Source organism: Camellia sinensis, chromosome 13, assembly GCF_055761805.1.
Source record: "Camellia sinensis isolate YWXY chromosome 13, ASM5576180v1, whole genome shotgun sequence".
Classification (NCBI taxonomy): Eukaryota; Viridiplantae; Streptophyta; class Magnoliopsida; order Ericales; family Theaceae; genus Camellia; species Camellia sinensis.
The window spans coordinates 64,300,153-64,361,100 of NC_138973.1; the positions used below are offsets into that span (position 1 = coordinate 64,300,153).

At 38.2% G+C, this 60,948-nt stretch overlaps 2 protein-coding genes across 2 annotated transcripts; one reads left to right on the plus strand and one right to left on the minus strand.

Annotated features, from left to right (window-relative positions):
• Positions 1 to 9,222: 9,222 nt before the first annotated feature.
• Positions 9,223 to 27,485, plus strand: LOC114262050 (uncharacterized protein At4g22758). The gene is made up of 3 exons (XM_028202391.2): positions 9,223 to 9,756; positions 11,513 to 11,720; positions 26,976 to 27,485. The coding sequence occupies exons 1-3, from the start codon at positions 9,454 to 9,456 to the stop codon at positions 27,272 to 27,274; spliced, it is 810 nt and encodes a 269-aa protein (XP_028058192.2). The 5' UTR covers positions 9,223 to 9,453; the 3' UTR covers positions 27,275 to 27,485.
• Positions 27,486 to 59,549: 32,064 nt separating this feature from the next.
• LOC114262048 (uncharacterized) lies at positions 59,550 to 60,128 on the minus strand. Its single transcript, XM_028202389.2, has one exon. It carries the CDS (start codon positions 60,126 to 60,128, stop codon positions 59,550 to 59,552), a length of 579 nt encoding a protein of 192 aa, XP_028058190.2.
• Positions 60,129 to 60,948: the final 820 nt, after the last annotated feature.

Sequence of the window (60,948 nt, forward strand, 5' to 3'; positions counted from 1 at the left end):
AATATCGCTCTGATACCACTCTGTCACGACCCAAACCCGCCCCTATGGGTTTAGCACCGTAACCGACCAATAATCCGAGATTACCGAAGGCCTGCTTAACAGTAATAACAATAATACAGAGTACAGGGGCTGGTGGAAACCAAAACAGTAATTAAAGATGTCCAATGAGGTGTGACAGTCTGTATACAAAAAAGATTTTTCATACATATCCACATAAACAGTACATATACATTCATATACAATCGTACAGGTTAGGGACCAAGTCCCTACCATAACAGTACAGTAACAGTCTATACAATCTATACAATACAGAGATAGAAAGTGGGAATCTAAAACACCCCGAAGCAGCCTTAGCTTGGTAGTACTTGGAACCTCACAGTGAGACACGTTGGTTGGCTTGACAAAAAGGAAGCTTAGCTCGACGCTCCTAGCAACGGTCTGGTGCCTGTACACCTACATATATATTTGAGCAGTGAACTAAAACCCAGTGAATAACATATGCGTAAAGAGGTTAAGAATGAATGTCCTTTCAGTATTGAAAACAGTCATTTATTAGTATATCAGTCATTCAGTTTGTGGCTCATAATTCATGCCATAACAGTCATTCAGAAACTATAATAGTCATATGTGGTACATCCAATAGCAAAATACTACAGTAGGTCTTAACAGACCGAGCAGTCAATGATGGGCATCATATCAGTAAACAGTAGTGGTTCCAAACATGGAAACCGACAGAGATTTTTGTAACAGTAGCAGTAACAGTTCAGTAACAGTAAATTGCTATGGATGCCACGTATACAGTTCACAAATAGGACAAACATGCATTCAGTAAATAGTGTCATTTTATAAAGCAGTACAGTCATTTGTTCAGAAAATAATCTCAATTGAACATATCTTTACAACATTGTTACTCATAGAGTTCTGGGCTACAGATAAGCTAGAGCGTCCTCGGATGCCAACTCTACACAGTTACAGAACGAACACACACCAAGCTACACAGTTGGGAAATAATAACTTAATCTCTAATTTGCCTCGGTGTGGTTCTGTATCAATATCCTCATTAAGATGCCTTAAACTAGGCTTAGAAATGCCTAGGATGGAATGAGGATGCAAAGATGCACTTTAAAACACTTTTCAAAATTTTCAGAAAATAGGGGTCTCGCTCGAGCGTGGCTTTCTATGCTCGAGCGGACATGCAGACAAAGGATCTCCGCTCAAGCGTGACTTCCGTCGCTCGAGCAGACTGTAAGCTACAGTAAAAGTACTAGATGCACAAAAATCACGCTCGACGGGCGCTCGATCCATGCTCGAGTGTGAGACACAAGTCCTCGCTCGAGCATGAACTCTCTCGCTCAAGCGGACTATAAACACATGCAAAGTACTGGATACACGCATTTCACGCTCGAGCGCCACTTTCCTTGCTCGAGCGTGGAGTTCCTCGCTCGAGCGTGAGTCCAAAATCTGAAATTTCCAGATTTGAACTTCAAGCTCAAAACTCAACTTTAATGCATCAAAACTTAACCTCTTGGGCCTATTTTCTGGAAAAATACTTTAAACCCATAATATAACATGTTTTAAAGATCAATTTGTAAAATCAAAGCCCAATGGTGAATCAATTAAAACACAATTTCATCAAAACTTCAAGAACATGATGAGCATGCAACATGCATGAATTTAATCAACTTCAAAGCTTCCTAAGCAAGATCAAATGAGTTAATTCACTCCCAAACATGATGAATTCATGGACTATAACCCAAATATGGACATGCATGCAAGAATTTTCATGAAAATAACTCTAAACTTCAAGATATACACATGCATGCATGATACAAGCTTCAATTCAAGAATTTAAGACCAATTTATGACCTTAGGCTCATATCTACCATGAATCATGCAAGAACCAACATGATTTCACAATTAAAAGGATGAAATCCTTACCTAGGTTCCCAATTTCAAATGTAGAAGCTCAAATATGCAATTTGCCTTCAAATCTCTTTTAGATTCAAGCAAGTCTTGTAGAAATCAACTTATTCTCCTACTCTCCCTCTCTTGATCGATTTGGTCTCAAGAATGAATGAGAAAAAGGTGCTAAGACAATACAAAGGGTGAGAGAATGAGTGGTCTAGCATAACCCACTAAGTGGCAAAATGAAAATAAAGGCAAACTAATGTGATACAACTCTAATTAATCCAATTTAATCATACCAAATCACATTTCAATCAAATATATCATAAAATTACATTAATTCTAACTAGCATAAAACATTAATCAATTTCGGATTCGGCCGCCGATAAGGCCTTCAATTTGTAATTTAAACATAAAGCACGAAAAGATAATTTAACAGTCAAACAGATAGACATGCATTTAAACTAACACACTCAATCAATTAACTTAGAATTTCAATCAATTCAATTACTTATCATGATCAGTTTCAGTTTAGCAGTAGTCAGTGGTGTTATCAGTAAACAGTAGTTAGGGTTGTCACAGTAGGAGTCATAAAAAAAACATAATAAAAGCTCATATAATCATAACTGCATAACAAAAAGAATAAAAAAAAAATCTTTAAATCATTATTCTAAGAAAATTAAGAAGAAAACTATTTTTTTCAGTAAATTGAGAAAACCAAATCCCCACTTTCATAACAAACATAAATAAAAGTTCATATAATACAATCATAATTGCAAAAAATCAAAAATCATAACAAAAAGAAGACAACAAAAAATGCCGAACGCATAAAAAAAAAAATGGCTTGGCCGATTAAACAGCTGGACATCTCCACAGACAACCGGTCACCCAACATCTCCCAGTCAGACTGCTCATTCGTTCGTAAAGGCGTACAAATCCGAAAGGGACTACAAATCCAGAGTTCCAAAATCAAAACAAACATGAGCTAGATGGACTGTTACACAAGAAAACAAACAGGGATGAAATATGAAAGAATTGAACTGCTACTCCAGAAAATAAACGGAGACGAAGTATAAAAGGTTTGAAATGTTACCTGGAAGCCCTAAAACCAACTTCTCACCGATCAATCTCTTTCACATTTTGCAATGACAACGATGATCGAACCAAAATCTCAAGCTTATTCATCGTTTGTTCACACCGATCGGTCTTCTTCAAAGATTTCGTCTCTTTCTCTCTCTTCTTTCTCCCACAAATTTGATCAAAATCATAATAGATAGTAAATTAGGAATTTAATGTACAACGATTATTATTGTCTTTTCGTGCTCCAAAGCAAGGGTAATAAGGTCATTAAGCATATTTAAGTAATATCGTTCGTGCCAATTTGATGGAATGGGGGAATCTTGACAATGTCAAGTAAAGCAAGGAAGGTTTGTATAATTATTCAAACCACAGGGAAAGTCTCTGTATTTGTCAGAAACCTCAGGGGAGGTGAGTGTAATTTACCTCTAAAAATATAATAATTACACATTTGACAACAAAGATATTTCATCTGTAAAAAGTGATTTCATTCTTAAATTTTTGTCTCTAAAATCTTAATTTGTTGTAATAATGAACTGAGTGCTTCAAAATTGTAACTAATAGAGAGTTAATGAAAAATTTTATATTGTAATAGTGACATTATATAATTGAGTTAGTAAAAACTAATGGAGAAATATCTTACTCTTTTTTATTTTATGTTATTATTACTCGAAAACACAACATAAAATTTCATCTTTATATTAGATATTAGTAAATGGTTGAAATTGTTAGGTTTTTATAATTGGCAATCCCGTTTGAAAAAACTTCTTTCAGTTGTAATTTTATTTGCTCTTATGTTTTAATGAGGATGTGAGTGTTTAGATGCGAACCCAAACCGAATTGTGTTTTTGTTTGCCACTTTGTTGACTATGTACAAGGATTGAGCTTCCCGATCAGCGTGCAGGGGTACAAAGGGTAGTGCCCTCGAAGCAAAAATAAAAAATGCAATCGAAGTTGTTTGACTGCTCGAGCAGTCATTTGTGCGCTCGAGCGGAGAAAATGATCATCCGGTATTTTTACAGAGCGTTTGAACTTCTGGGAAACAAGTTTTACCGCTCGAGCAGTGAATGTTGCGCTCGAGCGGTCAACTTATATGTTTTGCATCGCCTTTACTCACACTGCTTGAGTGGTGAAGTGTGCGTTCAAGCGGTCTTCGCGATCCAATTTACTATTGTCACGACCCAAACCTACCCTTATAGGTTTGACATCGTTACCGGCCAGTAATCCGAGATTACCAAAGGCCTTTCTGTAAAAATCAAAATAATCAAGGCTAGCAGAAACTCAACATAAAATTATATACAACAAGTAGTGCAATAAGCTATGAATCTATATGGAATAACGCATGCACAAAACGTTAATTTACCCATCCTGTATTACATACATCACAATTTGTACAATAACATTATTCATATACATATACACATATCAAAAACTCAGCACCATGGTCACAACTAAACAACGGTCTTTTGGACCTAGCCTCAACTCGGAGGCACCAAAATCTCAAAAGGCTTTAGGCGGTGACTCGACTAACAGAGTTCATCTAGGCTTGATTTTCATGTTGCCCACCTATATATATATATATACGAACAATGAGCTATAGCTCAGTGAATAACATTGAAGTAAAGAGGTTAGTGAACGAATTCCATACATTTCTTAAACATAACACAAATCATATTAGAATCATTCTCATATCAGAACATAATAATGGTACATCCAACAGAACATAACATATCGTCTTCCAATTTGTTCCGGATGCCGATTAAACACATCACCACGTTATTACACGGCTAACGAGATTTCGTAAACACATATATGTCATAGACCCGTATTAACATGTTGCCTTCCATGACTTGGGACCATTCTTTAGACACCACAGTAGATTCAAAATAGAACATTTGTTCACTTAAGCAAAATAACGTTTCAAAAACATAACATATCAAATAGCATTTCAAATATATTTCATAACAACATATCTTTACAGTAATGTTACTCACAGTGGGTTTCCAGAACCAACTGCTCGGTCTTCGAGTCTTGACCTACAAACATAAACATTCATAGCACAACATCTTAAAGCACATTCAATTCATTTTGTCGATTTATTCGTTACTCGTTCATTTGGTCGTTTCTATTCATTCTTTAAGTCCTTTCGTGTTCCAGAGATGCACATGACTTTGAAATACACTTGAAAACCATGCAAATACAGGCTCGAACCTCAAAAAAATGAAAAAAAAATAAAACTGAAAATTTGCTATGAAAACCGCACGTGCGGGATCACTGGCCGCACGTGCGGAAGCTCCACCGCACGTGCAGTCTGGGCAAAACTAAGCTTGAAAATCTGTGTATAAAGGTAAACTTATTCTTTTCAAGATCCAACTTCACTTTTATGCAAATCAAGGCTTAAAACTCTTAAAAACATGTTGAATTACCTATGTTTAACTTCAAACTCAAACCATAACATTAAAACAAACTCAAATCTTGAACTTAGAGTGCAAAGCCCTCAAAAGATGCATATATGAGTTCAAGTCTCAAAATCCATCGGTTTTCCCCCAAAGTTGAAGAATCATGCAAGTTGTTGTAAAGATGAACAAGAAATTCATGAAATCATGCCATGTATGTTGATATGAGAGCTAATTGCTACAAGTCTTCTCTTATCTTGTCCATTCCTATATTCTCTTCCACCATCTTCTTCTTGATTAGCCTTAGATACCATAAATTCATGAGTATAACATCCTAAATGCAAGAAATTAAAGTGGAATTCTTACCTTAGATGGTTGAATTGGTGAAAATTTGGCTCAAATCCCCTTCTTTCTCTCTTCCTCTTGAGTTCTCTAGAACTCTCTTGTTGTTTCTCTCTCTTTCTCTCCAGATTTTTGTTTGTTGAGCCTTAGACTCAACCAAGGCTCATATATATATATATATATACAATGCTTAATTAAATCTAATTAATTCATTCCGAATCAAATTTTTACAAATCTTCATACTATGCTCTAAAAACCATGTTGATCACAAATATGGCCTCAGTTCTAGTTTATGGCGCCTCTAAGACCCTCAATTTTTCGTTTAAAGTTGTAACTTTAACAAGTTTTCTACAATCAACGGATATAAATTCAAATCATTCTAATTCACATACAATTTCTCATCAAACACACAATCAATTAGCACATAACAATGCAATTAGATAACTAATTAATCAAATGCATATCCGGGTCATTACAATTATAAAGTGCGTTGTTTGCTCGTTTTAGGGTTTGTGCCGTCCATATTTTCAGAAAGGAGGAAAAAATAAAATGTTTTATATTGGAGGGTGCTTTATGAGTGTTTCCTTGATGATTTAGGAGCAATTAATAGATCCGTGAACTTTAAATCAACATCATCAAGAGATTTATTTGTTGTTTTTTATTCACAAAAGAGAATTGTTCTTCGGTGGATTCCGAGAAATTTGGGCATAAAGTTTTGGTGGATTCCGAAATGGCTTATCGCCGTGAATTCGACATTAGCATTGTAGATTCGACATTGGGAAGACAATTCTTAGGTGAAGACGGTGGTGGAAGAGTCACATCAGGGTCGGTTCAATTCAGATGTAGATTTGTTAAGTAATTGAGGGTACACATGTGTAATTCATTTTTATTTTCTTAATAGATTGTTTTGTGACTGTCTTGTGATTTTTTTATCACAATTGGAGGCGCTCAAATTGTAATTTTTTCACGTTAAATCATTGTGTCGATTTGTCTTTGATTATTTGATTGAGATTATTATTTATTGTTTAAAATTAAAATATAATTTACAAATTAATATTTCAAAAATTTTAGACTTTTCAAAAATCATTAAAATAAAATCCGAAGCGGGCTGTAACAACCACACAACAGTGGCTGCTTAGGCTCAATATTTCGAAGCATAGGGATGGGCATGTATGGTTTCATTGGCTCCATATAAAACTATATTTCCTTTATTTTTTAGTTTGAAAGATATGACTTGGCCCAATTCGCTAATAATTGAGTCTGCTCGTAATAGGCCTAAATGGGTACTGGTTCATTGAACCAACGAAAAAACCCAATATCTAAACAAACCAAAATAGCCAGGTCCATAACTTATGGGCCTTAATTGCCCCCCATTTCCTATTGAAAACTTTCATTTTATATGTTATTTTAAAAGTTATTTTCAATATTTTCCCTTTAAAATTTTGAAATTGCCCCCCAAAAAAAAAAAAAAATTTCTTACACTCCGTTTATTTGGGCAAAAAATAATTTTTGAAAAATATTTTATGTATTTTTTGGTATTTAGTACAATGAAAAATGAAAGTCAACGTAAACATTTTTCATGGTCAATAGAAAACAAGTCTATTTAGACAAAAAATGTTTTTAATTTTTAAGAGACAAAAAATGTTTAATGTCACCACACTACCATCACCACAACCACCATCACTATCGCCATCACCTCCACTGTTGCCCCACCATGTCACTGCCTCCACGTCCACCTTTGTTCCACCACACCACTTCTAAATATGAAAAATATTTTCTAAAAAAAAGTTGTTCATTAGAAAATATTTTGTACCCAAACAAATGGAGCGTTAATTTTATTTATGGTTTTAAATTTGGGAAATATGGTATACACCACATGCACCACATAACTAAATAGAAAAATTACAAAACTTCAATTTTCTAAATCATAATTTAAAAAAAAAATGTCATAACTAAACATAACATGAGATATAACTAAAGAACGCGCAAGTCATAACTAAAAAAAAAAATAAAATGTCATAACTAAAAAAGAAAATTGCATAACTAAGGATATATATGATACACTTTTTTAAAAGGTTGTATATTAGAATATTTTTTATTTATTTCAAAACAATTTTTATTAATTTTAAATTTTTAAAAACTTTTTCACTACTTCTGAAATACTTTTTACGGAATTTTTAATATCAAACAATGCTCCCAAACACACCCATTAGCATTTATAAAAGAAAAGCATAATAAAGATACAGGAACACACCTACTTCCACCCATTTATATATACATCAAGAAAAATGTGTGTAAAGCCTACACTTTTATTTCTATAAATGAGTTCAAATTTATACATTACACATTTTAATGAAGTGTCCCACATCTAACACCAATAACAGTGAGGGGTGTTCAAATTATTCACTAAAAAAAGAATCAAACTAAACCCACATTTTTGGGCTGAGGGTTGGTTTGGCAAGGGTTCATTGGGCTTTTTTGACTCAATGAGTCATAAAAGACAGAATAGGCTCATGAGCCACAACAGACAAAACATCTCATCCAACCCCATAATCATTACACTCTTCTCTCACAAAAAAATCAAAAAAGCTAAAAAGCCAAAAACCCTTCCCAAACCAAGCTTTTGAGCCTAGGCTCATATAGTCAAAAAAGCCAAAAAGTCAAAAAACCAACCCACTTCCCAAACGGAGGCTTAGTTTGATTCTGAATCTTGAAACCATTAAATTAATAAGATTGATTTGATTCTTGATTTAGGCCTTACTTAAATTGAATCAACGGAGAACCAAATTATATATATATATAAATATTGAAAAATTATATTTATATTGGCATATCTTCCCCTAATTAATCTATTGCAATGGACTTGATTTGAACAAAGAAAATACTAGAAATTTAAGTTGGATTTTGTAGTGGATTTAATTTGTATTGGTTTCATTAGTGAATTTAATTTGTATTGGTTGTATTTAAGCTTGTTTGAGTTGGATTTAATTTGTATTGACTTGCACTAAATAATAATTTTTTTTTTTATTTGTGTTATATTTAAATTTTAAATATTTATAGATAATGGAATCGTGAATTCAACTCGAATCAACCCCAAGAATGTTGGGTTGGATTAGGTTAGTTTTAGTGCATTATTATTTTTTATTTTAAAAATCAAACTCCATAGAATTTCTCAAAATTGCAACATAAAAAAAAGAAAGGATAAATTAAAAATATATTTTTTGAAATTTAATTAAAATACGAATCGTTCTCGGTGGTTCTAAAAATTACATTCTATCCGTTGAGGTTTCTAATTTCATGACAAATTGCTCACTTTGTTAATAAATCATCATTCAATTAACAGTTTTTGATGATATTATAAATGTTTCAGTTAATAATTTATATAATTTTATTATTGTATAAGAGAGTAATTATAAATTTTATTTTTATAATTAATTTTGTTAAATAAATTTTTTTAACATGAAGGATTTATAATTTTCCTAATTACAACACACAATTTGTATTTTAAGTTTACCCAAAAAAGAAAATAAGAGCGAGAGACGAGTGCGTAGATACAAAGTGAGAGACAAGAGTGCACAGATACAACATTCGCACGCAACCAACCAACACAACTACCTACCTTCATCCCAACAAAGAAACTTCCTCACCTCCTTCCTCCCTGCCTCCGTATAATAAAACAACACTTCACCTATACACACACACATCCCACCACCATCTCTATATATATACATATATGCCGGAGGAGAGAAGACTACGGCGGAGAATTCCGGTGTCGAAGCGAAAATTCAGACCGGCACAACCCTCACCGTGGCCTCGCCGGCGAACTCCGTCGGCGACTGGACAGTTGTCGAAGAAGACTTCGAGACCCATCGAGATTTTACAGAGATGCAACTCCGAGCCAACTCTGCGGACTGACGACGACAATCGGAATCTGACGACTCCTCCGGACTCCGTCCTTTTTCGTCCCATGACTTGTGCGGACGTCTTCTCGTCTGCTGACTATTTGCCCCTTCTTCAATCTCCTCAAAAATTCGAGGTACTTTCAATTTCTCATTCTTTGATTGGGCCTGATTTGGTAATCAAAATGTTAAGGATTGTTTGGTTGCATTAATGGATTAAAATATAGAAATATTTGATTTAAAAATAAGTTGTCATGCAAATGGGGCAAAATCTTTTTCCAATGTTTTGCTACGTGATTAGTTAATTAATTTTTGTAAAGTTGGAAAAACCTTAAATTATAGATTATAACTTAATATATTATAAATTATGACTTTAATCAGAAGTCTATTTGATGTAACTGTTAGATTATAGATTTAAGTTGTTAAGTAATGTTTATTAAATAAGTTATGAAATAACTTTTTTAATTAATTTTTATTTTTTATTATTTATTACTTGTTTACATTTCTCATAAAAAAAAAAATAATAATAATCTATAACCTATTTAAATCTTTTTCTGTTTTAAAAAAAATAAAAAAATCTAAAAATATAATTGTAAATTAACAAACACCCCCAAAATCTATCGATTCTTATTTTCTACATTTGAATATAGAATTCCGGTCCCTACATCTTTGTGGGGTCGCCTTTGTAATTTAATTAAACTTATTTTACTCAAATTTCAAGTTGATCATTTTGGAATTTACAGAATTCTAAATCTGTTATTTTTCCTATAAAAGCTAAAAATCAATTTTTTTTTTTTAAAGATTATCTCAAGTTCACCATCTCAATTTTAGAAAGCGTTTGCACCTGGTGGATTCATTTTTAGGCTAACTTTGATAATTCAAATCATTTATATTTTATGATTTGTTTAGTAGAATATTTATACAAAAAAATTATGATAATTAAATATCGATGGCTATATGTTTGAATCTTATTTGTATTACAAAAAATAGATAATTATTCTTGAAATTAGAATGGTCATCTATTTATTAAAAATAAATGTGATTCGAAATATAACTATTAATGTTCGATCATCTTATTTTTTTGCATGTTTATTCTATTTAAGAATTTTTAAAAAGTAAACGATTCAAATCACTAAGATCAACTCCGAAATGAGGCTATCAAATCCAAATGCCCTCTTAAGTTATATGGGTTGAGATCACTTAGGTCAACCTCAAAATGGGGCTACCAAGTTCAAATGTCCTCTCAAATTAGATGGCCAACTAGAGAGAATTCAATTTTTTTTTTCCTTTTCTTTTAACAAAACATTTTAGAAGTCTCTAAAAATCAAACCTCTCGCTGGATTTTCCAAATATTACATTTTATTGATATGCGTGATTTGTCGGTAACCATGAATTTTTAGAGTTATTATTGGACTTTTTCAAATATTACATTCTATTTATATTTGTGATTTGTCGATGACTGTAAATTTCTAAAATTTACTTGATGAAAATGTAATTCTACTTTAGGAAAGCTCATTGTCAAAAAATAAAATACAATAATGATAATAAAATTATTATGGAAACATGATCATCATCTTATGCTCTCTTTTAATTTTATTTACCAAATTGAAAAAATATAAAAACATTGAACTAAGTAACATTACAATTTGTACCAATATGTGACTATCACAAAAAATAAAAATAAAAATAAAATATGCTAAATATCATCCATATGCTGTTTTTCATATCATATACTCTATACATTAAAACTATGTTTGAACCATGAATTGTAAGAAGAAAAAGAAATAAGAGAAAGGGAAGATAAATTAAATTTATTTATTTCATTTTCATTTGTTGGTTTCTCAAACACTGCCCCAAGTGTTGAAGCTAAGTGGCTATAATTTTGGAGTGCAGGGGTACAGTAAGGACTCGAAGGTGGTGGTGAATGTGATAGTTGAAGGAAGCCCCGGACCCATCCGGACTATGGTCAAATTGGGATCGAGCGTGGAGGAAACGATAAGGCTTGTCGTTAACAAGTACAGTGAAGAAGGTCGGAGTCCTCTGCTTCAAAAAAATTCTGCTTCAACCTTCCAATTATACCACTCCCACTTCAGTCTTGAAAGTAAGTACTTGGTTTATTTTTCTCTTTTGTTTATTTGTTGTTTGGTTCCAAGAAAATGAGGAAAAAATATTGAAAAAAATAAATACAGAAAATATTTTTACTGAAAATTGCTTATGCTTAGCAATAGGGCTGAGTAAGGAATCCGTGAAATCCGTAATCCGATCCAGTCCAGTCCAATCCGATAGGTTTGGATTGGTTTTTTGAATCCGCGGTTCGGTTCCGGATTGAAGAATTAAAAATCCGTAGTCCACGGATTGGTTCCGGATTGAACCCCACGGTTCCGGATTGGAACCGATCCGGACCGTATACAAATAGTCTATATTTTTATTATACATCCTCCCACATAGTATCTTCTCTTATTCTATATAAAATCTAAACTCAAACCTAAAACCGTATAATATCTTATTTTATTACTTTTGTTTGTATTTTCTTATGGTTGTTTAAATTCAAGAACAGTATGTCACTATTATAGAAAAACATGTTGCTATTATGGAAATGATATAGTGCTATGTTTATATTTTTATGAAATTAAAGTGTTATATATATATATATATATATATATATTTGTTATTTAATTATGTGAATCCGTGGTCCTAAACCGATCCAATCCGTATTTAAATGGATTGGTTCGGATTGGTTCCATGATTTAAACGGATTGGATTGGTTCCAATTTTTCAAAAACCGTAGATAACAGATTGGTCCTGGTTTTACCCCAATCCAGACCACGCTCACCCCTACTTAGCAATAAAGAAGAATGCTATGAAGATTATTTGCTTAGTAGAACCTTTTAGGAAGTTTCAAAAATAGTATCAAACTTCTACTTTTTGTATATATATATTTTTAGAAGAATTGCAAATCAGTTGAGATTTCACAAGATATTTACAAATTCGTAGAAAAATTTATAGTTTTTATTGTTAAAATTGATAAGATTTATCACTAATTTGATTTTTTTTTTTTTTTGAAAATCTATATTGAATTATAATTTCCTCTATATTTTTGAATATAAATTTATAATAGCAATGGTGGTGTTTGTATAATATAATCGTAACACTTACATAATATGTTTGACTTTAAAATGTTAAACGCCAAACTAATTATATATTTTTTTTAATTTTTGTATTTACTAAAGTTTGGTATATTGAAAAATAAAAGTTAAGGGAATTTTTTCCCCTAATCGATGGAAAATAAACTTATTTATTTTTCACTTTTAAAATGAAAAAAACATTTTACAAACTTCAATTTAACCATTGCTAACATATTACCACAACCACTAATACCTCCACCACCTCTGTCACTGTCACTATCACTGTCACTCCCACCACCATCAAACACATCAATTTTAAGAGTACAACTAAATATAAAAATTATTTTTAGTTGAAACAAATGAAACGGAACATTAAAATTAGATGATTTTTTACAACTCATACTATTTAGGGGGAAAATTGCTGGGTATTGTAAACCCTACCGGCCAAGAATTAAGCTTTCTTTGTAAATTTCTTTTGATGGTGACATTATGCAGCATCACCACCACCACCCTAGGATTCAAAACCCACTTTTATAAACTTCTCTTTTTTTGGATGGTGACCTTGTGCAACATCACCACCCGTGGAAAAAATTGATTATTATTATGTCAAACTTGGACATAACTTACATAGACTTCCACTACTTGCAAAACCGCCCAAAATGTAATAATTTGTCATTTTATTATAGTTTTTATTTTTTATTTTTTATTTTTATTTTTATCTTTTAGAGGCAGGGCATCTGTAGTGGGACTTTTAAACACTTGGTCCTAATTTTGCCAACAAAGATTGTTTGGCTCATGAGACTCCAAATTTCCAAAGTCAATTGTTCAGAAGTAGCTTTTCTCATCTTTAATAGACGACTCTGTCATATGAGTATGCCATTAATATGCTTGAAAATATGTTTATTATCTCATGAAAATAATGGGGCAATATATAAAGGAGGCTCACATCATAGCTTTCGTGTTCCACCCATCATAAATAATGGTGAAAATGAATGTCTGTTTTTGTATCACATGAAATTGTTGGTGTTATGAGCATGAGTCATGTGACATGTACCCATTGATTTCAGGTTCATGTGTTTTTTTCGATGCCTTCTACGTTATGAAAAATTATTAAATAATTGCAAAGAGTTATTTATGATTATGTTATAAATATTATGATTTTTGTTACGTTTTTGTAATGAGTAAAAAGTTATACATTTCTGTTAAAGAAAAATTATACGATTTGTGGTTCGTGCTATCAATTTTTGTTATTTATTTAATGAAAAAGGTTTATCAAATAGGGTTGTAAATGAGCTGAATTGGGTTGAATTGAGTGATGAGTTATTTTCACTTTTGAGGACATAAAAATTTAGTCTCTAAAACTCTTATATATTATATTGAATTAACAAATTAAAAAATATATATATATATATAATTTTTGGGAAAAATTGGGCCGAGCTGCGAGTTGGGCTTTAATTCCCAAAAACGCGAAGGACTAAGTAAAAAAGGCCGTAATGGTTACTCCGGCCCAGGAGAGCAAGGTTACTCCGGCCTAGGAGAGACAGAGTTACTCCGGCCCAAGGAGGTGGAATTACTTCGGCTTACGAAGTAACAGAGTTACTTCGGTTAGAGGATTGTAAAGTACTTCGGTTTGGGGAGCAACTTGAAGTTAGACCGGTCTTGAAGTTAGACCGGCCTTAGAGGTATACCGGTTTGAGAGTTATGCCGGTCGAGTCGTTGGTTCGGTCCGAACATACCACGGTTCATGTATGAGAGAACCGAGATATGATAGCATGAAGAAGAACCGAACAATTGTTAGTACGGCCTACTTTGTGGCTCGGCATAGCCATTTTTACTTCGGTCAAATAGAAGTTCGGCCATAAAGAGAACCATCCCACTTGGTTTAAGCAGTGAGGGAGGGTGTGAAAGGATAAGCATTATCCTTAAGAGTATGAATCCTAGGAGGACTCTGCATGGAGAAATACAAGTCCTACTAGGATTGTGCCATATGAAACTTATAAAAGCCACAAGCATCACCTTGGAGGAGGTAATTGAACACAATCTTTCTGAGAACTTAGAGCTTTGTCTACTTGTCAAGTTTTCTGACTTAGGCATCGGAGAGGTTTCCGGCACACACCTGCCGGCTAGCTCACGTTTGTGTTTTCAGGTAATAAAGCGACGTCGTACGGAGGAGCGTGGACTTGGTCAACAGGATTATACGAGGAGAATTATTTCCTCCCTGTACAATTGGCGCCGTCTGTGGGAAGAACAGACAAGAACAAAAACCTCTTGACTAAGCTTCTCCTTTCTCGCAAATCAATGGCACACATTGAAGACTTGCCACAGTCTGCCATCGACGGACTAACTCCAGAAGGGGGCGCAAGGCGTGAAGGATTACCTGCTGTCCCTCCCATGGCGGACTTGGAGCCCCAACAACATAATTCCAGGAGGAGTGGCAGGGGAAGGCGGAATGGCAGCCCTCGTCACTCTCCAAGTCCCGACAGACAAAGGAGGAGGATTGATCCTCAAGCCCTGGAAGATCGCGTAAAGGAACAGGATGAACTAATTCGAAGGATGGCGGCGGACATGGAGGCTTTGAAACGCCAGATGAAGACTAAAGATGTGGCGACAGGAGAGGGGCGCAAGCACAAGACGCCCCCTCGCCACTCAGAGAATCGTAGTAGGAATACTACACCCTCCCAAGGAGAGAGCAGAAGCCTCAGGACAGGCGACACTCACTCCTTATCTTCAAGGACTCGTCACTCCAGGTCTGAGAGGACGAGATCCGAAAGATCATACACTGAAGGAAGCACGTATTGGCCTTCACATTCACACCAAACCAGATCCAGACAAACAGAGCTGCCCAAGTCATCCGACTTACGAACCGTGCTAGAAGAAAAAGCACGATGCAAGGAGGATGCCAGGGCAAGAGATCCACACCGAGTTTCGGCCTTACAACGGTTGGCTCCTCGAACGCATGGAAGCGTCGAGGTTGGAATGCCAATACCGCGACCGGCCTACGAACCAACGGACAAGGCATTGGCAAGACTACAGACTTCGCCGTTTGTCCCAGCGATCGAAAACGCACCCCTACCGTCAGGCTTCCTTCAGCCGAAATTCAATACATATGAAGGGAAGACAGACCCGTATTCACACTTGAGCCACTTTCGCCAAGTCATGGCTGTGTACAGGCGAAACGAGGCCTTAATGTGCATACTCTTCCCATCAAATCTGGGCGACCTAGGCTTGACTTGGTTCGAAAAGCTCCCAGAGGGCAGCATAGCCTCCTGGGCCCAATTGGCAGAAGCGTTCGTAACAAGGTTTCGGACAAATACTAGAACACCGGTGGAGATAGACCAGTTACTCTCCATCGACATGGGTGAAAAAGAGACCCTCAGATCTTACAACAGTCGCTACTGGGAGACATTCAACCAGATTGGAGACTGCCCCACCAATCTCGCCATCGCGCAATATAAAAGAGGCCTACCAGTAGGGAACCGACTAAGAGATTCAATTACCATGATGCCACCCCTCACCATGGAGGCCCTGATGGAGAGAGTGCATCAGCACATCAGGGTAGAAGAGGATGGCGCACGTGCAAAAGCAAAAACTAGTACAACCACAATGCCAGAAAAGAAGACCTCAGCAAAGGTCAATACAGTAGATCGACAGAATAAAAGCGGGCGTGGCAGACGAGATAACGGAGAAGACCCAAACAAAAGATGGTTGAGAATCCGCACTGCCATAACAACGGTGTTCAAAAAACCAATATATCGGATTCTGAGCGAAATAAAAGACAAGCCTTTTGTCAAGTGGCCAGCCAAGCTAGGGGAAGGTCAAAAAAATTACGATGACAGATCACGGTGCACCTTCCACAAAGAAAAGGGGCACCGAACTGAGAATTGCACGCCACTGAGACAGCACTTGGAAGAATTGGTGGCAGCAGGCCACTTGGATGAATACATTGAAGGAGGAGCACAACCGACCCCCAAGATCATAATGACCATCCCAACAGAATGCCAATCGATGCACCACCTCAAGGCATTATCAATGTAATTCATGGAGTCTTTGAACCTGAGCGCGTATGCGAGCTCAGAGGTTCAATCAAGAAGGCTGAGCACTTTAGGGAAGTATTAAGTGCCCAACCTGCCATCAAGAAGGGGAGGACAGAGGCAACAAACGTCATGTCCTTTTCGGATAAGGACTTGGAACGAATTTACTGTCCCCATAATGATGCCCTGGTTGTCACTCTCCGAGTCAAGGATTTTGACGTCAAGCGGATTCGGATTGACCAGGGTAGTTCATGTGAGATCATGTATTACGACACATTCAAGCAACTAAAGCTGCAAGACAAAGACTTGGCACCTGCAGTTTCTCCCCTGATTGGATTCAACTCCATGCCAGAGTGGCCTGTCGGCAAAATAATCCTTCCAGTCAGAGCAGGAAGTGTAACAAAACAAGTGGAGTTCTGGATATTGAAGGTCCCCTCCACCTACAATATCATCCTGGGCAGAACATGGCTACATGCCATGCGTTCGGTAGCGTCATCATACCATCAGGTAATGCGATTCCCCAATGACGCCGGTATCATTGAAGAAGTCTATGGCGATCAGATCATGTCAAAACAGTGCTTCGCCACAGCGAATGGAAGCCGAGCTGCCAAAGGATACGTTCATTCGGTGGAAGAGCCAGAAAGTAATGAACTATTCGCGGATGTCGGCAAAGAGGCTGATCAGAAAGCAGTGGAAGACTTGGTGGAGGTAAAAATAGATGAGAAGAACCCGGATAAGTTCTTCTTGCTTGGCTCATCATTGTCCAGCGCTGAGAGATTAGAGGTCTTGGAATTCTTGACCTCCAATATCGAAGTGTTTGCCTGGACACCTTACGACATGCCAGGCATTGATCCAAACTTCATCAGTCACCAACTCAATGTCCACCCATCCGCCAGACCAGTCATTCAACGCACACGCAGATCGGCACTTCACCACGCCGAAATAGTGGCAGAAGAGGTAGGCAACCTGCTGGAAGCAGGAGCAATAAGAGAAGTGCACTACCCAAGATGGATCTCCAACACAGTCGTAGTGCCGAAAAAGAATGGTAAATGGCGTGTCTGCGTCGACTACAAAACAGTCAACAAGGCGTGCCCAAAAGATAGCTTCCCTCTACCAAGGATAGATCAACTGGTGGATCTAACGGCAGGGCATAACCGTCTTAGCTTCCTGGATGCATACAGAGGCTACCACCAGATCGCCATGCATGAACCAGACCAAGAGGTCACCTCCTTCACAACACCAAGGGGGTTATATTGCTACAAGGCCATGCCCTTTGGCCTAAAGAACGCTGGGGCGACATTCCAAAGGATGGTCACCAAGATGTTCGAACCCTTGTTAGGCAGAACAATGGAGACTTACATCGACGACATGGTGGTCAAAAGCAAGGATGAGAAAGACCATCTTAAAGACCTAGGCGAGATGTTCCAGATCCTGAAGAAACACAAGCTGCGCCTCAATGCGTCCAAATGCGCATTCGGAGTTGGATCTGGCAAATTCTTGGGCTTCCTGGTGACCAACCGAGGTATAGAAGCAGACCCCTCTCAAATCAAAGCAATCCAGGAGCTGGAGAGACCAAACTCAGTCAAAGAAGTGCAGCATCTCACTGGTATGGCGGCTGCACTCAACCGGTTCATAAGCAGATCGTCGGACAGACTACGACCGTTCTTCCAAGCTTTAAAGGCCAAGTTTGAGTGGGATGAAGAATGCGACCGAGCTCTGGAAAGCTTGAAGGAATACATGTCTTCCCCACCACTACTTGTTACTCCAGTACCTGGTGAAGAACTCTTTTTGTACCTGGCAGTCTCTCAACACGCAGTCAGCGCAGTGTTGGTTCGTGCAGAAGGAATACAACACTTGCCCATCTTTTATGTCAGCAAGACATTGTTGGGAGCCGAAACAAGGTACTTGCCGTTGGAGAAATTAGCATTAGCATTAATGATGGCATCCAGAAAATTAGCGCACTACTTTCACGCCCACACCATAGTCGTCCTCACAGCCTTTCCACTAAAAACTCTATTTGAAAGGGCGAACTTTAGTGGGCGAATCTTAAAATGGGCAGTGGAGTTGGGACAATTCGACATTAAGTTCCAACCCAAGACCGCAATAAAAGCCCAATCTCTGGCAGACTTCGTCGCAGAGTTTACTCCTGGAAGTCATCATATCTGCCCAGTCGACCTAACTGACACAACCGAACTAGGGACGGAAGTTGACGCCGGAATAGCGCAACCCCTAGTGGAAGGTAGTCAATCAAGCACAAAGGCAGACCATACTAAGGACAAAAAGGAAGAGCCAAACAAAGGCTCACCAGCAGTTCAAACAGAGGACGAAGGGCAGACAGCCAACCTGGACTTTGAAGAAAACATCATTCCTAACCTCACGACATCATCTGATCCTTCCACTTGCTGGAAACTATTCGTTGGAGAGATGTGGAAGCTCTTTGTGGATGGAGCATCCAACCAACATGGTGCAGGGCTTGGCATAGTCCTCATCTCTCCAGACGGCCTGGTTATAGAGCAAGCAATCAACATTGGCTTCCCAGCATCCAACAATGAAGCGGAGTATGAGGCGCTTCTCGCAGGACTCAACTCAGCACACTTCATGAAAGCAACCGAAATAATGGTATACAGTGACTCTCTGCTGGTGGTAAACCAAATTTCTGGCGAATACGAAGCAAAGGACGATAGAATGGCCAAGTACCAAGAGTTAGTCAGAACAGAGATCAAGAAGTTTGATGTGGTAAGGATAAAACAAATTGGCAGGGAGGAAAACAGCCGAGCGGATGAGCTAGCAGGCCTGGCCTCAATGGCAGATACATCAATCCCTCATCCATTACTCATCGACTTCTTACCAAGACCAAGCATAGAAGACCCCGAAGCAGAAGAAGTATGTTGCACAGAATTAGGCCCTTCTTGGATGGATCCCATCATCCTGTTCCTAAAAGACGGCATCCTACCAGAAGAGAAAAAAGAAGCCAACAGAATAAGGGCAAAGTCGCAGCGATTTTGGCTATCTCCATCATTGGCATTATACAAGAAGTCATTCTCTGGGCCTTACCTCAAGTGCGTTCATCCCAGCAAAGTAGAAGCATTCCTGTTCGAAATACACGAAGGGGTGTGTGGAAGTCATCAAGGGGGAAGGTCGCTCGCTTACAGGGCTATTTCGCAAGGATATTGGTGGCCATATATGCAAGCAGACTCAGAGAAATATGTGAAGAAGTGTGAAAAATGCCAGAAATTCGCACACCAAATACATCAACCAGCAAGAGAACTCCTACCCTTAACTAGCCCATGGCCTTTCGCAATATGGGGCTTAGACATAGTAGGACCACTTCCACCAGCACCCGGGGGTAGAAAATTCTTTCTCGCAGCAACAGACTACTTCACAAAGTGGGTGGAAGCAGAAGCATTGGCATCAATCAAAGAAAAAGATGTGAAGAAGTTTGTCTGGCAGAATATCATCACTCGGTTTGGCATACCAAAAGCACTGATCTCAGACAATGGAACTCAGTTCGACGGCAGAATCTTCAGAAGCTTTTGTGAAGAATACAAGATAGAGTTCTACAATTCCACGCCGGCATATCCTCAAGCGAATGGACAAGCTGAAGCATCGAATAAAGTTGTCTTGGATGGACTAAAGAAAAGGCTAGAGAAAGCAAAAGGCAAGTGGGCGGATGAACTTCCTCACGTCTTATGGGCTTACCGCACCACACCTCGGCGATCAACCGGAGAAACACCATTCTCCTTAGCCTATGGAATGGAGGCAGTGATCCCACTAGAAGTTGGCCTCCCCACAATTCGAAGCGAAAATTTTGATCCAGACTTAAATGGAGAAGCCATAGCCTTAGAACTCGACCTTGCAGAAGAAAGAAGAGAAAGAGCACTAATCCACATCGCCTCATACCAACGAGAGTTAATCAGAAAATACAGCAAAAAGGTTCATCCAAGACAATTCAAAATTGGGGACTGGGTACTACGCAAAGTAATGGGAAACACCTTGGTCCCAGGAGACGGCAAGTTAGGCCCAAATTGGGAAGGTCCTTATAAGGTGGTTGGGTTAGCAGGCAAAGGGGCATACCACCTAGAAGACAAGGATGGCAAGGCAATCCCTAGGCCATGGAATACGGCCAATCTCAAGATATTTTACTTTTAGCTTTTCTTTTTCAAACATATAATTTTCTCTTCCTTCAATAAAATGAGAAATTCTTTTTAGCACAAGTTACTCTTTGTAAAAAGTTAGCTTTCAAGACTCAAGTATATTGCAAGCATTCTATTCTAAGTTAGCTGGAAAAACTAACTTAGAGGTTGGCTGGATTAAACCAACACCCTTCCTAAGCCCAGGATTAGGATCCAGACTGCAGGACGTTTGGTCAGAATAACCAAACATTATTCTAAGTTAGCTGGAAAAACTAACTTAGAGGTTGGCTGGATTAAACCAATACTTATTACTCTTCAGCCGAAGTAAGGGTAAGGCTGAAGAGTGGTTGGCTGGAATAAACCAACTCTTGTTACTCTTCAGCCGAAGTAAGTGTATGGCTGAAGAGTGGTTGGATGGAATAAACCAACTCTTGTTGCTCTTCAGCCGAAGTAAGGGTATGGCTGAAGAATGGTTGGCTGGAATAAACCAACTCTTGTTACTCTTCAGCCGAAGTAAAGGTAAGGCTGAAGAGTGGTTGGCTGGAATAAACCAACTCTTGTTACTCTTCAGCCGAAGTAAGTGTATGGCTGAAGAATGGTTGGCTGGAATAAACCAACTCTTGTTACTCTTCAGCCGAAGTAAGGGTAAGGCTGAAGAGTGGTTGGTTGGAATAAACCAACTCTTGTTACTCTTCAGCCGAAGTAAGTGTATGGCTGAAGAATGGTTGGCTGGAATAAACCAACTCTTGTTACTCTTCAGCCGAAGTAAGTGTATGGCTGAAGAGTGGTTGGCTGGAATAAACCAACACTTGTTACTCTTCAGCCGAAGTAAGTGTATGGCTGAAGAGTGGTTGGCTGGAATAAACCAACTTTTGTTACTCTTCAGCCAAAGTAAGTGCAAGACTGAAGAGTGGTTGGCTGGAATAAACCAACACTTGTTACTCTTCAGCCGAAGTAAGTGTATGGCTGAAGAGTGGTTGGCTGGAATAAACCAACTCTTGTTACTCTTCAGCCGAAGTAAGTGTATGGCTGAAGAGTGGTTGGCTGGAATAAACCAACACTTGTTACTCTTCAGCCGAAGTAAGTGTATGGCTGAAGAGTGGTTGGCTGGAATAAACCAACTCTTGTTACTCTTCAGCCGAAGTAAGTGCAAGACTGAAGAGTGGTTGGCTGGAATAAACCAACACTTGTTACTCTTCAGCCGAAGTAAGTGTATGGCTGAAGAGTGGTTGGCTGGAATAAACCAACTCTTGTTACTCTTCAGCCGAAGTAAGTGTATGGCTGAAGAGTGGTTGGCTGGAATAACCCAACACTTGTTACTCTTCAGCCGAAGTAAGTGTATGGCTGAAGAGTGGTTGGCTGGAATAAACCAACTCTTGATACTCTTCAGCCGAAGTAAGTGTATGGCTGAAGAGTGGTTGGCTGGAATAAACCAACTCTTGTACTCCTCAACCGAAGTAAGCATATCGGCTAAGGAGTGGTTGGCTGGTAAGCGTAGTTTAAAAGCCAAAACCGAAGTAGAAATTGGTGTAATAGAAGACATTACAAATGCAAGCATACACACAACAACCGGAATAAGAGTTGCGTAAAATTTTCATTCAAAGAAAAAGTCATTACAAACGAGTGTAGTTCGGTTACAAAGAAAAAGAATACAAAGTCAAGCGAAAAGTTCATCAATTTCAGCATCAAAAGCCGCATCATCGCTAACTCGAAGACCGGTCTCAAGAGGAAGCTCACTCTCGGCTGCCATGATTCCTTCGGTTGGAACCACGTCTTCATTCGGCTGTTCGTTAGGATGGTCCTCTACCATGGGTTCCAACCAAAGTGATGGGTCGGCACCAACAACCGGAATGTCTTCAGGAGCAGAGGAGTCATCAGTGTCAGAGTCCTCCAGGAACTCTTGTTGCAAGGCATCTGCATACGCCGCAAGAGACTTCGGTATAAAGTACGCTGGAGGGTCGAAAACCTCGGTCTGTTCATCATGACCGAGCTTCTCCACAGCCGCCCTCCAGCCGCACTTGAAGAAAAGCTCCTTGGCGGCGTCGCATTGTTTGACATAGGCCTCATCTGCCTCCTTGTAACCTCGCTTGTACCCCTCCTTTTCGGCCGCCTCCATGTTCTTTTTTAGTTCGTTTATTTCGGCGTCTTTTCTCTTCTCTAGCTTCAGCAGCTCGCGCAGATATTTGTCTTTCATTACAATGGCCGCTTTTTGCTTCTCCGCTTCAGCCGAATTAACCAGCTCGGCAAGTCGGCCGTTCTCCGCTTGAAGCTCGGTCATTCTCCTTTTGGCCTCCACTAGTTCGGCCGCCTTCGCTTCGGCTTCCGCCATCGCTTGCCTTGTGGTCTTGCGGAGTTCTTGGACTTTCCTATAAGTGATATTGTTCTTTTGCAAGGCTTGGCAAAACAAAGATTTCTCCTCAGCCGAAGTAAAAGTTGGAAAAATTTTAGACAGAAAAAAACAACAGAGCTACTTACCAAGATCATGGACTTGGAAGCAGACCGAATTGATTTCATTTCGGTGTTCAGCTGCTTCAAGTGGTGCTCCATGTCCTTGGGGAGGCACACACTTTTGGCCAGATTAAAGGCCAATTGGTGGTCTTTTTCAGCCACCACCGAGTCAGTAGCTTTGATAGTTCGGTCGTTAAAGGTCAGCGGCGGAACCCACTTCGGAGATTCAGCTCGGTCGGTTTGCTCTGGTTGGGGGGCAGGATGAGGACTTTGGGGGACGGATTCGACCTCATCAACAAGTTGCTGTTCGGTTGACGTAGATCGGGCGCGTTTGGAAGGGCGAGATGAAGAAGGCCGTTGTGAAGGAAGGGCCACGACGACGGGCTGCACCTCAGTAGTTGGTGTTACTTCGGCCCTGGTTGTTGCGGTCAGGAGGGCCCTAACTCTGCTTTTCTTTGCCATTTCTTCTTCAGCTGTTAGTGGGACAAGTCTTATCTCGGGCAAAGTTGGGTCCGGTTCTGGGTCTTCCTCAAGAACAAAATCGGTTACCTTTGCTTTTCGGCGACCGCTGTACCGGTAGGTCGGTTCAAAGTTCAGAAGCTTAGCCCAACTCCTTTCTTGACACCGTAGTGCGGCTCGCAAAATCGCAAGGTTGGGATAGCTATATAGAGAACGGAGGTGGGCAAAATCTGCAAAAAAGAGAAGTGTTAGTTCGGTCAATGGACTGAAGAACCGAAATACAATGCAAGGAAGAAAACCGAAGTTAAATTACCAGGCTCTCTCATTTTCCAATTTATAGGTCGGCCAGGAATTTGAGCTTGAAAATCCTCAAAGTTCCCAGAGACCCAAAAGAAATCATCATCATTAAGATCTTTGTCCGGAGTGTGTTTAATTATCTTCTCTCGACGGCAGCGAATTCTAAGGTAATAGACCCACCCAGCATTCTTTGAACCAATAGAGTATTGATGAAAGATCTCGGCCAGACCAAGATTTAGTCCGGTTTGGTGGTTTAATGCGGCTATTCCCATTATAATACGATATGTATTGGTGGACAGTTGGGTGGGGCACAACCTAGTCTGTCTAAGAAATTCACAGATTAGCGGTTGGACAGGAAACCGTAGTCCGGTTTCTATTATGGATTGAAGGGTAAAAGGGACGAAGCCTTCATTGTCCCAGGGAGTAGCATCTTTCTTGGCCAACACCAGTTGGACATCATCAGGAATCTGGTAATCTTGCCTAAATTCGGCCATGCCACCAGGGGTTTCGACTAAATATCTATACTTACCCATTTGTTGTATAATTTATGAATAAATTATTTCGGTACAAAAATTAGGCTCAGTAGCTCGGTTGAGCACACGCAGGAATGCCTGGGCAACCTAAGTCTGCAAGGTAGAAAACAAAGGGGTTAAGCACAGATCGTTGGACCGCGCTACAAATTATAAGCAAGATATGCAAATCCTACTTCGGCTTAGTGGGCTGGTTCTACCTCGGTTTATCAAAAGGTTTGTTAGTTCGGTCTTGAGCAGATTAGACCGGTTTATCGTCTAGGGGCAGCTTTCTGAGTTCGGTTTAAAAAACTAAGAAAGCTGGTCTAGCCCCAAGGCCTAAATCAGTTGTGGAATGAATAAAGTTACTTCGGTTAAGCTTCTAGGGGCGGCTTTCTGAGTTCAGTTTAGGAACCAAGAAGACCGGCTTGGCCCCGAAAGCTCAGTTCGGTTGACAACCGAAGTTCCTAGTTTCCTATACTCAAAATGTGGTGGTCTTATTTCGGCCAAAGTGAGTCAGGCTCTGGTAACCCATTGAGGCTTTTAAATTCTAGTTCGGTTCTTGACTACAGAGATCTACCTGTGGGAGCAAACAGGATCCTAGTTCGGTTACCATGTGATTTTGGATCTAGGGCTGGTTTTCTACATAATAGTTCATACATACATGGAGTTCTACTGGTTTCTTCATAAAAATCCAGAAGCAAAGCGGCAAATGAAAGAAAATGTTTGCAAAAAACATACAAAACAAAGCTATGCAGATACGAAAGCGAAACAGAACAAGAAGGAAAGAGAATTTGCTTACCAGGTTAAAGAAGAAGGGACTAAAGTTGAAAATCTGTTGCAGTAAAAAGAAGAACTCGAGCAGCAAGAAAGCAGAGAGAGAGGATGAAGGAATAGTAAAAGTGAAGATACCCTAGCCTCAGGGATTACTTTTGTTAGAGAGCCCAAAATTTGGGCGGGAACTGTTTCAAGATCACAAAGCACGAAGACGGCGTGACAGCCGTCCTTAACCAATCAAAAAATGCCACGTGTCATAAGAATGGGAAGCGTTACAGACACTATGATTGAAGAGACGTTTTTGACCGCACAAAACAGGGGCCCTGAGTAAAATTAGCTCGACTGAAAAATTCGAGGGTTTTTAGCTCGGCTGGAACAGCTTAAAATGACGTCAGCTCGGCTGATGGACTGGTAATCCCAATCATGCTATGCAGATGGAATTAAGGGGCAATTGAGAGGGTAATTTTTGGGAAAAATTGGGCCGAGCTGCGAGTTGGGCTTTAATTCCCAAAAACGCGAAGGACTAAGTAAAAAAGGCCGTAATGGTTACTCCGGCCCAGGAGAGCAAGGTTACTCCGGCCTAGGAGAGACAGAGTTACTCCGGCCCAAGGAGGTGGAATTACTTCGGCTTACGAAGTAACAGAGTTACTTCGGTTAGAGGATTGTAAAGTACTTCGGTTTGGGGAGCAACTTGAAGTTAGACCGGTCTTGAAGTTAGACCGGCCTTAGAGGTATACCGGTTTGAGAGTTATGCCGGTCGAGTCGTTGGTTCGGTCCGAACATACCACGGTTCATGTATGAGAGAACCGAGATATGATAGCATGAAGAAGAACCGAACAACTGTTAGTACGGCCTACTTTGTGGCTCGGCATAGCCATTTTTACTTCGGTCAAATAGAAGTTCGGCCATAAAGAGAACCATCCCACTTGGTTTAAGCAGTGGGGGAGGGTGTGAAAGGATAAGCATTATCCTTAAGAGTATGAATCCTAGGAGGACTCTGCATGGAGAAATACAAGTCCTACTAGGATTGTGCCATATGAAACTTATAAAAGCTCACAAGCATCACCTTAGAGGAGGTAATTGAACACAATCTTTCTGAGAACTTAGAGCTTTGTCTACTTGTCAAGTTTTTCTGACTTAGGCATCGGAGAGGTTTTCGGCACACACCTGCCGGCTAGCTCACGTTTGTGTTTTCAGGTAATAAAGCGACGTCGTACGGAGGAGGGTGGACTTGGTCAACAGGATTATACGAGGAGAATTATTTCCTCCCCGTACAATATATATATTTATTAAAATTTCAAACAAATCTCAAACAATTTTAATCAAGTTGATTATAAGTTAGCTTGAGTAGCTTAGTTTTTTACACAATTCTATAATGCATAATTTTATCAATCCAAGTTCGAACTAAACTTCACTAACAGAGTCTCAAAACATTTTCAATTTTGATTTATTTACAAAGAAATTCATTTTCAAACAAATTTTCAATGAGTCGAACTCAAATAGCTCAGTTTATGTTATACAGCACCAAATATAAAATATTTTTATCATTATTATTGAATTTTGAATTGGTGGTACAGGTTTGAATAAATCAGATGTGATCGGAGATGTGGGTAGCAGAAGTTTCTACCTTCGAAAAGGCATTAATGGCGACTGTAGTAATAGTAGTAGTAGCAGCAGCAACGAAGGAGAGATGGTGGAATCTGCAGCATTTTTCACTTCAGAAATGGTTTCATCATCAACAGAGATCATTCCTGCTACACCCACTACTCCTTCTCCTCTCTCCTTCCTCCAAGCCTTCATTGCTCGGAACATCAATATCATCATAAGAACAACATGTAAACTTTGGAGGCTTTTGGGTTGCCTGCATTGTAGTTGAATAATTAACATGTAATTTATGAGTTTTTTACTTGCACAAAAATCAATCACAGAATGTTATCGATTCTGTGTTATAAACCCACCCACCATTAGAGTAACACTACATTATATATCAGTATCTTAGTCTCATCCGCAACAACTCTCCTATTTTTCTAGTGTAAATCCCCTTTCCTAGTATTTGTGGATATCCTAACTACTCTCATTTTTTTGCCTCCTCAAGTCTTTTTAGTTTAATATTTCTATATAAATACCTTTATTTGTTGAGTAAGGTAGTTTATTCAGTAGTAATGAAACATCATTTGATTGTTTGCATATTGGTTTGGAGCACCACATAAAATTGTAAGGCAATTTATACTTGTCTTTCTTATAATTTGCCTTTTATCTTTGATTTTTTTTTTTTTTTAAACATTATGTCTAGTCTAATTGATAATATCACTTTAAAAATTAGACTGAAATCAATAGGTAGAATAATTCATTCATTTTTCTCAAAGTGATTGAGGGTAGTGTTTAATTTAAAACGATCTATTTCATTTTGAAATGAACAATTTTGTCCTTGATTTCTCCAATTTTTTAGTAAATGATATCAATTGGATTAAATTGGAACAATATAAAAAATTAAAATTGTGGTATTATATGCACCAATTAGTGTACTAACTAGTATACCAACACTAGTTATGACATTATTATTGACTCTACTCATTAATCACATTACAAATATCAAAAATCTCTTAAATTATGCCACATCATCAATTAGTACACTAGTTAATACATTAATTGGTGCATATAGCATTATTTAAATTAAAAGGCAAAATTAATACAACTAAAATTACAAGAATTAAATTGATATGAGTTAAAACACAAGGACCATAAGTATGATTTTTCCAAAATTATATGTTTGTATAATACCACTCATAAAATAAATGTATGCTTGTTGGTTGCGATGATGGCCGAGGAGTAAATATTAAATATAATATCATTGGTGTTATCATCTATATAATAAGGGGAGAAGGTTTTTGAAAATGTATAAAATGTATGTGAAATACATTTTGATCCAATGGCTGAGATTAATTCCAAGTTTATATCAATGGTTCAGATCAATGGATCTCCCGCCCAAACAACTCTTTGCTCTCTCTCCCACGTCTAAGCTAAACACATCTGCTCGACACATTCTCTCTCATCCTCCTCCTCCTCCCAACAGCATTTTCTTCACACTTTTCTTCTCTATGGCTTATTACCTCCTTCATCGTTAGCGCGATCAGATCCGATCCTCCACCCATCTCCACGTCGTCACTCTCTTTGAACTTGCTGCCATCGCCTCCCTCATCGCTTCCTTCATCTACCTCCTCGATTTTTTCGACATTGGTTTCGTCCAATCCTTCATCACCTGTGCTTCTCACGACCGCTTCATCCTCAAAGAAGATCGCTGCCTCCTCTCTTGCTCCTCCTCCGCCTTTGCCGTTCTTCATTGCACTGTCCCCCTCCTGTGCCCAAACTGATGGATCTGCCGCATGTGAATCGTCAAATCGGTGTGATTTGGGTCTGGGTGCATGAGTGCTGTTTTTCAACTCTTTGATCTCCATCAGTTTCAGTTTGTATTGCACCAACAAGTACCCACTTTTAAGCCTGATCTTGACGCTTTTCTTCCTGAAGAACACACTCTCCTCAAAGGTAACTTTCTCTCTCTCTCTCTCTCTCTCTATCTCTCTCCATGGGAGCAAATGTTTTCCTAAATAATTTTGGAGACAATGTTTCTGCAAGAGAATTGCAATATCTGTTTTTCTCCAGCTCACAGCACATGCACACCATTCTGTTGTGTTTCCCCCCCTCCCTCAGGTGCTCCTTCTACTATTTTGAATTTTTGAAATCCAGTAGAACCTCAGTTGTTTTCTGGTGATTCTATCCCCCTCTGTTAAATTGAAAATTAATTTCTGTGATGTGAATATATTGTGGTATTGAATATGATGTGAATATAATTTCTGTTAAATTGAAAATGAATTTCAGGGTTATTTTAGTTGTTTTCAAGGTGTGATGTGAATATATTGTGGTATTGAATAAATTTGGCCCTTTTAAAGTTTTTTAAGTTGTCCTTTTCATTCTTTTTATTTGTAATAATCTGGAAAATGTAGTTTAACTTTGTTTTAGTGTGTATTGTTTGCTCTGTTTTGGTTTTAGTTGGTGAAATTTGTCCTCAACTTAAGAAGGTCTTGATGGAATTGGTTTGGGAAAAGTTTCATTTGAAGTTAGAGTTTTGAATTGGTTTCATCTAAGTACTTTTTAACTGTTGACAATGTAACGTTCAAGGTACCTTTAATTTTGAACTTTTTTTTTTAAATAAAAAAAAAAGAAGCTTTATTTAAATTCTAAAATAGAAATTATTTATTTATCCAATCTTTTATTTGTTACTGACACGAAACTGAACCCTATTCTCTTCCAACAGACACTTCCTTGCTATTTTTCAACTGCAGGCCTCTGGAACTGTGTGCCAAGGTGAATCATCACCATTGCTTTGCAATATGCATACCATATCTCTTACATTTTGTTAGTTTGGCTGAGATCATTCCGAACTTTAGATCCAACGGTTAAATAGATAAGTTGGACAATGTGTTGTTGCCTAGACTTTCGTTTCTGAGATAAGTCACCCTCACCAACTAGCTAATGATGAACTGTGAAGTCCATAAGCTAATATGTCAATTAACTCTCAGTTAAATAAAACTAGAAGTATTTTGTTTGTTGTTTTTCTCTCATTTGGCATTGCCATTGCCATTGCCTAATAAAATGAGCAACCATCATAATGTGAGTAGAATATATAAAACTTGGGATAACAACCATATCAATACATTCTCTCTCTATATTTTTGTGTGTAGAAAAAGACATCATGCTGCATTTTGTGAAGTTACAACCGATGACGAACATGGTTATAATATAAGCTAAATGGTAAAATTTTCAAAAATGCTATCGAGTTTCCCATATTTTAATTGTACACTGTAAATAATTATAAGCATTCTATTTGGAGGGATAAATGGTTGTTGGAGGCTACACAAGACCTGGGAATGAATCATGGAATAGTAAAATAACAGAAGGTGATTAACATTTATATGGTAATGGAAAATAATTCATGGTTATAATACTAGATTTGCTAACAAACTTCAAATAATTAATTCTTTCTCTCTCTAATTATTTATTGCAGAGCTGGAATATCTCACAGCATTCTATTTTGTTTTTTTTAAATGGATTGGTTTTCTTTTGGTAAATATATTATTTATTGCTTGATTGCTTGATTTTACTTTATCTTTTGATTTGTTTGCTTGCCAGGAAATCTTGAGATGATTTTTGGATCTCAATGCTTGAGATTAGTAAAAACGGACCTCTCTTTCTCGTAGTCGCCATTGAGACTTCTCTATCATATTTCTTTGTAATCAAACTTATAGTTTTAGTTTAGAATTAAGTTTCACTTATTTTGTTAATTTTTTTTTTGATATTTATTTTTATTTTAATTGATAATTTATTACTTGATTTTATTTTGTGTTTTGGTTTGTTTGCTAGGAAATCTTGAGATGACTCTTGGATCTCAATGTTTAAGATTTGTAAAAATGGACCTCTCTTTCTCAAAGATTCCGTTGAGACTAAGTGTCTGTCAAGTTTCTATGCAATCAAACTTATACTTTTAGTTTACTTGGAATTAACTAACCTGTATTTTGTTTTGAAATCAGACTAAGCGTTTGTCCGGTGCTTCCCTGTCGGAGCCTAACCCTTGCCGGCGACTGAACCCCAAACCCCCTATTACTCTCTTCATCTCCTCTCTTCTTCCCTCCCTCCCTCCGCCATCCCAATCGTCATCAACAGTGACAGCCCCAAACCCGCTTCAATATTGACGAATGGAGCCACTGTGCAAGGGTGTTTTTTAATTGAGGATGAGGCTAATATCTGGCCTTTGATTTTTCAGGTGAGCAATGGGGATTGATTTTTCAAATGGAACCTAGGCTTTGATTCAATAATGTTTATCTATATAATGGGGACTAATCAAAGCAATAAAGACAAACAGAACCTTAAAAGAAAGAAACAACAGTCTCAAAGAACCTTAAAAGCAAACAAGACAAAAACACGAGTAGAAACCAACTAATCAAAGCAATAAAGACAAACAGAACCTTAAAAGAAATTCCCATAGGTTACAATCATGCTTATTCATTCCTCCAAAAAAATTCTGGAGTTCCTTTCAATCCAAACATGATATATAGGGGCAACAAACAATAATGTTCCCAAATGGGCCTTCATAATCGTTGTGTGTTATGCAACAAAGATGAGGAGAATCACTATTCATATTTGTTGTGTATTTCATGCATGGCTGATTTCACCTCATCAGGATAATTTACTTTTGTATATTATTTTGGCCTTTTTAAAAATAATAATAACAATAGAGATTGGCCCTAATTATGCTTTGCCAAATCTTTACAATTTACTCATGATTGTCCATATTGTCCTATGCATCTCTCACTCATGCTTATGTATGCCTTTAATGTTTAGGTGTTCATGTCTTCTGTCATATTTACATGCTCTTCTGCAATGCACTTGCAGACTGAATATATGCATATTTATTTCCAATCATATTGATAAGTAGCTATTATTGCAGGTTATTAGAATTGATCTTTTGTCACAATCTCTATTGCCGGCTATAGTTGAACTTGCTGAGGATAGGCATTGGAGGGTTCGACTTGCAATAATAGAGTACATACCTTTATTGGCAAGTCAATTGGGTGTGGGATTTTTTGATGATAAGCTTGGTGCTCTCTGTATGCAGTGGTTGCAGGATAAGGTCGGTGCTGTTGCCCACTCTCGACAGTTTTATCTATATATCAGACTCTATACTTTTGCCAACTGTCAACAACTTAAAGCAGTCAGAACAAACTTTGACATAAAAACTGCCTGTCAGTCGAAAGTGAGCTATTGGCTCAATATAATGTAATAGATTTGTTGCTCTGTTTATTTGAAGTGATTACCTTTCAAGGGAGTCCATATTTTCTTTTCTTTGTTTGGTGATTATCATTGTTATGTTGGTAAAATTGAATGATAGAGATGCAATCAATCTGTTCTGCAAGTTGAGCATATGAGGGCTACATTCAATATTTATTCTTTTGGTCATTTATTTATTTATTATTCTTTCAAATTAGTTTATTACAAAGTTTATCGAATTATTATTTTTTTGATATGCATGTAGGATAGGAGTATGATAGCTATGTGTTTGTGTCAAAGCCAATTTAATTACTTATTCCAGTAAATTAAAGGATTAGTTTTTTTCCATTTTACTTGAAGATGAAATATCATTTCTGATAAGCTAATTTAGTAAATGCATAACCAAACACATAACTCGAAACTCCATACTTACTTTATGCTTGAAGCAGTTTAAACCTGCTTTATACTTTTAATTAGATGACTATGCATAATGGTACCTCATATGTGAAGAAGAAGGTGGTTTCACTATCAACCCTTAATGTTTGTTTTCAACTATTCACTTCTGTATTTATTTTATTTTATTTTATTTCTGTTAAAAAAATAAAGTTATCTAAAAATGATCCTATAGAAAATGATCCTGTACAAACATTATGGTACTTTGATTAATTGTTTTATTTCTTTTGTTTTGATTGCTATATTTCTATAAATCAATTTCTAATATATGATTTCCCTCTTGCTGCAGTTCATGAATTTTTGACGCAGTTCATCAGTTTCTATACTGAAAGGTATTCAATTTTTTTTCATTAAAGTTTTGATAAATGTCATTTCCTTTCTCCCTCTAATCATTAGTTTTCTCCCAAATTTTAGTTTGTTATTTTCTGCTATTTTCATATTGTGTTGTGTTTTTTTGCTGGTGGTCATCAATTTCTAGGTTCTCAATATAATCAAAGGTACAACTTTCTCACACAATTTTTCTTTATTACATCTGTTTCATTATTTATATAACTTTGATAAAAGTTAAATTGTTTGGTTTGTTACTTTTTTAGTTATGTTTTAAACAAAGCTCCCTTTCCATTTGCATAAAAGATAGGCAAAATGGGACTAATGAGCAGTAAACCATGATTAAAAAAAAATAGTATTACTCAAACTTTTTGCTTTTATTTGCTTTTTCCACTAGATTATTTTTCTTAATCTTTCTTTTTTTCTTATGGAGCTTAGTAATGGGTATTGTAGTAGTCTTTGTAGCTTTTCTGTTAGTGGTTTTGGTGAATGTTAAAGTAGTGGAATGAAATTGAATGAATTAGTATGACCTATGCACTGTACACTAGATTTCTTTTCCCCCCATAAGAAAGTGTTGGCTTGGCCATTACATATTTTGGGGATTGTTGGGAGTGTGTGTTGAAAATTTAAACCAAAAAGAAAATGTGCATAATGAGGATTGAAAAAATTGGAAAAAGGAAAGAAAAAGGAAGATAAACATAGATAAATCTCTTCTTTTTTTTTTTTTTTTTGGTGAACACACAGACTAATCTTAGGTAACAAAATGCCTTTCTTAAGACAATATACGTTGGTAAATTTTGAGTTACTTTGGAAACAACTTTGTGCTTAGTTTTGGAATCCCCCATTGTCAAAATAAAAATTGATGTCTAATTGTCTTTTAAATTGGTTTTTTAGGATTTATAAATTTACATTTTATTTAAGAGAAAACTAAAGTTGTAGGTTCTTTTTTCCTCTCTATTTCTGTCTGCTCTTTTTTAACCTCTTGGAATATGAGGACAACAAAATTGTGGTGTAGAGTTTTTGTTGTCTCATTGTTCTTCTTGCCTGGTTTAGTTAGTAAAGGAAAACAAGTGTTTTCATTTTTTGTCAAGTACATAATAAATGTAGTAAAACTAGATAAGGAAATATGTGAAGAAAGCGAGTTGGATTGTGTGTGATGGCAAGTGGTGTTTGATAAATGATAGATGCTTTTGAGCAGTTAGAAAGTTTATTGCATACTATGTGATGTTGATTTGAAAATACTGAACATTAGACATTTTTACTTTAATCCATCTAATCTAACTTTATTATTATTTTTCAAATTTAATTTTTATTTTTTTGGTATCAATATTAAATGGCTATTGAACGGCTTTCAAATTCTTTTAACTTTGGCCAATTTTTAGAGCAACAATTTCATTTGTAAAATTGTCTTAGTTAATGTATTTGATGGCTTCTTAAAAAAAGTACAAAATAAAGGAGAAACAATCTTGGGATTAATCTTCTTCTGTCCAATCTTCTCCTGTCCAATTTTATTACGGGTATACACTGTCATCCCAACTTTAATCTTGGGATTAATCTTGGAACAAAATGTTTGGAGATGTTGGGATTAATCTTCGGAGTAATCCCTACATCAATTTTATAGCAATTGACATCCCAATATTAATCTCAAAACGTTGTCATTGGGGTTTACCATCCCAACATCCCAACATAGATGGACATGAATGATGACCCATCACTACTGATTGTCCTATATATAATGCAAAGGACTCCCAGATTGGGGACACACTAATAGACCTTCTTGAGACTCCTTTAGCTTTGCCATTCTATGTTAATAACTCAGTTTTTTTTAATGTTTTTTAATTTCCCAACAGTGGCTTCAAAACCCATCGCTCAACACCAAAATAGAGATATTTTACATTGTCTATTGAATTTTCCTTTCTCTGCTCTTGATCGCTATTATTGGTTAATTATGTTGTTTGGATTTATTGTTTGAATTCTGAATCTTGAAGGATTTGTTGTTTGGATTTGTTGGTTGATAATATTTTGTATTATTTTTAAGATTTCATGTACAGCACACAGTGCTTCCCTTTTGCAATAGTCAGCCTTCTATTTGACATGTAACTTTATAGAGATATGTCCAATTTTGGAGTTAATAATAATGTATTTTGGAGTTGAGCCCATCTCAATCTCAATTAAACAGTGGACGTTTTATTTCTAGGCTTTTAAGTCTGTAGAAAATTTGTCAAAAATTTACTAAATAGGTTTTTGTTTTCAAGCTTCTTTTTTTCTCTTTCCTTGAAAGTTCAAACATTGAGTTTGCATTTGTTTTGATTGTTGGAAAAATTTGTTCTTTACTTGCTCACAAAACTTTTTGCTTTATTGTTGACTGTAAATGAAATAACATAACACCAACTTAAAGTCGCATAAACACGTAATTAAACTAAAATAAAACTATTTGGGCGTTAATTGAATTTCATTTGAAAACTCACCTATGTTCTTATAAAGTTTAATTTTAAATCCCTTCATTTGATTGGAAACTTCCACAGCTTTTGTAAACTTAGATAGATGTTTTTGAGTTTGTTTTATGGTGGGTCACCAAAGCTCAACAATAGTTATTTGCCTATGCCATTTTCTTGGTATAGAAATAGGGATTTTCATATGGAAGAGATAATTTTCTTGCCATTTTATTTTTAAGACAAGAAGGGTTGGGATTACAATTATATTCTAATCCCAACATTATTTACACCGTGCCTTCAGGCACGGGTATATGCTAGTATAATTATATTTTACTTATGTTTCACTTTATTTCCTTTTTATCTTTTTAAATCTCCACCTAAATTTATAAAACCAACCCAACGGAAATAATTTATTGGGAAAATTATGCAAATAGTCTCTATAGTTTATACGATGTGTCAATTTGGTTCTTGTAGTTTCAATTTGCTGGATTTTTCCTCTTAATTTAACGGATTGTGTCATTTTAGTCCAATAAATAAATGTTGTTAAGTTAATTTAACAGAAAGTCAAACAATGTGTCAATTTGGTCCATGTATTTTTCACAATGTGTCAATTTAGTCCTTGTCAAAATCGAGAAAATTGAAACTACAAGGACTAAATTGACACATCCTGTAAAGTACAAGGACCAAATTGACACATTGTTTGACATTCCGTTAAATTAATTTAACAACTGTTATTTATTGGACTAAAATGACATAATTCATTAAATTAAGGGACAAAATCGAACAAATTAAAACTATAAAAATCAAATTAACACACCATGTAAATTACTGAGACTATTTACATTATTTACCCTAATTTATTTGACCATTGATGATAGTTTCTTTGATGGGCGGTGGTGTGTTCCCTTGACCATCACCAAATTTGGGTTGGGCAAATATTATAAATTTATTATTTTAGTTTAAAAGTTAAAAAATAATTTAAAAAATTAAAAATTATATAAAAAATCAATTTTTTTTAATAAAAAGTTAAAAAATCATTTTGAATATACTAATATTTTAATCAAAAAATTTAAAAAATATTAAAATAATATATTTTCAAACGAATATAATAATAATATCATCCTATATGATATTATTTATTAATAAAAAAATTTAAGTAAGAATTGATGACATTTTCTTGTTTTCTATTAATCTAACTATATTAATTGACTAGCGTATACCCGTGCCTGAAGGCACGGCATAAATAATGTTGGGATTAGAATATAATTGTAATCCCAATACTATTTAATAGATTATCAATTATCAATTATTAATTTAATATAATTTTAATCTCAACCCTTCTTGTCTTAAAAATAAAATGGCAAGAAAATTATGTCTTCCATCTGAAAATCCCTGTTTCTATACCAAGAAAATGGCATAGGCAAATAACCTTTGTTGAGCTTTAGTGACCCACCATAAAACAAACTCAAAAACATCTATCTAAGTTCACAAAAGCTATTCAAGTTTCCAATCAAATGAAGGGATTTAAAATTAAACTTTATAAGAACATAGGTGAGTTTTCAAATGAAATTCAATTAACGCCCAAATAGTTTTATTTTAGTTTAATTACGTGTTTATGCGACTTTAAGTTGGTGTTATGTTATTTCATTTACAGTCAACAATAAAGCAAAAAGTTTTGTGAGCAAGTAAAGAACAAAGTTTTCCAACAATCAAAGCAAATGCAAACTCAATGTTTGAACTTTCAAGGAAAGAGAAAAAAAAAGAAGCTTGAAAACAAAAACCTATTTAGTAAATTTTTGACAAATTTTCTACAGACTTAAAAGCCTAGAAATAAAACGTCCACTGTTTAATTGAGATTGAGATGGGCTCAACTCCAAAATACATTATTATTAACTCCAAAATTGGACATATCTCTATAAAGTTACATGTCAAATAGAAGGTTGACTATTGCAAAAGGGAAGCACTGTGTGCTGTACATGAAATCTTAAAAATAATACAAAATATTATCAACCAACAAATCCAAACAACAAATCCTTCAAGATTCAGAATTCAAACAATAAATCCAAACAACATAATTAACCAACAATAGCGATCAAGAGCAGAGAAAGGAAAATTCAATAGACAATGTAAAATATCTCTATTTTGGTGTTGAGTGATGGGTTTTGAAGCCACTGTTGGGAAATTAAAAAACATTTAAAAAAAAAATTGAGTTATTGACGTAGAATGGCAAAGCTAAAGGAGTCTCAGGAAGGTCTATTAGTGTGTCCCTAATCTGGGAGTCCTTTGCATTATATATAGGACAATCAGTAGTGATGGGTCATCACTCATGTCCATCTATGTTGGGATGTTGGGATGGTAAACCCCAATGACAACATTTTGAGATTAATGTTGGGATGGCAATTACTATAAAATTGATGTAGGAATTACTCCGAAGATTAATCCCAACATCTCCAAACATTTTGTCCCAAGATTAATCCCAAGATTAAAGTTGGGATGACAGTGTATACCCGTAATAAAATTGGACAGGAGAAGATTGGATAGAAGAAGATTAATCCCAAGATTATTTCTCCTTTATTTTGTAGTTTTTTTAAGAAGCCATCAAATACATTAACTAAGACCATTTTAAAAATGAAATTGTTGCCCTAAACATTGGCCAAAGTTAAAAGGATTTGAAAGTCGTTCAGTAGCCATTCTAATATCGATACCTGAAATTAAAAAAAAATAAAAATTAAATTTGAAAAATAATAATAAAGTTAGATCAGATGGATTAAAGTAAAAATGTCTAATGTTCAGTATTTTCAAATCAACATCACATAGTATGTAATAAACTTTCTAACTGCTCAAAAGCATCTATCATTTATCAAACACCACTTGCCACAACACACAATCCAACTCGCTTTCTTCACATATTTCCTTATCTAGTTTTACTACATTTATTATGTACTTGACAAAAAATGAAAACATTTGTTTTCCTTTACTAACTAAACCAGGCAAGAAGAACAATGAGACAACAAAAACTCTACACCACAATTTTGTTGTCCTCATATTCCAAGAGGTTAAAAAAGAGCAGACAGAAATAGAGAGGAAAAAAGAACCTACAACGTTAGTTTTCTCTTAAATAAAATGTAAATTTATAAATCCTAACAAACCAATTTAAAAGACAATTAGACATCAATTTTTATTTTGACAATGGGGTGTTAGGTTTTATTTCTTGGCAATCCCGTTTGACAAAACTCCTTTCAGTTGTATTTCTTTTCGCACTTTTATTTCAGTGAGGCTATGAGTGTTTAGATGCGAATCCAACCCGAATTGTGCCATTCAGAGAAGTTTGTGATGCTAATGCTTTCAAGATTGCCACTTCGCTGATTATGACGGGGATCGAGCTGCCCGGTCAGCTCGCGGGGGTCCAGGGGGCAGCGCCCCTTGGCGGGTCCGGGGCAGCGCCACGGCGGGGTCGAGCGGGGAAAGGGACGCTCGAGCGGGGATTGGAAGCTCTCAGCATCTCTGCAGTCGCCTGTAAAAATACTGGAATGTGTGATTTTACGCTCGAGCGGATTCTCCTACGCTCGAGCGCATCTCAGTTTATTCGCACGCAGTTTTTGGTCAGTCCGCTCGAGCGGGCTGTGTTGAGCTCGAGCGGAGATCGCGGGACAGATTCTATAAATTCGCGTGTTGGGACAGATTTTAGGATTATTGCTCCAGATCTTCTTTTTGGTTTCTAGGGTTTATATCTGAGGATACTTTGGGAGTTTTCTTTGATGTTTTTATTGAGTATTCAACTCATGTTCTAAAGAGAGTACATCAAATGTTGTGTTTTGTTCTACAAAAGAGAGTGTTGTTCTTCAGTTGTGTATTCTGAAGAATTCGAGCCTGAAGCTTTGGTGGAATCCGGAGTGGCTCATCAGAAAGACAATTCCGTGGTGAAGATGGGGTTGGAAGAGGCACATAGAGGTTGGTTCAATTAGGCGTTGTGGATTCGCTAGGTAATTGAGAGTATACCTGTGTAATTCCTTTAATTCTTCTTAGTGGATTGTTCTTGTGGCTGTTGCCCGTGGTTTTTTTGATCACAGTTGGAGGTGTCCAATTGTGGTTTTTTCCACGTTAAATCGTTGTGTCTCTTTGTCTTGATTGTTTGATTGTTTGATTGGGATTGTTATATTCTGCTTAAAATTGATACATGATCACAAATCAACATCTAGGGGATTTCTAGATTTTTTCAATTGGTATCAGAGCAGGTCGTTCTATTTTTTTTTTTTTTTAAAATATTTTCTTTTAAAACGAGATCTTGTTTGATTTGTGATAATGGATACAATTCGTGAAGGAAATTCTATGGTTCGACCACCCCTACTTGACGGATCCAATTATCCTTTTTGGAAAGCTCGGATGAGATCTTTTTTAAAATCTATTGATGAAAAAGTTTGGCAATCCGTCATGAATGGGTGGACTGAACCAACAATTACTGTTGATGGAGTTACAATCCCCAAACCAATTGATCAGTGGGACACAACTGATTACCAAAATAGTAGCTGGAATAGTAAAGCTATCAATTCTCTCTTTTGCGCCGTCACACCTGAAGAATTTAGTCGTATTTGTAATTGTGAAGTCGCAAAAGAGGCTTGGGATATCTTACAAACTATTCATGAGGGCATTCCTTCTGTTAAACGCTCAAAACTTCAAAGGCTCACATCTAGTTTCGAAAACCTTTCAATGAAAGATAGTGAGACCTTTGATGAATTTTATGCGAATTTGAGTGACATTGTAAATTCCAGCTTCAATTTAGGTGAAAAAATTCCAGAATCCAAAGTTGTGGGAAAAATTTTGAGATCCTTGCCCGATCGGTTCCAACCAAAAGTTACGGCTATTGAGGAGGCTCAAGATGTTGACAACCTCAAGCTGGATCAGTTGGTTGGAAACCTTCAAACTTATGAAGCACATAGGAATTTCAAAAACAAACAAAAAGATTTTGCTTTTAGTAGTGCTCATAAAGTTAGAGAGGATTCTGATGAGGATTGTGATATAGATTCCAAGATTATGGCTGCTTTTGTTAAACAATTTAAAAAATCTTTTTTGAAAAAGAATCCTAATCTTTTGGAATCTACTCATTCTCATAAGTCTAAAGGCAAAGATAAACTCAAAATTAATTCTATAGCCAAGAAGGAGAAAGGAATGATACAAGGAAACTCTGAAAGACTCCAATGCTATGAATGCCAAGGATTTGGCCATTTTGCTCAAGAATGCCCCACTCGTTTGAAGAAGAAGAAAGCCCTAGCTATCACTTGGGATGATGAATCAGAATCTGATAAAGATGAAAGTGACAATGAAGATCACGGTGAAGAGGGTCATAAACAATTTCTGGCTTTCATGGCGGCTTCCGAAGCTGAAGGACAAACAGATTCTCCGAAAATGTCAGTTGAGAATATCACTGATGATGAATCCTCAGAGAGTGATCATGAAGAGCTTGAGCAAGCTTATGAAAAGTTATATCAGGAGTCTCTTAAGTTATTCAAATTGAATGACAAACTCACAAAGAAACTCAAAGCATGTGAATGTGAGAATGTCAAACTTAAGGAGGAGATTTCCGAGGCTAGGATCAATGCCATCAAGATAGCTGATGATCAACAAGTTCTTTGTGCAAAACTGTTGACTTGTGAGACGGAGAGGAATGAGCTACTGCAAACCCATGCCATGTATGAAGAAAAGATTGAATCTCTTGAGATGTCACAAGTTGCTTTGGAAGAACTAATGGTCAAGAAAGAGGAAGAGCTCAAGTATGCTATGGCTACCATTGGTCTTTGGAACAAAGGATCAAAGACTTTGGAGGATATCATTGGGTCTCAACACATGAGTTGTGACAAGAGTGGTATTGACTTTGGTGGTAAGAAAGATCAAAAACAGAGTGCTTCAACATCTCATGATACAAGAACTCGAGGAAAGGGAGGACAAAAGATTCAACAAGAGGAAAGACTTCTCAAACTCCCTAGAGTTGGTAAGGTAAAAGAAAAGAAGGTACACCCTGTTTTTGTTTGTCATCATTGTGGTATGCATGGTCATATTCGCCCTTATTGTTATAAGTTGCATGGGAAAGTGTCTCAAAAGGGTAGAAATTCGAATACTTTTTGGGTTAGGAGACAGCCTTACATGTCTAAGCGGAATACCAAGATTCATGAGGGTGTTCACAACACCGCGACATTTACCAAGACTGCTAGACCTAATTTTGTTAAGATCAAAAAGATTTGGGTGAGAAAAGTTGACTTGTGTTAATTTGTCTGGTCGTTTTAGTTTATAGGTTTTTGTGTGTTTTTTTTTTCAGGTCTTTTAATGTGTGCTTGTTTGTTTTTTGTCTTGCTTTGGTTAAAAAAAAAAAAAAATTGAAAAAAAAAAAAAAAAAAAAAGAAAAATTCCAAAAAGATTTTCTTAGTATGGTTTTGCAAGCTTGAAATTTTTGAGTGGTCCTTGGTACATATTGGAATTGATGAGAAAATCCATTACATGTTAATATGTGTGTGCTTTCTGTGGTCATTACTCATTTTGGAGTGTGTGTTCTTTGATTAGTATGTCTCATTCTGTACACATTCTTGGATTAGCAAATTCTGGAGTCATCCGCCCTAGTGATTTATTTTTTTCTATGGACTTCTGTCATTGATCTTTTGTGTTTCTAGAGGAATTGACCTATACTAGCATAGAGTCTCTTAACCACCTACCATCTTTTTTGCACCTCCATGGCTTTCCCCTCTATTCTCTGCAGTCCAGCCATGAGAAAAAGGCTACCTCAGAGTCACCAACCAGGCCATCATTATTATATCCATGCTTCTCTGGTTCGGTTTCCATACTCTTGAGCGTGTCAGCCACCAATGATTGTGCAAAAGAAAAAGAAAAAGAAAGAGAAGAAGACAAAATATACAAAAGAAAGAAAAAAATGTGCAAAAGAAAGAAAAAAAAAAAAAAAAAAAAAAAAAAAAAAAAAGAAAAAAAGATTCATTGATTGAGGGGGAGCCTCCGCCTTTACTCACCAAATACCCCTTGATTCCTAGTGGTTTGACTTTCCTTTGTTGTGCTTAGATTCTCTTGTCGGAGGTCCAGCCTTCATATCACTACTAGGATTGAATCTAGTATTTGTCGAACTCCAAGTTTCACACACACACTTTTATCATGGGATCTATGCTTTTCACATAATACATCACTTTCTTTCATGAGAAATCTTCTACAGACTGTGCACATTGTGTTTTCTTGTAATGGTGCTTCTTGGATAATCTTATGTGTTTTAAGGTACTAATCTGAAATTCCTTGCTTGCTCCACCATATTATTTTTTGTCGTTTTCTTCTTGTTCACTGTTTTCAGTGTTTGTGGTTGCTTTTAGTGAGGAGGAGTTTGGTTCATCTTGATTTGGGTTGGTAAGGGAATTTGGTTTTGCATTGCAAGAGTTGTTTAGCATGAACACTTTGATATGTTTGATAAGGGAGATTGGCTATATGTTTTGCATGTTGCTATGCACTAGTTGCCCTTCTTGTATGTTCCTGGTTTTTACATCGTCATATCATTGCTTGTGTGGTTTATGATCTTGCTTGTGTTGTTTGAGAGTTGTTTTTCATGAGTCTTAGTTTTCATCTATTCATGTTTTCCATCTCATGTTTTAAGAAAATCGTGTCTTATGTCGATTGTTTTTTTTATATACTCTTGTGGGACTAATAGTTGTTTTGGAGATTGTGGCACTAATAACTATTTTGCAGATCAAGACCTTGAAAAAGAAGTTGGCTTTTGTTGGTTGTAATGGGTTGGGGTGTTTAGGATTTTATTTGTTAGATGTGTTTTGTCACGGCATTGCCAAAGGAGGAGATTGTTAGGTTTTATTTCTTGGCAATCCCGTTTGACAAAACTCCTTTCAGTTGTATTTCTTTTCGCACTTTTATTTCAGTGAGGCTATGAGTGTTTAGGTGCGAATCCAACCCGAATTGTGCCATTCAGAGAAGTTTGTGATGCTAATGCTTTCAAGATTGCCACTTCGCTGATTATGACGGGGATCGAGCTGCCCGGTCAGCTCGCGGGGGTCCAGGGGGCAGCGCCCCTTGGCGGGTCCGGGGCAGCGCCACGGCGGGGTCGAGCGGGGAAAGGGACGCTCGAGCGGGGATTGGAAGCTCTCAGCATCTCTGCAGTCGCCTGTAAAAATACTAGAATGTGTGATTTTACGCTCGAGCGGATTCTCCTACGCTCGAGCGCATCTCAGTTTATTCGCACGCAGTTTTTGGTCAGTCCGCTCGAGCGGGCTGTGTTGAGCTCGAGCGGAGATCGCGGGACAGATTCTATAAATTCGCGTGTTGGGACAGATTTTAGGATTATTGCTCCAGATCTTCTTTTTGGTTTCTAGGGTTTATATCTGAGGATACTTTGGGAGTTTTCTTTAATGTTTTTTTTGATGTTTTTATTGAGTATTCAACTCATGTTCTAAAGAGAGTACATCAAATGTTGTGTTTTGTTCTACAAAAGAGAGTGTTGTTCTTCAGTTGTGTATTCTGAAGAATTCGAGCCTGAAGCTTTGGTGGAATCCGGAGTGGCTCATCAGAAAGACAATTCCGTGGTGAAGATGGGGTTGGAAGAGGCACATAGAGGTTGGTTCAATTAGGCGTTGTGGATTCGCTAGGTAATTGAGAGTATACCTGTGTAATTCCTTTAATTCTTCTTAGTGGATTGTTCTTGTGGCTGTTGCCCGTGGTTTTTTTGATCACAGTTGGAGGTGTCCAATTGTGGTTTTTTCCACGTTAAATCGTTGTGTCTCTTTGTCTTGATTGTTTGATTGTTTGATTGGGATTGTTATATTCTGCTTAAAATTGATACATGATCACAAATCAACATCTAGGGGATTTCTAGATTTTTTCATGGGGGATTCCAAAACTAAGCACAAAGTTATTTCCAAAGTAACTCAAAATTTACCAACGTATATTGTCTTAAGAAAGGCATTTTGTTACCTAAGATTAGTCTGTGTGTTCACCAAAAAAAAAAAAATGAAGAGATTTATCTATATTTATCTTCCTTTTTCTTTTTTTTTCAATTTTTTCAATCCTCATTATGCACATTTTCTTTTTGGTTTAAATTTTCAACACACACTCCCAACAATCCCCAAAATATGTAATGGCCAAGCCAACACTTTCTTATGGGGGGAAAAGAAATCTAGTGTACAGTGCATAGGTCATACTAATCCATTCAATTTCATTCCACTACTTTAACATTCACCAAAACCACTAACAGAAAAGCTACAAAGACTACTACAACACCCTTTACTAAGCACCATAAGAAAAAAAGAAAGATTAAGAAAAATAATCTAGTGGAAAAAGTAAATAAAAGAAAAAATTTTGAGTAATACTATTTTTTTTTAATCATGGTTTACTGCTCATTAGTCCCATTTTGCCTATCTTTTATGCAAATGGAAAGGGAGCTTTGTTTAAAACATAACTAAAAAAGTAACAAACCAAACAATTTAACTTTTATCAAAGTTATATAAATAATGAAACAGATGTAATAAAGAAAAATTGTGTAAGAAAGTTGTACCTTTGATTATATTGAGAACCTAGAAATTGATGACCACCAGCAAAAAAACACAACACAATATGAAAATAGCAGAAAATAACAAACTAAAATTTGGGAGAAAACTAATGATTAGAGGGAGAAAGGAAATGACATTTATCAAAACTTTAATGAAAAAAAATTGAATACCTTTCAGTATAGAAACTGATGAACTGCGTCAAAAATTCATGAACTGCAGCAAGAGGGAAATCATATATTAGAAATTGATTTATAGAAATATAGCAATCAAAACAAAAGAAATAAAACAATTAATCAAAGTACCATAATGTTTGTACAGGATCATTTTCTATAGGATCATTTTTAGATAACTTTATTTTTTTAACAGAAATAAAATAAAATAAAATAAATACAGAAGTGAATAGTTGAAAACAAACATTAAGGGTTGAAAGTGAAACCACCTTCTTCTTCACATATGAGGTACCATTATGCATAGTCATCTAATTAAAAGTATAAAGCAGGTTTAAACTGCTTCAAGCATAAAGTAAGTATGGAGTTTCGAGTTATGTGTTTGGTTATGCGTTTACTAAATTAGCTTATCAGAAATGATATTTCATCTTCAAGTAAAATGGAAAAAACTAATCCTTTAATTTACTGGAATAAGTAATTAAATTGGCTTTGACACAAACACATAGCTATCATACTCCTATCCTACATGCATATCAAAAAAATAATAATTCGATAAACTTTGTAATAAACTAATTTGAAAGAATAAAAAATAAATAAATGACCAAAAGAATAAATATTGAATGTAGCCCTCATATGCTCAACTTGCAGAACAGATTGATCGCATCTCTATCATTCAATTTTACCAACATAACAATGATAATCACCAAACAAAGAAAAGAAAATATGGACTCCCTTGAAAGGTAATCACTTCAAATAAACAGAGCAGCAAATCTATTACATTATATTGAGCCAATAGCTCACTTTCGACTGACAGGCAGTTTTTATGTCAAAGTTTGTTCTGACTGCTTTAAGTTGTTGACAGTTGGCAAAAGTATAGAGTCTGATATATAGATAAAACTGTCGAGAGTGGGCAACAGCACCGACCTTATCCTGCAACCACTGCATACAGAGAGCACCAAGCTTATCATCAAAAAATCCCACACCCAACTGACTTGCCAATAAAGGTATGTACTCTATTATTGCAAGTCGAACCCTCCAATGCCTATCCTCAACAAGTTCAACTATAGCTGGCAATAGAGATTGTGACAAAAGATCAATTCCAATAACCTGTAATAATAGCTACTTATCAATATGATTGGAAATAAATATGCATATATTCAGTCTGCAAGTGCATTGCAGAAGAGCATGTAAATATGACAGAAGACATGAACACCTAAACATTTAAAGGCATATATAAGCATGAGTGAGAGATGCATAGGACAATATGGACAATCATGAGTAAATTGTAAAGATTTGGCAAAGCATAATTAGGGCCAATCTCTATTGTTATTATTATTTTTAAAAAGGCCAAAATAATATACAAAAGTAAATTATCCTGATGAGGTGAAATTAGCCATGCATGAAATACACAACAAATATGAATAGTGATTCTCCTCATCTTTGTTGCATAACATACAACGACTATGAAGGCCCATTTGGGAACATTATTGTTTGTTGCCCCTATATATCATGTTTGGATTGAAAGGAACTCCAGAATTTTTTGGAGGAATGAATAGGCATGATTGTAACCTATGGGAATTTCTTTTAAGTTTCTGTTTGTCTTTATTGCTTTGATTAGTTGGTTTCTACTCGTGTTCTTGTCTTGTTTGCTTTTAAGGTTCTTCGAGACTGTTGTTTCTTTCTTTTAAGGTTCTATTTGTCTTTATTGCTTTGATTAGTCCCCATTATATAGATAAACATTATTGAATCAAAGTCGAGGTTCCATTTGAAAAATCAGTCCCCATTGCTCACCTGAAAAATCAAAGGCCAGATATTAGCCTCATCCTCAATTAAAAAACACCCTTGCATAGTGGCTCCATTCGTCAATATTGAAGCGGGTTTGGGGCTGCCACTGTTGATGACGATTGGGATGGCGGAGGAAGGGAAGAAGAGAGGAGATGAAGAGAGTAATAGGGGGTTTGGGGTTCGGTCGCCTGCAAGGGTTAGGCTCCAACAGGGAAGCACCGGACAGACGCTTAGTCTGATTTCAAAACAAAATACAGGTTAGTTAATTCCAAGTAAACTAAAACTATAAGTTTGATTGCATAGAAACCTGACAGACACTTATTCTCAACGAAATCTTTGAGAAAGAGAGGTCCGTTTTTACAAATCTTAAACATTGAGATCCAAGAGTCATCTCAAGATTTCCTAGCAAACAAACCAAAACACAAAATAAAATCAAGTAATAAATTATCAATTAAAATAAAAATAAATATCAAAAAAAATTAACAAAATAAGTGAAACTTAATTCTAAACTAAAACTATAAGTTTGATTACAAAGAAATATGATAGAGAAACTCAGTCTCAATGGCGACTTCGAGAAAGAGAGGTCCGTTTTTACTAATCTCAAGCATTGAGATCCAAAAATCATCTCAAGATTTCCTGGCAAGCAAACAAATCAAAAGATAGAGTAAAATCAAGCAATCAAGCAATAAATAATATATTTACCAAAAGAAAACCAATCCATTTAAAAAAAACAAAATAAAATGCTGTGAGATATTCCAGCTCTGCAATAAATAATTAGAGAAAGAAAGAATTAATTATTTGAAGTCAGATTGTTAACAAATCTAGTATTATAACCATGAATTATTTTCCATTACCATATAAATGTTAATCACCTTCTGTTATTTTACTATTCCATGATTCAATCCCAGGTCTTGTGTAGCCTCCAACAACCATTTATCCCTCCAAATAGAATGCTTATAATTATTTACAGTGTACAATTAAAATATGGGAAACTCGATAGCATTTTTGACAATTTTACCATTTAGCTTATATTATAACCATGTTCGTCATCGGTTGTAACTTGACAAAATGCAGCATGATGTCTTTTTCTACACACACAAAAATATAGAGAGAGAATGTATTGATATGGTTGTTATCCCAAGTTTTATATATTCTACTCACATTATGATGGTTGCTCATTTTATTAGGCAATGGCAATGCCAAATGAGAGAAAAACAACAAACAAAATACTTCTAGTTTTATTTAACTGAGAGTTAATTAACATATTAGCTTATGGACTTCACAGTTCATCATTAGCTAGTTGGTGAGGGTGACTTATCTCAGAAACGAAAGTCTAGGCAACAACACATTGTCCAACTTATCTATTTAACCGTTGGATCTAAAGTTTGGAATGATCTCAGCCAAACTAACAAAATGTAAGAGATATGGTATGCATATTGCAAAGCAATGGTGATGATTCACCTTGATACACAGTTCCAGAGGCCTGCAGTTGAAAAATAGCAAGGAAGTGTCTGTTGGAAGAGAATAGGGTTCAGTTTCGTGTCAGTAACAAATAAAAGATTGGATAAATAAATAATTTCTATTTTAGAATTTAAATAAAGCTTCTTTTTTTTTATTTAAAAAAAAAAAGTTCAAAATTAAAGGCACCTTGAACGTTACATTGTCAATAGTTAAAAAGTACTTAGATGAAACCAATTCAAAAATCTAACTTCAAATGAAACTTTTCCCAAACCAATTCCATCAAGACCTTCTTAAGCTGAGGACAAATTTCACCAACTAAAACCAAAACAGAGCAAACAATACACACTAAAACAAAGTTAAACTACATTTTCCAGATTGTTACAAATAAAAAGAATGAAAAGGACAACTTAAAAAACTTTAAAAAGGCCAAATTTATTCAATACCACAATATATTCACATCACACCTTAAAAACAACTAAAATAACCCTGAAATTCATTTTCGATTTAACAGAAATTATATTCACATCATATTCAATACCACAATATATTCACATCACATAAATTAATTTTTGATTTAACAGAGGGGGATAGAATCACCAGAAAACAACTGAGGTTCTACTGGATTTCAAAAATTCAAAACAGTAGAAGGAGCACCTGAGGGAGGGAGGGAAACACAACAGAATGGTGTGCATGTGCTGTGAGTTGGAGAAAAACAGATAATGCAATTCTCTTGCAGAAACATTGTCTCCAAAATTATTTAGGAAAACATTTGCTCCCATGGAGAGAGAGAGAGAGAGAGAGAGAGAGAGAGAGAGAGACTTACCTTTGAGGAGAGTGGGTTCTTCAGGAAGAAAAGCGTCAAGATCAGGCTTAAAAGGGGGTACTTGTTGGTGCAATTCAAACTGAAACTGATGGAAATCAAAGAGTTGAAAAACAACACTCATGCACCCAGACCCAAATCACACCGATTTGACGATTCACATGCAGCAGATCCATCAGTTTGGGCACAGCAAGAGGACGGCGTAATGAAGAACGGCGAAGACGGAGGAGGAGCAAGAAAGGAGGCAGCGATCTTCTTTGAGGATAAAGCGGTTGTGAGAAGCACGGGTGATGAAGGATTGGACGAAACCAATGCCGAAAAAACTGAGAAGGTAGATGGAGGAAGCGATGAGGGAGGCGATGGCAACGAGTTCAAAGAGAGTGACGACGTGGAAAGGGGTGGAGGATCGGATCTGATCGCGCTAATGATGGAAGAGGTAGTAAGCCATTGTGCGTGGGTGATTTCTGCACTATGAAGAAGGGTTGAACTTCGTGGATGAACAACGTGCTCTGGGAATTAAAGAACTGCATAGAGTAACAAACGGTGAGGCTGTCCGACCGGGATTTGGTCGGAAACCCCTCCGATGGTAAAGTCAGGGACTCAGGGAGAGGAAGAAGAGAGAAGAGAGAATACAAAGAGTGTATATGTGTTAAGTGTGTGGATTTCAGATCCCTTGAGAGTGAATAGTGTTCACCTTTTACAGGAGAAGATTATTTGTCGTTCAAGTCCTTCTCTCTCTGCCATCTATCCAATGTGTCTTATTCGTGGTCGTCTCTTATTGGAGGAGGACGACCACTCCGCCTGATACTCGGGTGCAGGTCTGTTTTGTTTGTCTCATTAGCGGACATCTCTCATTGGAGGAGGACGACCACTCCGCCTGCCATTCAGATGCAGATATGTCATATATGCACCTTGTCCCTCTGCACCTCCATGTCTCCACGTTCTGTTCATACAGAGGAAGGGGAGCAGAGTTGTTTGTCTCTTGTGGGCCTAAGAAAGATCTTCAGTGAATTGGCCTTCTCTAAGTTGGTTTGCTCTAGAACGGTTGTCCAACCAGGAGGTCCACCATGTTGCTCGGCCCACTTTGGAGTGACGCTCGTACATTGGGCCGAACTCCTATGATTGTCTTGCTTCGGAGCAAGTGTTGGCCATAGGGCTGAGGTCCAACCTAGCTCCACCTTGGAGTGAGCATCGCATTGGGCCTAGCACCAAGACTTGATTAATTTTTACCCACTTCATTTGCCCTCTGGCTTGCGCTTACGTTTGGCGAAGCGGAAGCCAATTCTGTTACAAACTTCGAAGTTGGGTTGATCACAACTTAATTTGAGCTTCGTGAGTTGGATTCAAAATTATTGTTCGGCCCAACATTTGCGTCTGCCCAATATTTCGTAGCTCGGTTATGCCCCCAAACTAAATGTGTATCTTCACTAGCCTCGTAATTGTCTAGCTTGGTGCTCTTTCAGTCGGCTGAGCGTCGTTGCCTGACTCGAAAAAAATATATATATACACATTTTTTTTTTAAAATATATATATACACAAAAAATTTTATTTTGTTTTTTATTTTTTTAAAAATATATGTATACACAATTTTTTTTTTTTTTGATATATATATATATATTTCTAAAGTTGGACAATTGAACCGAGCAATACAATCTGCTTCACAATAGTTCAAGCATGCCTTATCATAGCCAACTTCTAACTTGTTTTGATAATGTAGGCGGGTAATGCCTTGTGGGCCACACCTTGATTGCCATGCATGGTAATAACATGCAAAAACTATTTGCTGGGTATTTGTTGGCTACAAACTTAATATTCCACTTATTCAAATCTTGTAAGGTTGCCATAAAAGCGCTTGGTGGGCCAATTGTTTTGCTTGACTTTTGGTGCATAGTCACAAGATAAATCCTCCCTTGCTTAACTTCCACATGCATTATCTAAGCAGATTTATTGGTGGGCTGAACATGCAAAAATTGTATATATTGCTCCGAGCAGAGTATGGACGTAATTAGCAAATCAACTGTGCGGCTCACTTCTTCATGCGATAGTCGTTCATGTCTTTGATTGCTGCTCGGCTGAAATATTTTAGCTGGTTTGCTCGTGTGTTGCAGCTCAGTCAGACTGCGTCTTGTTCGGCCCGACGCAACTTCTTCGATTCATTTCGGTCCATAGGTTCTGCTCACACCCAACTTGGCTTACCTCATGCATGTTACAACTTGGTCGGTTATCGTCGCTGCTCGGTCGACCCTTTTCTGACACTTGATAGGCCGAACAACTCTTATTTATTTTACGCAAGACTTACCCAGCTCGGTCTTTTTATTTCGGTCTTCCAATTCTCGTTCTGCGTCGTTCGGCTTCCTCCATTTCTACTCGATTTATTTTTATTTGGTTATCTTTGTTGTCATTCAGTCATCACGGAACACTCCGTTTCTAGTTCGAAATTGCCATGGCCTGTTCGATCAGCCGAGGTCGTGCGTGGTACAAGCTTGGTCCGTTGTACATATCGAAACTTAGGGCCAATTTACAAGTCCCGTACACTTTAGTTCGACTAGACTGTTACTCGGCTATGGGTTTGTCATTGCTCGGCCTTAGAGGAACAACCCACCAAATTCGCAGCTCGGTTGCTAGCTTGATTCGTTTGTCGTCGACAAGTGAGTTCGGTTGGTTACCGTTAATCCATAGCTTGGTTTGCACCAGCTCTTTCACGCTGCTCGGTTGTTGACTACATGGGTTGGTTTGATGTCACCATTCCGATCAACTGAGTTGTCCAATCTAAGTTTCGGTCGACCCTTTCTTCGAGCCATCAGTTCGGTTTTCAGTCTTTGCTTAGTGTTCTTTGTTGGGTCTGCTATAACTTATTGGCACATGCATGGACCAGCTTAGTGAACACTAGTTTGTGCTCAGTTTAATCTTTTCAGCGCAACGCTCGGTTAGCCACCATCTTGGTCTTACCGTTGAATTTCAAGCTCGTTGAATTTCAAGCTTGGCACTGGCGGACGTACATACTTGACTCTCGAGCTGCTACGGGTTTATGTCTTGTTGGTGGGTTAGGCTACCAACGTGACGTGAAGAAGACCCATCAATTTTTGAAAAATAAAACAAACCCATCTTGCCTCCACTTTTTTACTTCTGAAAAGCACAGGTTCCTTTTTTGAGAATAAAGTAATCTATTTTCTTTATCTTTACGTTTCATTTCCTTTCCTTGGAACTTTAAAACAATTTAAAAATCTAAGAGCTTGACCATGGGACTCTTCTTATAAATTCTGAAATTTTTTTTCCAGAAAGTTGATAGCTTCCTCCAATGTTTTGGTTTTCCCATTTTCTCTCTCTAGAATTTCAAGTCAGAGAGATCAATCTCTTCTCTATTTCACGTTGGTCCAGGCTTCTTCGATGTCTTGAGCAGTGTATTTTAAATGGAGTGAACCCACCGTTGTCTCGTCGCCCATGGCTTGTAGCACTATTTCTTGTGCCTTTATTCCAAAGCTGCTTTTTTACCTAAAATATCACATCCCTCACAGTGGGTTTGCCACTGTAATTTATTGATTCATGTTGTTGACACTATTTTGTAAGTCCTCAGCCACTGTTATTTTTATTTTTGCAACTCACAATTTTTCTCTTGGTTGCCACAGTGGGATTGCTTCATCGGAGACGCACGCCATTGAGTTCCTCTTGATTTTGACACCGTAAGTCATAGAATCCATGTATTTATTTTCCACTTTCACCATTACTTTTTGGCTAAGTGTAACATTAAGAGTTGTCTAGCATACGATTGCTCGGTCGGCCATTGTACCTCCAACCTTGCAAGTCATCCTTAGTGTAGTTGTTTGGTGGAACGTCGCACCTCCCATGGGTAAGTTTCGGAACCTAGTGGACACCCCGGCGGGAATGGATGAGTTCCGCCAAAGATATAACATTCCCAATGATGTCACGTTGACATTGGAGGCGGTAGACGCAGATCGGTCATGTACAAGCACCACAATGCCCTTCTCAATTGCCTCCGTCGTAGAGGGGGGTGTTAGGTTTCCGTTGAATCCTTTGTTGCGTCGATTCTTTTCTTATTTTGAATTTACACGAATGTAAATATCAATGAACACATTTAGAGTGGTAAACGGTGTCTCGGTCTTGAATGACCTCTTAGACTTAGACTTGGGTATTTGGGATATCCTTCATTGCTACTCCTTGTGTCGTAATAAAGGCGGAAAAACCTATTATGTCAAAGTTCGGTCGTTGGACCTCCAACTCGTTACTGAACTTCCTGATAATGACAAGCATTGCTCTGATTTCCTTCAAGTCGGAGGTAATTAGGAGTTTGCAGCCGAGGAGGTGGGCCGATCGAAGCGGGTTCCACGAGAGAACAGCCACCCAGGTCATTCTTTATTTTAGTTTCCTTTTATCCATTTGCTTATTGTCTGTGATTTTTTTTAAGTGTTATTGTTCGTACTTGCAGGTTCAAAGAAGCTAAAAAGGAGGCCAGAGAAAGAGCATCCAAGGGATATCAAAGCTACACTAAGGTACGAAGATTAGTCGGCCACGCAGTTGCTTAACTATGTGCGAACTTACAGACATGTCATCCAACGAAAACCCAAAGTAAATGACTTCTCGAGGGACTTACTTGAGATTGAAACCGAAGAGCAAGTTGGTCACACCACCGGAGCTTCCTCTTCCGCTGTTGTTTGTTCATCAAGTGGATCACTCAGTAGAGGCTACTCTTCGTCGCCAGACTTAGCAAACGAAATGGCTCATCGCCAAAAGCTCAATCTTGATGCCTTAGTCTTTGGATCTGATGATGAGGACCTTCTAGCTGTTTTGACGGTCGACACACGAGTTCCTTCTCCACCGATTGAGAGGTCTAAGGGTGGAAAAAAGCATGTTGTTGTTCCTCCTCCTCCCGTTGCTACTCTTGCTCTTCCCGCTGATAGGGCTTCAAAGAGGAAGAGGTCCAAAGGTAAAGAAGTTGCTGGGGGTTCTAATAAGCAAGGCTCGGTTGAAGAATGGGTGCCTCCCTTGGAGCATAATGGCCGAGCAATCACTACATCGGACAGCACAATCTACTCAAGCGACTTGGCCTTTGACTTATCAAAGACAATGCTGCTACCTTTGGATATAGCGGAGCAAAACATTTCAAGCGACGTGTTGATCAAGGGTTCAGTGCAGATGCTAACCGCAGTAAGTCTTCTTTTATGTCTTTGTCATTTACTTAAATTTGGTGGTTGAGAATATGACATTTTGGTTTGGTGCAGTGCATTCAGAGGATGCACATCATGGATGAAAGGCGACATCGTGAGGAACAAGAGAAGGTTAAGACAATCAACATGTTGGTTGATGCTGATATGTCCTTGAAGGCGGCCGGAGAGGATCTAAAGGAGATGGAAGATGCAAAGAAGAAGGTCGAAGCACTGATGTTCATGGCCGAGCGGAGGGCTGTAGATGCTGATGTTGCTCTGAAGTCTTTAAAGGCTAATTATCAAGGGATGGTGGACGAGGCCGAACAGAGGGGCTATGACGAGGCCAAAAAGACCTATTCAGAGGAGATTTTGAAGCTGAGGGACAAGATCTTTACTAAGGGTTGGACTGGGGCTCTGCGTGCTGCTAAGGTGGAAGAGGCTTCTCCTCTTTATGATATTGATGACATCCCAGTCCCTTCGAAGACCGCTGCAAGGGTTAGGATGAGAAGGCCTCGGGGGGATGGAGTTACGGATGTTGATCCTTCTGGCCTTTCTCCTTTCTTGCTGAACTCTTCCTTAGTTAGACAGACCTCTTCCTTAGTTAGACAGACTGTCAATCCTACAGAGGAGGAGCACCGCGAGGATGGACACTGCGAGGAGGAGCAACGCGAGGAGTAAGTTGTTAGGTTGCCTCGAGTTTTTTCTTTTACTTCTGCTTTAGTAGTTTTTTTGTAATGAAACTTGGAAGTTAGTGAAGTATCTTCAACTTTTGCTTCAGTGCTCGGTTGGATAGGCTATAATATAAACCGAGCTCCCTTTTGTAATGAAGTACCTTCTAAATTTGCCAAGTGTTGAACTTGCAACTTGTACTTTTTTATTTGTCTTGAAGTTCGGTCGGCTGGACCTCTTCTTTTGTAAGGCCGAACTCTTTTTTGTAATTGAAGTTTCACTTCAATGCACTCGTTCTTACATTTTCGCAAGTGTTGAACTGCTTATCTTCAATTTTTGCTTGTATGCAATGTTTGCCCCCGGCCAAGCAGAGGCTCTGTGGCTTAGCAGGCCATCTGTTTGGTCTGATCAGGCTTTGAGCCTTAGAAAAAATTGAGTGAGTTTTTTATGCCCCCAGCCGAGAATGAGCTCTGTGGCTCAGAAGGTTGTCTGTTCAGTCAGACCATATTGGGAAAGTTTTTTATCATGTTGTTTGGCCGCCACCTAACTTGGTCAGGTTTTGGCTTGATTTAACCCCTCATAGAGTGTAATTCTACCCTTCTTCGAGCGTGAATTGTGAGTATGGACCGTGCTTTAAGTAACGATACTTGGCACAAATTCCACCAAGTTATACCACTTGGCACCCCGCTCTAACCAAAGGGTTGAGCATCCGGGATTGGCTTGAGTTAAGACCCGTGGCCAATGTGTTCCACCGAGCGTAAATGTACAACACAAGTAAATAAGAACAAACTGTAAAATAAATTTCCATTCATTAATACTTGTAACTTTTGATTACATCAAGGCGTGTTCTGAGAAACACATTACTGTAAGTACTTCATCTTAAGAATCACATCACTGGAAGTACTTCTTTAGGTTGGCGACGTTCCATGGTCTAGGGATTGCCTTCCCTGATAAGTCAGCCAGATAGTATGCGTCATTCCCAAGTGCTGAAGTAACCCTGTAAGGCCCCTCCCAGTTAGCACCGAGTTTCCCTTCTCCAGGAACTTTCTTGTGATCCATTACCTTCCTGAGTACCAAGTCACCTGGTAGGAATTGCCGTGGACGCACATTCTTGTTGAAGCTCTTAATGAGTTGCTGCTGGTAAGCTGCCAATCGAATGAGGGCAGCTTCCCTACGTTCCTCGGCTATGTCTAGAGCTCGGGCGATGGCTTCATCATTGTCTGCTGGCTCAAAGATCTCAGAACGGATGGTAGGAAGGCCAACCTCCAAAGGGATAACTGCTTCCATCCCATAGGTAAGAGAGTAAGGTGTCTCACCGGTTGATCGACGAGGAGTAGTTTGGTAAGCCTAGAGGACATTCGGTATCTCTTCCACCCATTTACCCTTGGCTTTTTCAAGACGCTTTTTTATCCCGTCAATGATCGTCTTATTGGACGCTTCAGCTTGGCCATTGCCCTGTGGGTAGACCGGAGTGGAGTTTCAGAACTCTATCTTCAAGTCAGCGCAAAATCTCCTGAAGATCTTGCCATCAAATTGTGTACCGTTGTCAAAGAGAAGGACTCTGGGAATGCCAAATCGAGTCACAACGTTGCGCCAAACAAACTTCTTAGTGTCTGCTTCTTTGATCTTGCACAAGGCCTCCACCTCCACCCACTTGGTGAAGTAGTCAGTTGCAGCGATGAAGAATCTTTTATTCCCAGTTCCCCTAGCTAATGATCCAACAATGTCTAAGCCCCACTGAGCGAATGGCCAAGGACTAGTGAGGGGGGTTAGAGCTTTGGCTAGCTGGTGAATGAGAGGAGCAAACTTTTGGCACTTGTCGCACTTGCGGACATACTGTTGGGCCTCCTTTTGTATGCGCGGCCATCAATACCCGTGTGGTAGAGCTCGGTGTGCCAAGGACCGACCACCAGTGTGACTACCACAAATTCCATCATGGATCTCATAAAGCACATCTTCCACCAGACTTGGATGAACACATAGTAGATAAGGGCCCATGTAGGACTTCTTGTAAAGCTTGCCAGATGGGGAGACCCAAAACCGAGCAGCTCTATGCCTTGTCTTGTGCGCTTCTTTTTTGTCCTCAAGAAGGGTGCCATTCTTCAAAATGGCCAAGAGTGGGTCCATCCAACTTGGGCCCAAGTCAGTGCAAAGTACTATTTCGACTAGTTGAATACTTGGTTGGGGTACATATTCCACCCATATTTTGCGGCCATCCCTGGAGTTGACCGAGGAACCCAGGCAAGCTAAAGCGTCAGCACGACCATTTTCCTCACGGCCAATCTTCTCGACTCTGATGGCTTGGAACTTTTTGATCAAATTTTTGGCCTGTTCTGCATAAGTGGCCGTCCGCTCATCGCGAGCCTCGTAAACTCCAAAGAGTTGGTTGACCACTAATTGGGAATCACTAAAGATGAGTAGCTCCTCCGTGTTGAAGTGTTCGGCACTTCGCAGGCCGGCTAGTAGAGCTTCATACTCTGCCTCATTGTTAGAAGCTTTCCAGCCCAATCGAATGGCTTGCTCCCACATGAATCCTTCAGGAGAAATAAGGACAACTCCTGTCCCTGAGCCTTTTGGTTAGAAGAACCGTCTACAAACAGCTTCCATACGTCTCCAACAAAAAGTTTCCATGCCTCGGCTGGGGATTGCCCTTTATGCTCGGCAGTCATGGTGACCAAAGCCGAGCTCCCTTCGAAGGGAACAGCTGGTCCCGGGGTGAATTCTGCAACAAAGTCTGCCAGGACTTGAGCTTTGATTGCTGTTCGAGGTTGGAACTTGATATCAAACTCTCCAAGCTCCACCGCCCACTTTGCTGTTCGACCTGAGAAATCTGCTCGATTGAACACCGACTTGAGGGGGAATTCAGTGAGGACGTTGATGGTATGTCCTTGAAAGTAGTGAACAAGCTTCCTAGAGGCAATTAATAGTGCATATGCCAATTTATCCAATAGCAAGTATCTAGTTTCGGCATCTAAGAGTGTCTTGCTAACATAATACACTGGTTTTTGCTCCTTTCCATCCTCTCTGACTAGCACTGCACTAACAGCATGATCAGAAACAGCCAAGTAAAGGAAAAGCTCTTCGTTGGCAACAGGTGTAGATAGAAGGAGAGGAGAGGACAAATACTTCTTCAAATCTTCTAGTGCTTCGGAGCACTGGCTTCCTCATTCAAAAATGGTCTTCTTCCTTAGAAGTTGGAAGAAGGGCTTCATCCGATCAGAGGACCGACTAATGAAACGGTTAAGTGCTGCAGCCATGCCAACAAGTTTCTGGAGTTCCTTAGCCTTTGTAGGCGCTTTGAGGTCTTGGAGGGCTTTGATTTGGTCAGGGTTGGCTTCAATGCCCCACCTAGTCACCATATATCCCAAGAACTTCCCTGATCCTACTCCAAAGACACATTTTGAGGTGTTCAGTCGAAGCTTGTGAGTCTTCAGAATTCCAAACACTTGCTCAAGGTCCCTTAGATGGTGCTCGACCAACTTGCTTTTGACGACCATGTCATCAATGTATGCTTCCATGGTTTTACCGAGCTGGTCCTTGAACATTTTGGTGACCATTCGCTGGTAAGTCGCACCAGCATTCTTCAAGCCGAAGGGCATTACTTTGTAGCAGTAAGTGCCTCTAGGGCTAATGAAAGCCGTTTTCTCCTAGTCGGGACCGAACATGGGGATCTGGTGGTAGCCACTATAGGCATCTAGAAAGCTCATGTGCTCATGTTCAGCCGTTGGGTCAACAAGTTGATCTATTCGTGGAAGGGGGAAGCTATCCTTAGGACAAGCTTTGTTAAGGCTAGTGAAGTCAACACAAACTCTCCATTTTCCATTCTTCTTCTTCACCACGACGATGTTGGACAACCACTTCGGGTATTGCACTTCTCGGATGACTCCAGCAGCTAAAAGTTTATCCACCTTTTCGATCACTGCATCAGTTTGTTATACGAATGACCGCCTACTCTCCTGAACAACTGGCCGCGCTCCTAATTGGACGTTAAGTTGATGACAAACATAATTGGGGTCCAACCCCGGAGTGTCATAGGCTGACCAGGCAAACACTTCGATGTTTTTACGGAGTAGAGCCAGCAATTGCTCTTTCTCTCCAACAGTGAGGGAAGTTCCGAGCAGGAAGAACTTGTCTGTGTTTCCTTCTTCTGCCAAGACCGTCTCTAGGTCTTCTACCATCTTCTTGGTCGGCACTCTGCCGACGTCTTCCAAAACTGGCTGGTCAGGTACTTCCACCATCTGCACTTGGTCGCAGACTTGTTTGGTTTTCATGGCGACAATGAAGCAATGTTTGGCTGCCACTTGGTCTCTGCGAATCTCCTCTACTCCATACTTGGTTGGAAAGCGAACGAGTTGGTAATAGGTGGAAGGGACTGCCTCCATCTAGTGAATCCAAGGTCGGCCAAGGATGGAATTGTAGGGAGATGGGGTGTTTACCACCAAGAAGTCAACAGACACCACCTTGGACTTAGCTATGACAGGTAGAGTTATTCGGCCGAGCGGCCATTCTGTTTGCTAGTTAAAGCCAACTAAAGGGGAGGTGGCAGGTGGTAGGTGTTTCTCATTAAGGCCAAGTTTCTTGAAAAGCTCATAATACATGATGTCTGTGGCACTTCCTTGGTCAATCAAGACTCGCTTCACATCGAACTTGTTAGCCACACTAACTGTAACGATGAGGGCATCGGTGTGGGGGTGCTGGATTCTCTCTAGGTCCTTCTCGGTGAACACGATGTTAAACTGAGAAGGTCTAGCTTCTGTCTTGGACTTTTTGGGAGAAGGTCCTACCGACATTACCTGTTGAATGTGGGTGGCTCGTTGGATTTCTCCTCGAATGGTGTTTTCTCTTTCGGGGTCAGTCATTCCATGGATAACATTGATGACCAACCTCGGGGCATGGTTCTCCTCATGAGGGGCTTGGTTGAGTCCTTGTTTTTTCCTCGTCTTATCAACGTCCATCCATTGTTGGAGGTGTCCCGCCGTGACTAAGTCCTCAAAGTGTTGTTTGAGAGCTCTGCAATTTTGCGTCTTGTGTCCTTTCTCTTGATAATAGGTGCAACGTAGTGTCTGATTGTGTCGAGCAGGGTCTCCAGGCATCTTAGCTGGCTAGACAAAGAATGCTTCCCCTTTAAGTTTCTCGACGAGCCTGTATATTGGCTCTTTGAAGACGGTGGTGATGCCTTCTTAAGACTTGGCCCTTTCCTCCTCGTTTTCTGCTGTGGAGCAGTTCCTTTGGCCATAGTTCTTGCGCTGCTCATCCCTCCTTGGCTGCTCAGTCTTAGGCGGTCGAGGCGGTCTGACTTCTTCTTCAGCAACCGCAACATGTACTGAAGCAACGTTATCTTCCACACGAGCTTGTTGCTCTATTCGAGCCCTCAAATCCTTCATAGTGGGGGCAGGTCGTTTTGTCAACGACTGCCTTAACTTGTGCGAAGGGGGTAGGCCTTTCTTGAAGTATAGCACGGCCAATTGTTCACTACAAACATTTTCCTCCAAGTCACCATACTCCTCCCAATACCATCGCGCATACTGGCGTAAGGTCTCTTTCCTGTCCTTTCGGATGTTGAACAAGGTATCTAACTGCTTTGGGACTCTGTTGTTAGAGACAAATCGGGCTAAGAAAGCCTCAAAGAGCTACGTCCAGTCATAAATTGAGCCATTTGGAACTTTGTCAAACCATCGGAGGCCAAATTCTCCAAGGCTAGAAGGGAAGACTTTGCACATAAGTGTGTCGTTGCGGTTCTAGAGGGACATCATCTGGCGGTAATGGCTGATGTGGGTCAGAGGGTCCGTCTTCCCATCATAGAGAATAAATTTCACTGGGCTATACTTCCGTGGAGGTTCTACAGCTTCTATCTCTGGGGAGAATGGGGTGGACACCAATCGGTCTAGAGCACGACACTCTTGTTGGTGTATG

Excerpts from the sequence above, each read along its gene's own strand:
- LOC114262050 (XM_028202391.2), top strand. The coding sequence starts at position 9,454 with ATGCCGGAGGAGAGAAGACTACGGCGGAGAATTCCGGTGTCGAAGCGA. Across the intron at positions 9,757-11,512 it reads AATCTCCTCAAAAATTCGAG|GGGTACAGTAAGGACTCGAA; the intron begins GTACTTTCAATT and ends TTTGGAGTGCAG. Across the intron at positions 11,721-26,975 it reads CTCCCACTTCAGTCTTGAAA|GTTTGAATAAATCAGATGTG; the intron begins GTAAGTACTTGG and ends TTGGTGGTACAG.
- LOC114262048 (XM_028202389.2), bottom strand. The coding sequence starts at position 60,128 with ATGCCTGGAGACCCTGCTCGACACAATCAGACACTACGTTGCACCTAT.